Here is a 72,089-nt window from a genome sequence, read left to right as displayed (position 1 = left end):
GTAAATTTGTTCGGTACGGTTCAGTATTTTTTCATAAAATTAAAAACCTACTCTAATTATCAATAAGGTTATACATTTATAAAATACCCTACCGTTTTATTAAAAGAAACCTAACAAACGGCTCGGTACGGTACGATTCGGTCGATTTTTAAATATCCATGGACACCCCATTCCCCATTCCCCATCCCAAACGACCCCAACCCCAATTCCCCATGGTTGTTCTTTAGAACTTATGTTACTATGGTGGGTGGCTGTAACGACCCGGCCGGTCGTTTTGAGAGTAATAGCCCCGATCCCTTATTAACTGCTTCCCATGTATCTTTTCTGCTTATGTGACTTGCCGGGAGGTCTTGTTTTTGGTTTCGGAGTGATTTGGGACACTTAGTCCCTAAAACGGAAGCTTAAGTCTTAGGATTTTGACCGTAGTCGGAACTGTGTGAAGATGACTCTGGAATGAAGTTCCGTCGGTTCTGTTAGCTCCGTTGGGTGATTTTGGACTTAGGGGTGTGTCCGGATTGTGTTTTAGAGGTATGTAGCTGATTTAGGCTTCAAATGGTGAAAGTCCAATTTTTGGAGATTTTAACCGATAGTGGACTTTTTGATATCGTGGTCGGAATCCGATTCCGGAAGTTGGAGTAGGTTCGTAATATCGAAATTGACTTGTGTGCAAAATCACAGGAGCAGTTTGAAGTCGACATCGGTTGTAGAAGTTTGAAGTTTCAAAGTTATTAAGTTTGAATTGGAGGATGATTCATATTTTTAGTGTTGTTTGATGTGATTTGAGGGCTCGACTAAGTCCGTATAGTAATTTAGGACTAGTTGGTATGATTGGTTAAGGTCCCGGGGGGCCTCAAGTGTGTTTCGGATGCTTAACGGATTGAGTTTTGGACTTATGTAATTGCTGAAGCTATCTGAGTTATGGTGTTTTCGCACCTGCGGTGGGGAGACCGTAGATACGGGATCGCACGTGCAAAGTGAAGGGCGGAGGTACGCTTTTCGTCAAGAAGGTCTGTGAGCGTAGGGGCAAGAAGGGAGCCGCATTTGCGCATCCACAGATGCAGGATGATGGTCGCAGGAGCGGTATGGGCTAGAGTCGCAGATTCAGAAGTCAAACCGCAGGAGCAGGCTCGCAGGTGCGGCCCAAAGCTCGCAGTTATGGTCCCAGCCATTTAAGTCATTTTCGCACCTGTGATGGTATTTCCGCAGGTGCGGTTGAAGGCTCGCAGAAGCGAGTTTACTGGGCAGAAAATAGGATTTCGAGGGTTGATTTCCCATTTCGATTTTGAGAGTTTGATAGCTCGGTGTGAAGCGATTTTTCGAGATTTCTTAAAGGAGATTGTTGGGGTAAGTGGTTCTAACTCGGATTGGATTATATTTCGTGAATCTATTGCTATTTTCATCTTCTAATTAGGGATTTGAGTTGGAAATTTGGGGGATAATGGTAGAAACTTCAGAGGCTGTAATTTCAAGTTTTGGAAGGCGATCTGAGGTTGGATTCGAGTAATTCTTGTATGGTTAGACTCGTGAGTGAATGGGTGTTCGTATTTTATGACTTTTACCCGATTACGAGACTTGGGCCCGGGAAGACTTTTTAGGGCGATTTTCGAAATTCTTGCTTTAGCTTTGATTTCATTAATTAGATTAATTTCTTATAGTTGTATTTATGGTATGTAATTGATTTTGGCTAGATTTGGGCCATTCGAAGTCGGATATTCGTGGATAAGGCATTGTTACCGATTGATTGAGCTTCGTTCGAGGTAAGTGGATTGCATAACCTTGTGTGGGGGAAATCCTCTTAGGATTTGGTAGTATTGTGATATGTGAGCGTCGTGTACGTGAGGTGACGAGTACATACACGGGCTATTTATTGTAAAACCTAGTTTTTTTTTTTTTACTCAGTAGCAACCTGTTTTCTTTTAATTTGAGTTATATTCTTTAAATGAGTATTAGTCTGTTTTCATTATTAATTGAGCTATTCCAATATGTGTAGTTATCATGTTTAGTCTAATATCGCATGTCTACGTGATTTAACTGCTTATTTGAACTTTGTGAAGCATGCCTAGTTGATTTCCTGCTTTTTCTTGTTCCTTATCAGTATAACTGAAGAAATCTTGCTATTAACTGTTGTATTTGTCGGTTTGAGCTGTGTGTTTACTTTTGAGACTACGAGGCGGTACCTTGGGATTTCTCCCTATATATTTATTTTTAAGACTACGAGGCAGTTCCTCGGGAGTTTTCCCTACACATTTACTTTTGAGACTACGAGGCGGTTCCTCAGGAGTTCTCCCTACACATTTACTCTTCAGACTACGAGGCGGTTCCTCGGGAGTTGTCCCTGTACATTTACTTTTGAGACTACGAGGCGGTTCCTCGAGAGTTCTCCCTGCATATTTACTTTTGAGAATACGAACGGTACCTCGGGAGTTCTCCTGCCTTATTTATATCAGTGGGCCTGACCTGACCTCGTCACTGCTCGACCGAGGTTAGGCTTGGCACTTACGAGGTACCATTGTGGTGTACTCATGCTACTCTTCTGCACATGTTTTGTGTGCAGATCCAGGTACTTCTTATCAGTCCCGCTACTAGCTAAGATTGCTTGTTGTTGTACGGAGACTTCAAGGTACATATGCCGCATCCGCAGACCTCAGAGTCCCCCTCTATTATCTCATATGTCATTTACCTTCCGTACTTCTTTTGTTAGACTCTGGTGTATAGAGATACTTGTTTTCTTCTATAGCTTGTGACTTATGATGTTCCGGGTTTTGGGAAGACTGTGTATTTATAGAATATTGGTTATTGTACATGCCGAGCGACATTGTTACTAGTTATTTAGTTATCCACTACTGTTAGTTTCCAAGTTTTCCTTTTGTTTTGTTATTTTCCGTAATTTGTTAGGCTTACCTCATAGTAGAGACTAGGTGTCGTCACGACGTTATACGGAGGGAGTTTGGGTCGTGACAAGTTGGTATCAGAGCTCTAGGTTCATAGGTATCGTGAGTCACAAGCCGGTTTATTAGAGTCTCGCAGATCGGTAAGGAGACGCTGTACTTATCTTCGGAAGGCTATAGAACTGTTACGAAAAATTATACTTCTTTGATTCCTTGTCGTGCAAAATTTGTTGACATCAAAAACAATTCTAAACTTCTGTATTCTATTCTCTCACAGATGGTGAGTACACGTACATGCGGATCTGATGACCAGGAACCCGCGCCCCCTGCTAGAGCCGCGAGAGGCCGGGGCCAGGGAAAAGGCCGAGGACGACCACGGTGCAGCCAGAGCACCCGCACGAGCTGCTACAGAGGAGCCCCCTGTAGCTCCAGCTGGAAGGCAGGCACTTGAGGTACCTGTTGCTGCACCAGCCCTCCAGGAGACTCTAGGCCAGTTTCTGAGCAAGTTCGGCACCTTAGCTCAGGCTGGATTGATTCCACTTGATCTTTCCACATCTCAAGCCGGGGGAGGAGCACAGACTCCCGTCGCCGGTACTCCAGAGCAGCGGGTTCAGGTCGACCAGGTTCCAGAGATTTTACCGATGCAGCCGGTAGCTCTGGTTCAGCACGAGACTAGGACAGCCGCTTCTGAGGCGGAGCAGCTTAGACTTGAGAGGTACAAGAAGTACCATCCACCTACCTTCAGTGGATTGGCTACAGATGATGCTCAGGGTTTTCTGGAGGAGTGTCATCATATTCTCCGTACTATGGGCATAGCGGAGACGTGTGGGGTTTCTTTTACCACCTTCCAGCTTAGAGGAGCGGCCTATTAGTGGTGGCGTGCTTATGAGTTGAGTAGTCCAGATGAGGCAGCTTCACTTGCATGGACTCAGTTCTCGGACATGTTTTTGAGAGAGTATGTCCCTCAGAGCCTCAGGGACACATGGTGCGCGAAGTTTAAGTAGGTGCGCCAAGGTGCTATGACTGTATCAAAGTATGCAGTTTGCTTCAGTGATTTGGACCGACATGCACCAGCCTTGGTTGCCATAGTTTGAGAGAGGGTTCGTCAGTTTATTGAGAGACTCTACCCCAGTATCAGGATTAGTATGGTCAGGGAGCTGGAGATGGATATTTCTTACCAGCAAGTTGTGAGTATTGCCAGAAGATTGGATGGCATGCTTGCCCGGGATAGAGAGGAGAGGGAGGCCAAGAGGTCTCGAGAGTCTGGCACTTACAGCAGTACTCGTGCCCCAGCTGCAGTTCGACATGGTAAGGGTTATGGGAGTCGACCCGTTCATTCAGCTCTTCCAGCCGCCAGTGGTATTTCGGTCCCCGCTAGGCCCCATGAGCCTTATTATGCACCACCGGTATCTAGTGTGCCTCCTGCTCTGGGTGCTTTTAGCGGCCAGTCCAGCAGACCCAGCCCGAGCCAGTCATAACAGTCATGCCCTCCGAAAGCTTGTTTTGAGTGTGGCGACACCCTCCATATGGTAAGGGGTTGCCCCAGACTTAGGAGGGGTGCACCTCCACAGACTTCTCAGGCACATCGTGCTCCACCGGGTCATCAAGCTATGATTCCAGCAATAGCTACCGCCCCACCTACTCAGCCAGCTCGAGGTGGAGGTCGGGGAGGTCGAGGTCTCCCTAGAAGGGGAGGTCATGCCAGATATTATGCTCTTCCAGCTCATACAGAGGCAGTTGTTTCTCACTTTGTCTTTACAGGTATAGTTCTGGTCTGTCATAGAGATGCGTCAGTATTATTTGACCCAGGCTCTATATATTCCTATATGTCCTCTTATTTTGCCCCGTATTTGGGCGTATCTCGGGATTCTTTGAGTTCCCATGTTTATGTGTCTACTCATGTGGGAGATTCTCTTGTTGTGGACCGCGTGTATCGGTCGTGTTTGATTGTTCTTAGTGGTTTTGAGACCAGAGCTGATTTATTATTACTCAGCATGGTAGATTTTGATGTTATCTTGGGCATGGATTGGTTGTCGCCCCATTATGTTATTCTTTATTGTCACGCTAAAATCGTGACACTGTCTATGGCAGTATTACCGCGATTAGAGTGGAGAGATACCTTAGAGTATACTCCCAGTAGATTTATATCATTTCTTAAAGGTCAACGAATGGTTGAGAAGGGGTATGACGCGTATCTATCTTATTTGAGAGATGTCAGTATTGATACCCCTACAATTGAGTTAGTCCCAGTAGTGAGGGACTTTCCATATGTGTTTCCAGCTGATCTTCCGGGCATGCCGCCCGACAGAGATATTGATTTTGGCATTGATTTGTTGTCGGGCACTCAGTCCATCTCTATTCCTCCATATCGTATGGCTCCTCCTGAATTGAAGGAGTTGAAGAAGCAGTTACAGGAGTTGCTTGATAAGGGCTTCATTCGGCCCAGTATGTCAACTTGGGGGTGCTCATGTCTTGTTTGTGAAGAAAAAGGATGGTTCTATGCATATGTGCATTGATTATCGCCAGTTGAACAAAGTTACAGTGAAGAACAGGTAGCATTTGCCTCGTATTGATGACCTATTTGATCAGTTACAGGGTGCCCGAGTGTTTTCCAAGATTAACTTAAGTTCAGGATATCATCAGTTGAATATTCGGGAGCCAGATATCCCGAAGACTGCCTTCAGGATTCGGTATGGTCACTACAAGTTCCTTGTGATGTCTTTTGGGCTGACCAATGCCCTAGCAGCTTTTATGCACTTGATGCACAGTGTGTTCCAGCCTTATCTTGACTTATCCGTCATTGTGTTTATTGACGAAATTCTGGTGTACTCCCGGACTCGAGAGGATCACGAGTAGCACCTAATAACTGTGCTTCAGACCCTGAGAGAAAAGAAATTATATGCAAAATTTTCAAAGTGTGAGTTCTGGCTAGACACAGTGGCATTCTTGGGTCATGCAGTATCGAGTGATGGGATCCACGTAGATCCAAAGAAGGTTGAAGTAGCGTAGAGTTGGCCCAGACCGTCCTCAGCTACGGAGAACCGGAGTTTTCTTGGTTTGGCAGGGTATTACCGTCGATTTGTAGAGGGTTTCGCATCTATTGTAGCACCTATGACCAGGCTGACCCAGAAGGGTGCTCCGTTCAGGTGGACAGAGGAGTGTGAGGAGAGCTTTCAGAAGCTCAAGACAGCTTTGACTACAACCCCAGTATTGGTATTGCCTATAAGTTCGGGGTCTTATACTGTATATTGTGATGCGTCGAGGATTGGTCTCGGTGCGGTGTTGATGCAGGACGGAAGGGTGATTACCTACGCGTCCAAACAGCTGAAGGTGCATGAAAAGAACTATCTTGTCCATGACCTTGAGTTAGCATCTATTGTTCATGCCTTGAAGATTTGGCGGCACTATTTGCACGGTGTCCCTTGTGAGATTTACACCGATCACTGGAGTTTACAGCATCTGTTCAAACAGAAGGATCTTAACTTGCATCAGCGGAGGTGGTTGGAGTTGCTTAAGGATTATGATATCACCATTTTATACCATCCCGGGAAGGCAAATGTGGTGGCCGATGCTTTGAGTCGCCGGGCGGAGAGTTTGGGGACCTTAGCATATCTACTAGCAGCAGAGAGGCCATTGGCGTTGGATGTTCAGGCCTTAGCCAGCCAGTTTGTTAGATTGGATATTTCTGAGCCGAGTCAAGTATTGGCTTATGTGGTCTCTCGGTCTTCTCTTTATGATCGTATCAGGGAGCGTCAGTATGATGACCCTCATCTTCTTGTCCTTAAGGACACGGTCCAGCACGGTGATTCTAAGGAGGTCACTATTAGGGATGATAGTGCATTGAGGATGCAGGGCAGGTTATGTGTGCCCAATGTAGATGGTTTGGGAGAGTTGATTCTTCAGGAGGCTCACAGTTCGTGGTACTCCATTTATCCGGGTGCCGCGAAGATGTACCAAGACTTGAGGCAGCATTACTGGTGGAGGAGGATGAAGAAGGACATAGTGGAGTTTGTGGCTCAGTGTCTAAATTACCAGCAGGTTAAGTATGAGCATCAATGGCCAGGTGGATTGCTTCAGAAGATAGAGATTCAGGAGTGGAAATGGGAGCGGATCACTATGGATTTCGTTGTTGGACTCCTACGAACTCAGCGGATGTTTGATGTCGTTTGGGTGATTGTGGATAGGCTGACCAGGTCAGCTCATTTCCTTCCTGTGATGACTACCTATTCTTCCAAGCAGCTGGCTCAAATTTATATCTGCGAGATTGTCAGGCTTCATGGCGTACCGGTATCTATCATCTCTGATCGGGGTACGTAGTTTACATCACGGTTCTGGAGGGCTGTACAGCAGGAGTTGGGTACTCGGGTTGAGTTGAGCACATCATTTCACCCTCAGACGGACGGACAGTCCGAAAGCACTATTCAGATACTGTAGGATATACTCTGCACTTGTGTGATAGATTTTGGGGGTGCTTGGGATCAGTTCTTATCACTTGCGGAGTTTGCCTACAACAGTTATCAGTCGAGCATTCAGATGGCACCGTATGAGGCTCTGTATGGTAGTGGTGTCGGTCTCTAGTGGGTTGGTTCGAGCCGGGCGAGGCTAGATTATTGGGTACAGACTTAGTTCAGGATGCCCTGGATAAGGTGAAGGTGATTCAGGATCGACTTCGCACAGCCCAGTCCAGACAGAACAGTTATGCGGATCGAAAGGTTCGCGATGTTGCATTCATGATTGGAAAGCGGGTCTTGCTCCGGGTTTCACCTATGAAGGGTGTTATGAGGTTCGGGAAGAAGGGCAAGCTAAGCCCAAGGTTCATTGGTCTATTTGAGGTGTTGCGGGGAGTTGGAGAGGTTGCTTATGAGCTCGTCTTGCCTCCCAGACTAGCATGAGTTCATCTGGTATTCCATGTTTCTATACTCCGGAAGTATCACGGTGATCCGTCCCATGTGCTGGATTTCAGCTCCGTCCAGTTGGACAAGGATCTATCTTATGTTGAGGAGCCAAAGACTATTTTGGACAGGCAGGTTCGAAAGCTGAGGTCAAAGAACATTGCTTCCGTGAAGGTTCAGTGGAGGGGTCAGCCGGTCGAGGAGGCGACTTGGGAGACCGAGCAAGATATGTGCAGCCGTTATCTTCATCTTTTCACCACTTCAGGTATGTCTTTATGCTCGTTCGAGGATGAACGATTGTTTTAAGAGGGGGAGGATGTAACAACCCGGCCGGTCGTTTTGAGAGTAATATCCCTAATCCCCTATTAACTTCTTCCCCCATATCATTTCTGCTTATGTGACTTGCTGGGAGGTCTTGTTTTTGGTTTCGGAGTGATTTGGGACACTTAGTCCCTAAAACAGAAGCTTAAGTCTTAGGATTTTGACCGTAGTCGGAAGTGTATGAAGATGACTCCGGAATGGAGTTCTGTCGGTTCTGTTAGCTCCGTTGGGTGATTTTGGACTTAGGGGCGTGTCCGGATTGTATTTTGGAGGTATGCAGCTAATTTAGGCTTGAAATGGTGAAAGTCAAATTTTTGGAGATTTTGACCGGTAGTGGACTTTTTGATATCGGGGTCGGAATTCGATTTTGGAAGTTGGAGTAGGTCCGTAATGTCTAAATTGACTTGTGTGTAAAATATGAGGTCAATCGTGCGTGATTTGTTAGGTTTCGACATCGGTTGTAGAAGTTTAAAGTTTCAAAGTTCATTAAGTTTGAATTGGAGGGTGATTCGTGTTTTTAGCATTGTTTGATGTGATTTGAAGGCTCGACTAAGTCCGTATGGTGGTTTAGGACTAGTTGGTATGTTTGGTTGAGGTCCGGGGGTCTCGGGTGTGTTTCGCATGCTTAATGGATTGCGTTTTGGACTCATGCAATTGCTGAAGCCATTTGAGTTCTGATGTTTTTGCACATGCGGTGGGGAGACCACATGTGCGGGATCGCACATGCGGAGTGAAGGGCGCATGTGCGCTTTTGGTCAAGAAGGTCTGTGAGCGCAGGTGCGAGAAGGGAGTCGCATCTGCGCATCCGCAGATACGGAGTGATGGTCGCATGAACGGTATGGGCGGCCTGGGCAAGGGTCGCAGATGCGGAAGTCAAACCGCAGGAGCGGCCCACAGCTTGCAGATGCGGTCCCAGCCATTTAAGTCATTTTCGTACCTGCGATGGTTTTCCCGCAGGTGCGGTTGAAGGCTCGCAGAAGCGAGTTTACTGGGCAAAAAATAGGATTTCGAGGGTTGATTTCCCATTTCGTTTTTGGCAGTTTGAGAGCTCGGTGTGAAGAGATCTATCGATATTTCTTCAAGGAGATTATTAATGTAAGTGGTTCTAACTCGGATTGGATTTTATTTCGTGAATTTATTGCTATTTTCATCTTCTAATTAGGGATTTGAGTTGAAAATTTGGGGGATAATGGTAGAAACTTCATATGCTATAATTTCGAGTTTTGGAAGGCAATTTGAGGTCGGATTTGAGTAATTCTTGTATGGTTAGACTTGTGAGTGAATGGGTGTTCGTATTTTATGACTTTTACCCGATTCCGAGACGTGGGCGCGAGGAGACCTTTTAAGGCGATTTTCAAAATTCTTGTTTTAACTTTGATTTCATTAATTAGATTAATTTCTTATAGTTGTATTTATGGTATGTAATTAATTTTGGCTAGATTTGGGCCATTCGGAATCGGATATTCGTGGAAAAGGCATTGTTACCGATTGACTGAGCTTGGTTCGATTGACTGAGTACGTACACGGACTATTTGTTGTAAAACCCGATTTATTTTTTTTACTGAGTAGCAACCTGTTTTCCTTTAATTTGAGTTATACTGTTTAAATGACTATTAGTCTTTTTTCATTATTAATTGAGCTATTCTGATATGTGTAGTTATCATATTTAGTCTAATATCGCATGTCTACGTGATTTAACTGCTTATTTGAACTCTGTGAAGCATGCCTAGTTGATTTCCTGCTTTTCCTTATTCCTTATCAGTGTAACTGTAGAAATCTTGCTATTAACTATTGTATTTGTCGGTTTGAGTTGTGTTTACTTTTGAGATTATGAGGCGGTACCTCGGGAGTTCTCCCTGTATATTTACTTTTGAGACTACGAGGCGGTTCCTCGGGAGTTCTCCCTGCACATTTACTTTTGAGACTACGAGGCGGTTCCTCGGGAGTTCTCCCTACACATTTTCTTTTGAGACTACGAGCGGTTCCTCGGGAGTTGTCCCTGCACATTTACTTTTGAGACTACGAGGCGGTTCCTCGGGAATTCTCCCTGCATATTTACTTTTGAGACTACGAGGCGGTACCTCAGGAGTTCTCCCTGTATATTTATTTTGAGACTACAAGACGGTATCTCGGGAGATCCCCTGCTGTTTACCCCTGTGTGTTGCACTGTTGCCTTGTTGTGTTTCCTTTTGTTAAAATTCTAGTCTCTTATTATACTGTATATTTTCCTGCCTTATTTATATCAGTGGGCCTGACCTAACCTCGTCACTACTCGACCGAGGTTAGGCTTGGCACTTACTAGGTACCATTGTGGTGTACTCATGCTAATCTTCTGCACATATTTTGTATGAAGATCCAGGTGCTTCTTATCAGCCCCACTACTAGCTGAGAGTGTTTGTTGTTGTACGGAGACTTCAAGGTACATCTGCCGCGTCCGCAGACCTCGGAGTCCCCCTCTATTATCTCCTATGTCATTTACCTTTCGTACTACTTTTGTTAGACTCTGGCGTATAGAGATACTAGTTTCCTTCTGTAGCTTGTGACTTATGATGTTTCAAGTTTTGGGAAGACTGTGTATTTATAGAGTATTAGTTATTGTACATGACGAGCGACATTGTTACTAGTTATTTAGTTATCCACTGTTGTTAGTTGCCAAGTTTTACTTTCGTTTTGTTATTTTCCGCAATTTGTTATGCTTACCTAGTCTCTAACCGTCACGACGTTATACGGAGGGAGTTTGGGTCGTGACAGTGGCCTTTATGTGCAAAGAAATTAGTTGTTAAAATTGGTTGTGAAGTTGTCTACGGAGTAGTAAACTACAATTCCTCTTCTTCGTTTACAATTTGGGAGGGCAACTATGTTCCACCATTGTTGAATTGGGTTGCACATACCGGATGCCCGCCGCGTGTTTGATAAAATGCTTGCAAGAGTAAATTGTGCACTGGTGAAGTCTGAAGAGCCGAGTGTATTTGTATGTTATGTTGGGCTAACTATGGGGTGTTTGGGGGTGGTTTTACATAACCCGAAGCTTGTCTTTAATGTTCATCGTGCCATAACCACACTACCCACACCTTATATCATATATGTTGTATCCCTTTGTTAGAATTAGCTAGTGTAGTGTATTAGTTGAAGAAGATTGGGGACCATGTGTTACTTGTTTGCACTAATGCTAAGTCACTTTGCCGTGATCGCCTACTTGATTTTTGTGGAATAGTAATTGAATTATAATTGTGTGGCATGGGAAAGTTTGGAGTACCCATTGCCTTGTGGTGCAATATTTGTGCAGTTTTGAACCACTATTGTGAGTATATCACATAGAGCCTTTGGTTCTAAGTGTGGGGTCATCTTTAACTCTCACGATAACCTTAAGCGGTTTTCATGATTCATTTTCACATTCAAGTTTGTTGTGTTGTAGGTTGCAATATCCCATGACAGTGCTAACAAAGGAAAAGGAGTAGGTAAGTCCTCTACTAATGCTCCCCCTCCTAAAAAGCGCAAGCAAGGTGAAGGGTCATCTCGGCAAGCAAAAGGGAAGCAGGTTGCCTACGGGTCAAGGAGGGCACCATCGGGAGCACGACCCCAATTGGATCTGATTCGAGAGGCTGCTATACAGTGGTATCATAACTTTGAGCCATATGGGCGGAATGCTATGAAATCGAGATCAATGTGACCACCTTGGAGAAAACTTTCCCCGATGTGCTAGCCCGGTTGAGAGATATGAAGATGAAAAAGTTCCTTGAGTGCCCCGTGCATACATATTTGAGCATGGTAAGGGAGCTATATGCATATTGGAATGAGCATCGGTTCATGTCGTGGGTTAGAGGAAAAGAAGTGCCATTAGATAGGGCGTCGTTATGTAAATTCTTAGGAGTTGATTTCCCTAACCAGAGGAGACTGCAAAAGTTTGTCAATTGCCCAAGCTACAAGGCTATGTGTCACACTCTATTTGGCGTAGATTCTAATGCAAAATGGACGAGGACAAAGGATGATACGCATCTTGAGATGATCCAATTTGACTTTAACAAAACTGCCAAGGTGTGGCAGAATTTTGTGCAGGTCAGACTGATGTCGGTGGAGCACAACAATGAGGGCACTCGAGCCCGGGTGTGTTTGATCATTTTTCTGATGTTAACTGGGCAACCCGTCAATGTGAGTGAGATTATGTTGGGAGAGATGGCTCGCACACGGTTTGGGCAGAAAATAAAAAGGTTCTTCTTTAGTAACTTGTTGACGCGATACATGTTCTATCGTGAGGTGCCTGAGTACGCCGGTTATGATGAGGTGGTGGATGCTCCGAAGGACTGATGGACATTACTTCCTTATTGGAGTCTATGTCCAAGCTGAGCCAGGTTGCGCGGAATATAAATTTCAACAAATATCTATATGGCTCCCTGAATTTGATAATGAGCAAGTTCGGAGTGACGGATGAGGAGCGTATGCATCTACGCAATGATATGTCCAGTTCTTCGAAGGAAATGTTGGGGATTGCACTTGGCAGTCCCATTCACCCATCGGAGAATGATAACACCAACAAGGGCTTAGATGATGAGGATGATATTGGTGTTGATGTCACAGGGCCAATGGCTTTGGTGCCCCTGGGAGTAGATGATGATGAGCCCGGAGCTTTGGCTGGTGGACGCTCTGAGGATGAAGGATCTGAGTATGACCCCTATGGGTCCGACCAGCAAGGAGTTCTTCTTTCCACCTTACTTTGTTTTGAATTCTTATATGCATCGGAGACTATGCATAACTTACATGTGGAGTGGGGGAACTACTTTCTGAAGTGTAATTGTATACAACTATTTTTTTTATTAGCTTTTCTTTTAGAACTCGTAGTAGACATAGTCTAGTTTCTTAAGGGGAAAATTGATAAATAGAAGAAAACAAAATTAGAAAAATCTCGGATTTTTCCCGACGATCCACTACTTTTTGAAGTGTAATTATATACAACTATTTTTTTATTATTATTTCCTCTTTTAGAACTCGTAGTAGACATAGTCTAGTTTCTTAAAAAAAAATAGAAAAAGAAAATCAGAAAAAGCTCGGACTTTTCCCAACGATGGATCTTTTGGACAGTTTTCTTGAGGGATTAAAGTCCAATTAAAAATACTAGACTATGTCTACTACGAGTTCTAAAAGAAAAGCTAATAAAAAAATAGTTGTATACAATTACACTTCAAAAAGTAGTTCCCCCACCCCACACTTAAGTTATGCATAATCCCCGATACATGTAAGAATTCTAAACAAAGTAAGGTGGAAAGAAGAACTCCCTGCTAGTCGGACCCATGGGGGTCATACTTGGATCATTCACCTTCAGAATGCCCACCATCCAAAACTCCAGGCTCATCATCATCCGCTCCCAGGGGCACCAAAGCCATTGGTCCCGTGACATCAGCATCAATATCATCCTCATTAGAGCCCTTGTTGGTATTTTCATCCTCCGATGGGTGAATGGGATTGCCAGGCGCAATCCCCAACATTTTCTTTGAAGGACTAGACAGATCATTGCGTAGATGCATACGCTCCTCATCTGCCATGCCCAACTTACTCATTATCAAAGTCGGGAAGCCATATAGATATATGTTGAAGTTTTCATCCCGCTCATTCCGCGCAGCCTGACTCAACTTGGACGTAGACTCCAACAAGGAAGTAATGTCCATCAGCCCCTTTGGAGCGTCCACCACCTCATCATAACCGGGGTACTCAGGCACCACACGATAGAGCATGTACTGCATCAACAGGTTACCAAAGAATCTACGCCACATCGCGCAGTCATCAAAAAAAAGATCAAACATACCCGGGCTCGAGTGCACTCTCTGTTGTGCTCCACCGGCATCAGTCCGGCCTGCACACAGTTCTGCCACACCTTGGCAGTTTTGTTGAAGTCAAATTGGATCATCTCAAGATGTGTATCACCATTTGCCCTCATCCATTTTGCATTAGAATCTACGCCACATAGAGTGTGACAAATAGCCTTGTAGCTTGGGCACTTGACAAACCTTTGCAGCCTCCTCATCTTAGAGCCATCAACTCCTAAGAATTTGCATAAGGACACCTTATCCAATGGCACTTCTTTTCATCGGACCCACGACATGAACCAATGCTCATTCCAATTTACATATAGCTCTCGTACCATGCTGAAATGTGCATGTCCCGGGCACTCAAGGAACTTGTCCATCTTCATATCTCTCAACCAGGCTAGCACATCGGGGAAACGCTTCTCCAAAGTGGTCACATTGATCCACATTTCAGAGACATACCACCCATATGGCTCAAAGTTATGAAACCATTGGATAGTATCCTCCCGAACCAGATCCAATTGGGTCAGTGGTCCCGATGGTTCCTCCATTGACCTATCGGCAACCTGTTTCCCTTTTGCTTGCCGAGATGACCCTTCACCTTGCTTGTGCTTTTTAGGAGGGGGAGCAGTAGTAGAGGACTTCCTCACTCCTTTTCCTTTGTTAGCACCATCACAAGCCATTGCAACCTACAACACAATAAACTTGAATGTGAGAATGAATCATGAAAACCGCCTAAGATTATCATGAGTGTCAAAGATGACCCCACACTTAGAATCGAAGGCTCTATCTAATATACTCACAATAGTGGCTCAAAAGTGCACAAATATTACGCCACAAGACGATGGGTATTATAGTTCAATTACTATTCCACACAAATCAAGTAGTCGATCATGGCGAAGTGACTTAGCCTTAGTGCAAGCAAGAAACACAAGGTCCCCAATCTTTACAACTAATACACTAACTACCTAATTCTAAACAAGTGATACAACATACATAATACATGATACAAGGTGTGGGTGGTGTGGTTATGACATGTGTATATTAAAGACAAGCCTCAGGTTATGTAAAACTACCCCCAAACACCCCACACTTAGCCCAACATCACATACAAATACACTCGGCTACTCAAACTTCATCAGTGCACAATTTACTCTTTCAAGCATTTTATCAAACATGTGGTGGGCATCAAGTGTATGCAACTCCATTCAGCAATGGTGGAACATGGTGGCCCTCCCAAATTTTAAATGAAGTGGAGGGAATTGTAGTTTACTACTCCGTAGAACAACTTCACAATCAATTCTTACTTCTTTTCACATAAGGGCCACCCACCATCAGGGGCGTATGTAGTGTGTTACGAAGGCGTTCAACTGAACCTATAACTTTCGGCGTGGAGTAAAAATTTATATGTAAAAATTTATTAAAATTGCATAAACAGTAACCCATAACTTTAAAATTATAATGGGTTCAATGCAAAAAATCTTAAAAGTTGAACTCATGGGATTTAAATCCTGGATCCGCCTCTACCAACCATAGAAAACAAGTTCTAAAGAAAAACTATGAGGGAATTGGGGTAGGGGCCATTTTGGATGGGGGACGGGGATTATAACGTACAAAATAAAAGACAATGGAGAAGGGGAAACATACCTAGGGGATTAGAGATGAATGCAAGAGAGAAGACAAGAAAAATTGAGAGAGAGAGAGAGAGAGAGAGAGAGAGTAGCGGGGGAGAGACAGAGAGGCGCGGTTTGAGAGGGAGAAAGAGAGATACGGGTATGGGGGTTTAGTAGGTTTGAGTTATGTTAATTAGAGTGGGAATGGGTATGGGTAATGGGCATGGGTTATTAGTTGAGTTTAAATAGGTATCCAAGTCGGGGTAAGGGGAAATAATTTAATAAAAATATAAAACGAAAATAATAAATAAATAAAAACGTACCTGCCCCCCAGCCAAGCGCGTCGAGCTAGGACTGGCGCTGGGGGGGAGAAATTGGACTGTTTTGTGCCCCCCAGGTAGCACTAGGCGCTACTTTTCCAATTTTGTTTTGAATGAAATCCTCGGCCCCGAGCACGTAGTACATCCATTATACACATACCACACCATTCCTACCAGTGATTTCTACGACTACAAAGAAAACAAAAGTTGTAGTCTACTCTAACTATAAAAAAATGAAAAGCTAATCAACGAAAGCACTAAAAATTAGGTTGCCTCCTAACAAATGCTTGATTTAACATCGCGGCACGATGCAGCGCCTCGCTTACTCATCAGCTAGTATTACTTTGGACTTTTGACGGTCAATGAGATCTCCCCAATGGTGTTTGACTCTTTGCATGTACACCAAAAAATTTCTTTCACTGTTTATAGTGACTCTCACCACCTCAAATGGACCTGACCACCTCGATTTTAACTTTCCAGTATTAAGTCTGGAATTGAACAATAGTATATTTTGGCCCAATTCAATGTGACGTGGCTTGATACGCTTGTCATGTCATCTTTTTGTTTTCTCCTTATAAAGCTTAGCATTTTCATAGGAGTGCAGCATGAACTCATCTAACTCATTCAACTGCAATAGCCTCTTCTCGTCCGTGGCTCTAAAGTCCATATTTAACTTCTTAATCGCCCAATACGCCTTATGTTCAAGTTCAGCCAGCAAGTGACATGTCTTCCCATAAACAAGCTTATACAAGGACGCCCCAATTGGTGTTTCGTATGCAGTTCTATATTCCTGCAAAGCATCATCTAGCTTTGCAGCACAATCTTTCATGTCCACACTCACTGTCTTGTCTAATATCTGCTTTATTTCTCTGTTTGACACTTCACCTTGTCCACTTGTTTGTGGATGATATGCCGTGGCAACTGTGCGGCGGACCCCATATTTGTCTAGAAGTTTATTCAACAACTGATTGTAGAAATGTGTTCCTTCATCACTAATCAAGGCATGTGGAGTCTCAAAATCTCGAGAATCTATTTTTCTTCACAAAAGTGGCTACCACCTTGGCATCATTGGTTGGCAATGCGAACACCTCTACCCATTTTGATACGTAGTCCACCGCTAGCAAAATATATTTGTTTCCTCTAAACAATGGGAATGGTTCCATGAAGTCTATTCCCCACAAATTAAAAATCTCTAACTCCGGGATATTATTCAAAGGCATCCCATGCCTCCCCGTGATTGTTCCTGTTCTGTGACACTGGTCACATGTCTTAACAAATGCATGGTCTTCCTTGAACAATGTTGGCCAATAGAACCCCAACTACAACACCTTTGCAGCTGTCCTATCATCTCCATGATGGCCCCCAAAAGGCGAGGCATGACAGTCATACAAGAATAATTCCACCTCCTTTTCAAAAATGCATTTCCTCATCAACTGAGCAGCACACTGTCTGTAGAAGAATGGCTCATCCTAGTAGTACAAGTTCACATCATGCAAAAACCTCTTCCTAGCTTCAGATTAAATTTCAGGAGAAAATACCCCACTCACAATATAATTCACATAGTCTGCGTAGCATAGGGCAGGGTCATGGGTGATGGAGAAAAGTTACTCATCAGGAAATATCTCCTTAATTTTTCCACCTTCCTCCACGTGCTCATAATTTTTCAGCCTTGACAGGTGGTTAGCCACTTGGTTTTCTCTGCCCTTTCGATCTCGTACTTCTACATCAAATTCCTGCAACTATAAACTCCAGCGCATCAATCTAGCCTTGGATTCCTTTTTTTTTGTAAATAAATACTTGAGCGCATCAATCTAGCCTTGGATTCCTTTTTTGTAAATAGATACTTGATTGCTGCATAATCGGTATGGACTATAACTTTTGATCCCACCAAGTAAGCCCGAAATTTCTCAAAGGCTCACACAACTGCCAACAACTCATTTTCAATGGTGGTGTAATTCAGCTATGCATCATCAAGAGTCTTACTCGCATAGTATATGGAGTAAAACTTATTGTCCTTCCTATGGCCTAGCACCGCCCCAATAGCATGGTCACTTGCATCGCACATAAGTTCAAATGGTAAGGACCAATCCAGCGCCACAACAATGGGGGCAGCCATCAACTTCTCTTTGAGCTCCTCGAATGCCTTCAGGCAAGCTTCATCAAATTTGAAAGTCACATCCTTTTCAAGAAACTTGCATAATGGAATTTTAGAAAAATCTTTAATAAAGCGTCTATAGAAACCTATGTGTCCCAAGAAACTCTGGATACCCTTCACAGATATGGCTGGAGGTAACTTTGCAACCGCCTCCACCTTCACCTTATCAACTTCAATGCCACTCTTCGATACTCTATGACCCAACACAATGCCCTCTTGCACCATAAAATAGCACTTTTTCCAATTTAGCACCAAATTTATTTCTTCACAATGTGCCAATACCTTATCCAAATTCTTTAAACAATCACCATAAGAAGACCCAAAGACTGAAAAATTAACCATGAATACTTCTACAAATATTTCTACCATACCAGTGAAAATGGACATCATGCACCTCTGAAAAGTGGTTGGCGCATTACAAAGACCAAATAGCATTCGCTTGAAAGCAAAAGTACCATAAGGGCATGTGAAAGTTGTTTTCTCCTGATCCTATGGCATATGACAATCTAGTTGTACCCCGAATAACCATCAAGGAAGCAATAATACTCATGCCCAGTCAACCTGTCCAATATTTGGTCAATGAATGAAAGTGGTAAGTGGTCCTTACGGGTTGCTTTGTAGAGCCTTCTATAGTCAATGCAAACTCTCCACCCTATTCCCCCCCCCCCCTTTTTGGGCACACATTGCACTGAGCTTACCCAGTTGCTGTCAGAAATAGGGAAGATAATACCTGCATCAAGCCATTTAATTACCTCCTTCTTCACGACCTCCTTGATAATAGGATTTAACCTCCTTTCTTGCTCAATACTGGGGCGTTGTCCATCTTCCAGAAAAATTTTATGCATGTAGAATGGTGGAGTGATTCCCTTGATATCAACAATTGTCCACCCAATAGCTCTTTTGTGCTCACGAAATACTCTTAGCAGCTTTTCTTCTTGCACATCGGTCAATCTAGATGAAATAATCACTGGTAACGTTTCATAATTCCCCTAGTAGGCATAGCGCAGGTGCGCTGGGAGAGGCCTGAGATCTAGCTTTCGAGCTTCTTCAACAGTTTGTTTAGAAGGGGTCAGAGCAACAAGTCTGTCCAATTCCTCAAATCTCCCAAGTTCGTGGACATACTTGCAAGACATGTTAAGGACTTGCACAATTTCTTCCATCATCTCATCTTCACTTTATTCTCCATCCCCCATCATAACTCATTCAAGAGGATCTATGGGGCTCATATAAGGCACCAATGAAGTCACATCACTTTCCACCACAGAGATCATGGATAGCTTTTCATCATGGGCTGATAATTTGAGTGTTTTATAAACATTGAATACCTCCACTCGATCACCCACTCTCATTATCATCTTTCCTTCACATACATCAATAATAACTCTACTCGTGGCTAAGAATGGATGCCCCAAAATAAACTGGACTTCCTGATCAGGCTCATAGTCCAAGATAATAAAATCAGTAGGAAATATTAATGAACCTACTTGAACTAACACATCTTCAATCACCCTTTCTCGATGAGCAAGGGAGAGATCAGCCAACTGTAGAATCGTCGTAGTTGGGCGCGGCTCACCCAACCTCAACTGTCTGAAAACATATATAGGCATCAAATTGATGCTTGCCCCAAGATCACACAAATCTCGCCCAACTGCGTGCTTTCCAATCGAGAATTGGATAGTGAAACTACCTAGATCCTTTAATTTCGGAGATAGCTTGCTTTGAATTCTTGAGCTACATTCTTCGGTAAGTGCCACAGTCTCGAACTCGACCAACCTCCTCTTATTTGCCACTATGTCTTTGATGTATTTGCCATATTTGGGCACTTCTTGCAAGATGTCTACCAGCGGAATATTAATTTGCCCCTGCTTCAAAATATCAAGAAACTTCTTATAAGCAGCATTATCCTTCACTTTCTGCAATCTTTGAGGGAACAAAGGTGGTGACCTAGCAACTAGTGGTTGGGGTTAATTTGCCACCGCCTCTTCAACTAGCTTCTCTGGCTCCTTTGCTTTTTCTGATTCTGCCTCTATGGTGGCCTGTTTTTCATTAAAGGCTACTTGCTTTCTCTTTTTCGATGGGACTTCTTCTAACTGTCTCTCATTCCTCAATGACACAACATTAATAGATGCCTTAGGATTAGCCTTAGTGTCGCTTGGAAAGGCTATAACTAGTCGAGTATTTTTTGCACTGGCAAGTTGCCCCATTTGTCGCTCCAAATTTCGAATAGCTGCTGAGTGGGCCTACTTGTCACCCATTAATTTCATTAGCATCTCCTCAATGTGACTCGTTGGGTTTGTAGGTTGTTCAGCATGTAGTGGTCTATATTGTTGTTGAGTAGCTTGTGGTCTGTACTGATTCTGAGCACCTTGGTTTCTACCCCAAGAGAAGTTTGGGTGGTTCCTCCAGTTAGGATTGTAAGTGTTCCCATACTGATTTATATGGTCCCCTATTTGCATTACCCATAAAACATACAGACTCTTAATTAGCTGCGCATAAGTCGCTCGTGTGACCCTCTCCACATACTTCACCCATGTTGCTTGATACTCTCTAGCCAAAGATAGTATAGTAAAATTATCGTCTCCACAAGAATTGAATTTAAACAATGCTCTAGTAATTTCTGGTTTAACTGCTATTCAGGATGATGAAAACTTGAATTAGAATGATTTCAAAGTACGATAAACTACTAAAGTAAATCAATTGACAATTGACTGCAAGAGCTAGAGATTAGCAGAGTTGAGTTCTTATCAATGTGAGGAATAAGGTCATGACAGGATAGATGCAAGATAGCTATTTGGGATTTAACTCTAATTTAATTCACTCTAATGTTGTAATGATTCTCACGAATTCACTCGATGATTAGTTCAAACATGTAGTGAAGACTCCTCTCGCTTAAATCTGAACTATACGAGGTAAACTAATATAAGCACTGTAAAAATATACAAGCATGCGTTAATGGATTAATCTTCAGGAAAACCTCTCTCGAATATTCTCCTAACTTGATTTAATTAACAATTCAACAAGCTTTTTCGATTAATTAAGAGAATCACTGAATTAAACAAAATAAAATAATTCAAAGATAATCACCAAAATATTTCTCTTTCGATTAAATAAACCGGTGAATAAAGTTGCAACAATTCAAAGCTCCATAAACGAATTCAAGCAAAGAATTAGAGTTAAAATCTACAAATATTTATCAAAACACCATATCCGTCAAACCCTAAGGAAAACTACTCCATAATCATGGAGAAAGTCATCACAAATATAATTAAAGAGTAAGAAACCATCAATCTAACATTACAATTCAAACTCCCGTATTGAATTTATGGAAAGATGACGAAATTCTTTGTCATGTAGCCTATAATGTTCTCCCAAATCTTCCAAGGTCAAAAGTCCTCTAAAATTCATGTTTTTTTTATGTATTTATACCATGTAGGAACGGACCCTGACAAAACTATCCTTTCCAAGCCGAAGTGGGAAAAGTTGAGCGAGAAAATACACTATCGTGTTTTTTACTCTGCAAGAATTTTGCACTAGCACCCCACTACCCATGGCGCGACGCGGTAGTGTATTTTTCTCAGAGTAATTTTTGTTCTCACTTTTTGACATCCAGACTTGGTCCTCGATCCCCGAACGTGATCCCGGCTTAATTTCTTGGGCTTTTACTCAGACTTCAAAGCTACAACTTGTTTGAATTAGCTCCAAATTACCTTAATAGCTCGGAATCATTTCCTGCAAGATATAAAACACGTAATAAGCGCAAATAACCATTAATTAAGTTCAACCATAAGTAAAATGTACTTTGACTAAAACATGGGTTTCTAGCCTACCATCAGTTGGTCAATGTGGCAACCTGTGCTGATAATGCAGAAACAGCGTCTAACTCGAGGACCTCCGCAGATTTTTGAACGGTGTGTCTGCCCATCTCTCCTTACCAATCAGGATTACTCTTGGAGAATTTGTTCAATAATGCATATATTTCATCGAAGATTTTCTCCAACACTTGACCTGCACCGTCCACCACAATCATTGTCTCTGGATGTAGCCCTTCTATGAAGGTATGAGCTAACACTTCATTCATCTGATTGTGATGAGGACAATCTCTGAGCAGCCTTGAACCTCTCCCAAGATGAATATAAAGACTCTTCCGATTTTTGTTTAAAGGCCACTATCTCACTTCTGATCTTTGTAGTTTTGCCTGAAGGGAAGAACCGTGCCAAAGGTTTCCTAGCCAGATCATTCCATGATGTAATAGAATTAGCTGGTTCCGCCTTCAACCACCGCTTTGCTTAGCCCAATAAAGAAAACATGAATAGTGTGAGCCTCACATAATCTGGAGTGACTCCGTTAGTGATATAAGTATCACTAATCTCGAAGAAGTTCAGAATGTGTTGTTGTGGATCCTCGTGTGGAAGACCCACAAACTGCCCATTTGCATGTAGTAACTGGATCATGGTCTGTATTAGCTCAAAGTGCCCTGTGATCCAGGACTTCACAATGCTAGAGGCGGCATTAGCAATGCTGGGCATCGCCACCTCCTGAGCAGCCATATGTTGCTCATCTGCCATGTTCAGGTAATTGAACAAGTGCCTGAAGATTATTTGTAGATGTAGTGCTAGATGAATTTCTAGACAAGCTACATCCTCAGTGATATTTAACGTTGTCATTGACCTCACTCCTAGCTATCAACTACCAACTTACCATATTGTAGAATGAACTAAACGAGCTTCACTGAACATACAAGTTGAGCAGTAATTAGTTAAGGATTTTTCAAACATCACCTTACCTAGTGTTGCACTGTTGCTCAAGACTTTTTTATCCTAAGATGGTTTGTGGAGAAAGTGGACTTGTAGAATATCATCAACAGAATCACTATCAGCAGTAACCTTACCTCCTTTTGTAAGTAGTTGAGGAACTGTAACTCCAACCTGTAGTGTAGCTGGACAAGTTTAATCAACTCTGAAAGTCCATTAGCTATTTTTTTGATAATTGAAAAATCTCAGACGAGTTAGCTGCCCGAACCCCCCACAGGTTCAAAACTCGGAGGTGTATGGGTCCGCCTTCTACCCTGCTCCCAATTTAAAACAGTAGCTATTATTTTGTCATTTCATTCTAAACCAAGGATTCTCAAATGCCCCATGTCAAATGACAAACATCGACACCTCCATAGCCAGCGAATGATGTTTATTGAAATTGAGTGTCTAGAAGTTACATAGTGAGCTCTATATTTTTCATTAAAGAGCAATAATGTAGATACTCTTCATAACAGAACGCCATATTCAGAGCCAAAGAGTGGTTATTATTGAACTTGAGTGCCATAACACTTAGATTGCAAGCTCTCTATTTGTTGTTCATGACTAAAGAGGTAAAGCAAACTAGGAGACGTGTTCTCGTCAAAATAGAACTAAAATATCATTACGTCAATCGAACATCAAGAAAGTGTGTTAACCATAAAAACTTGCCTTTGAATTGAGAAGCACTTGGAAAACTTCAGTACTTTGGAATCAGAAACAATGAAATGAGCAAAATTACCAATTGATGGCGTTGAAACACTGCAAGTGCAACTGTATTATTGACCCAGCAAATTGCCACATGATCTTTAAATTTCTCCAACTATTTCTTTAGGTCATTTGTCTTGGTGCTTGGAAGAAGTTGGCCAAAGCAAGGATGTGACGTATCCCATATTTTACTGAAATTTATAAAAACCCAGTATGAGTCAGAAACTCAAAGACAGGAGGGAAATACCACAAATAATTTAAGAACAAAAGCTTGGTTTCTGAGTGAAAATATTTTGGATCATAAAAACACGAACAACAAGAACAATCGTCTTCAGAAGATCTAATATCATTTGCAACATATCTCAATCAACAACACAAGTAGATACCAGAGCCAACTGCTTTAGCTTCTCATATGAACCAAATTATTATTCCAGATACGTGCATGTTTCCTGACCCAAGTCAATCGTGTCAACAAGACAACATTGCTACAAATCACTCATTGTGAGAGCAACAAAAGGCTATAACATTAAAGGCATCGGAAGGATATGGCAAGACAAAGAAGTTCATAATTGTAAAATTTCTTAATAGCTTCCATTATGTGGTTAGAAGTTTGAACCATAGAGAATTAAGTTGCAAGCTCAGATTCCAGCTGATATTAGACTACAATATATCACTGTTTTAATAATAAAATGGTAATTAAGCACATATTGCTTCAGAAATTAATGCTTCCATTTCTGATTTTCTGAAAAAATAGATGCTTGCTTAATAATCAGTGATGTAGTCTAAGACACCATAGGGCACCGGAACTTATGGAGAAAAGTGATTAATGCTAAACAGGGAGGAAGAACCACAAGATAACAAAGGTCATATCTTCTGCTTTTCGTGGTGGGTCCTTTAAAACACATAAGAAAGTTATGGGTAAAAGTAAAACTCATTAAGGAGGTGAATTCGGCAGGAAAAGGTGAGTATAATCAAATCCTGGTACGAACTTTGTGTAAGCAAATTCACTCTAAAGGAGATTTCTAGAATTGTTTCAATTTGCGATCTATTCTGAGGCAACAATTATGCAGTGCAGAAGTGGAAATGCATGGAATGTTTGTTCTCCGATTGGGAAATAGAAAGTTTCTGGATCTAAGAGTGAGCTGGACCAAATTCATCAGTAAGAGGGAAGACGAACTGACAGAGGGAAGACACAGCATATGACTACAGATAGTCAAAACTCAGTACTACTACCAGCTGATTCAAAGCAGAGTGCTAGAGAATTCGCTATGAAGCTAGCTAATATAGAAGACCATAAAATGTCAGAAAGAGTTGACTGTTTCAGCTGGTTACTGCTAAATGGAGTCGTCTTGCGAGAAAATAATCTAGTGATATCTATTTAGACATCCAAAATTCACCAGTTCAATTGACGTCATAGTGATTGAAGGTATTAGAGGAGAACGAGATACATTTAAAATCACATGAAGGAAATTTTCACGAGAAGCCCTATAATCTCTTGAATTTATATAGACTTGGCAAAAAGCAAAAGAAGATGGATGCAAAGTATCCTATAGGCAAGACCAACTAGTTCGGAATAAGGTTTAGTAATTGTTTTATTTTCCCGCATTTATATCATGTTTGGTGTTTGAAAGTAGTCTTTTTAGTTTGGTTAGACCATAATTTAGAGAATCCTTGTTTAGGACAACTCCTAATTTGTCCTAACTACAATTTATTATGTACTAGTATGAAAACTTACCAAATAGAGTGGAATAAATATTAAGAATCCATGTATACCAGACCAACTAGTCTAGGATTGAGGTGTTTTACATTTAAGACATCTTTTACAGATCAAAATTTTCATCCCACAATAGTTCTTCAAGATAACGAGTGATTTATACATAAGGCTATATCATATATAAAATTCTCACCATCATGGCCTCATAATCATTGCATGTGCTAAGATAAGGGAAGGAGGGAGAGTATAAGCTGCGGGGTGTATTTATATTAGGAAATTCATTAAATATGTACAAATATTCAATTGTGAACTCAGTAAATACAAGCTATGGGTTCGAGGATTAATTCATAACCCATAAAACCAAGTATTTGGTCCACTAATACAAGTAAAAATTCAAGCTCAATGAAAACATGTAAGAGCCTCTAACAGGAACATGAGTATGTACCATGAGGAATACTCAACAGCGAGTCTGATCAGCTTTGAGTGGAGCAGAGTTGAACAAGTACAGTAGAGCCGGAGAAAATTGGTGAAGATTTCTGAAACCTGAAGAAGAAGAGAAAATTGGTGAAGATTTCTTCACCATCGTTGAGGTCCGCCAGTTTTTCCAGCCGGTTGGTACCGGTGCTTCCAGTGTCAATGCTGCCGCAGATTCCAAGGTAGATGAAATGGAGTGTCTCGGCAGAAGGCCTCCAACTTAAATTGATAATACATAATAGCCCTTAAGCTTAGACATTTTTCCGCAAAACATAGAGCTAAAGCAACAACTTTTGTTGCTTCGGTGCCGTGTTCCCTATCACTGCCTTTCTAATCTAGGTGAGACATTATAGGGCCTCAATGAACACTTTCAGAATTATTGAGATGTATTTTTATACTTTGCACAGCTGAATTAGTTTGTTAGCACTTACTTAGCTAGTATTGGTCAGTTAGATAGATATATTAATATATTAAAGACGTTCCTCACAAAATGACATCATTAGTAAGGGAATGTGAGTTCCCTTGAGTAGTAGCATTAACAAAAATGTATCAATATTACAACATTGGTTTTACTTTTGAATATAGTTCCTAGGATGTTTGCCCACCCTGCTTCGTTTGCGAACACCTGAGGAACTGCCAAAAACCGAGTTCTTTTAAAAAATTCCTTCTTAGCTCCCTCCTTTACAAGGATATCTGCTACTTGGTTTTGCTCTCTATAGTTATGTCCTATTGCTGGATTCCCCAGTTGCTCCATCATTGACCTGCATTCATAGATTATGGGGTTATGAGTCAAATTGCGATCTCTTATCATGTTTATTACCTCTGTGGAGTCTGTATCTATCACTAAAGGAGTGAGCATTTGATCAATTGTAATTTTTAGGCCCTGCCAAAGAGCTTGAAGCTCAGTTCTTATGCTAGTTGTGTGTGGCATCCCTTTCATGTACCCCATGACTCAGTCCCCCCTATTATTCCTAAAGACTACTCCAATTCCCCCTTTCCTAGTTGTTGCACAAGTAGCCCCATCAATGTTTAGTTTGAAAGACCATACATCGGGGGATGCCACTTAAGATGGGGTACTATTTTTTCAGTTGATAGGTTATGCCTGACGGCCACATGGCAGTATTCGACTGCCATGGCAATCGTTTGGTGAATAGGTGTGTGGGTCTTCCTCCTCTAAAAAACATTGGTGTTTTTAGTTTTCCAAATGCTCCAAAAGTAGAATGGAAGTAGAGACTTCCAATCAATACATGCATTGAAAGGCACTTTTTGCGGCCTATGCCAAGTATCCTCCTTGTTTTGCATAGCGAAGGCTGAAGGGGAGAAGGCTTGATTGTTTGTTCTAACCAGTACTAGTTTGAGCCAAAACTCTTTTGCATTAATGCACTCAAAGAATATGTGGTTGATGTCTTCCACCTGAGCTCCACAATATGAGCGGTTTGGGTTAATGTTTAGGCCAATGTGATGTAGGTAACTTCTAGTGAGAAGTCCATTTTGGTGCATTAGCCAGGTGAAGAAATTGATCTTATTTGGAACTTTCAATTTTTATATCTAGCCAAAACGGTCTTCCTGGACAGAATTGGTGGTCAAGTTGGAGGCAACGAAAGTATAGGCAGGCATGGAAAAAAATAACTCAGTGGGTGTGAGATTCCATATAAGCTGATAAGTGGACCTGGCATTGAGAGGAATAAAGGTGTTATGGATGATGGTTGTGATATCTTGGGGGATGGGATAGTTGATTGAGTTGATGTCCCAGGCTCCATTGTAGTGCAAAGTATTGACCTTCCTATTCAGATCAGCATGTTTCCAAGGCCCTCTGAGGATAGATTTGAGAGGTTGCATATTGGGTAACCAAATGTCCTCAAGAAAATTGACCTTGTCCCCTTTGTGGACTACCCACCTGGAGGCTTTAGAGCACACCTTCCAACCCTCTTGAACATATTGCCAGACCCTAGCCTTAGCCTTGCCCCTGGTACCAGTCCCATTACAGTGCTTCCTCATGAGCACACTAGCCCATAGAGTTAGTGTTGTTATACATTCTCTATGCTAGGCTAGTATGGCAAGTTTTATTCTTCATGTGGGCTTGTTGCAATCCCAAACTCCCCCCCCCCCCAATTCTTGGGTTTTGTGGTAGTGTCCCATTTCACCATGTATAGTTTCCTTTCTTCAGGTGTGGTGCCTAAGGCTGACAAGTGGGCCGGGCTAGGCAGCAAACGGGCCAAACGAGCCGGTCTCGCGGGCCGCAGTCCAAACGTGCTAAATGGGCCCAACGGATATAATTTTTTTTCGTTTTTTATTTTAATTAAATACAACTTAGAGACAAAAAGATGTTTAAAAAATATCTAAGGAAATACCTTGTAATTTTATTATAGAATTTGACTTGCAAATTGCATACAGGTTACATACTAATTTTTGAATTCAAATTTAAACTCCTAATTTGTAAGTTTTTGTGATGGAAAACAAACTTACAAGTATGATATTTAATTTTTGAATTGAAATTTAAACTTCTAATTTGAATTTAAAAAAAATTGAATTAAATACAACTTAGAGACAAAAATATTGTAAAAACATATTCAAAGCAATGCATTGTAATTTTATTATAGCAATAAAAAATATGACAACATATTTTTTTAGTCTTCTTCCCCCCTATAAAATGAGCACAACAAGGTGCTAATACCATCATTGAGAAGAAAAGGAAACTAATCAAGAAGTGCCAAAAATACAAGTTACATACTAATTTTTGAATTCAAATTTAAACTCCTAATTTCTAAGTTATTGTGATGGAAAATAAACTTGCAAATATAATATTTAATATATTTTAAAAACTTGAAATTAGTTTCCATAGCTATCTCTTACAAACTTCATAAATCCTTCAAGGTTCGAAGGAAGTTCCGTTGGTGGTGGCGGAAAAGTAGCTTGTTCATCGCCGCTTCCATTGTCGGACAAAGCAGCATCCTCAGCAAGTTCAGCTAGCATTTCTTCATAAGTTTTATCTATCTCTGGTTGTGATTCAGCAAGTCGAAAATTTCTTCTTTCTGAACGGATCAATCTCTTAAAAGTACTGATTTTTCCAAGATATCCCTCATAGACTGTCTATGATCACTAATTTGAAGTCTTGCTTGACTGAAAACACTTTCAGATGCCACTTTTGAAGCTTGAATAGTTAAAATATATCGGACCATCTTTGAAAGAACCGGAAAGTATTTTTCTTTGTCCTTCTACCATTGCAAAATATCAAAGGTGTCATCGGGATTCATTTCCTCGAGCCTCTGCGACAAATAAACTTCAAGCTCATTTAGTTGTGAAAAATCATTACTACTAGAACTTACAAAAAACTAAACCCCGCCCAAACACTAAGTCTTCTTACTCTCGCAGTTCTTTTAGAAGATTGAGAATCAGAAGAAGAAGAATAAGTTGGAACATTTGGTCTAGCCTGGTTTAATGCAACTTGATAAGCGTTATAAATAGTTTTAGCGTTTGTTCGAATCGAGGCTACTGCTTCCGAAAGTTTAAGCGCATCATCATCTTCAAGTGTTAAACCCTTATAAATAGTTTCATACCAAAATTGAGGACCTCTTAATTTTATACAAGGATTTAACATATTAGCAACACCACAATTAGCGGGAATAGGAAAAAAAATATTATTTAAACTTTCTTCTCACAGAATCAATAATAAGTTGATAAATTTTTCCACCCTGTGAAAAATTATCAAACAAATTTGCAAGTTCTGCAATATAAACTAATTAATTAGAAATAGTAGGATAATATTACCCCGAAAATTCTTTTGTAGCAATATGAAATTTTTTTTAAAAAGCAACAAGCATTTTAACATTAGCTCAATCCCCATTCGTAAGGTAATCGTCATCATCACTTACATATGCATTAAACATTGAACTTATGGGGTTTCTATAGTCATATGCAATAACCAAATTTTCATACATGCAATTCCATCTAGTTGGACAGGGTTTAGGAACCTTTCTTTCTCTTAGGCCACAATCATCGCACCTTCTAAAATATTCTCTAAGACTACTTTTACGGTCAGAATGAAAAAATCAGTTAATAGTCATATTAACCTTTTCAATATTTATATTTAAATTCTCATACCATCACCCACAATTAAATGATAAAATATGACAAATACATCTAACATAAAAAAATATTACTAAATGCAGAATTTAGCGTAGTGGTAAGCAAGTCACATTTGTGTTATTAGTAGCATTATCCATTAAAACCGATATTATTTTATCACTAATGCAAAAATATTTACAAATTTCCGTAATTGTGCTAGCAATAAACTGCCATGTATGTCGTGAAGCAATTATTCTATAAGCAATTATACGCTTTTGCATTATTCAATATTCATCAATCCAATGACACGTAACAGTAAGGTAATCACATTCGTTGTTACTTCTATCAATATCAGTTGTAATAGCAGCATCACAATTTATATGAGTAAATAAGTAGCACAAATATTGTTCATATTCATGCTTATATTTGTAAATATCGCTTTTTACGGTTGTGCGAGAAAAACCTTTATATAAGTAGGATTATAAATTTTTCTAATGTAATGCACAAATGCAGGGTCAGAAGAAAAACTATAGGGTAAGCACAAAACAGTTACCAATTTTGCCAATTCGTTCCGATCTTTTCTTGAATCATAATATAAAATATCACCGGTAACAGTGCTAATTCCCGATTGAAATTGATTTGAACCAGTAGTACTAGGGTCAGCCTGACTAGGACTAGGTGCACTTTTTCCCTCGGCCAGAGCTTTCATACGAAGATATTTGGCGTTATCATTAGGGTGGTTAGCTATGTGTCTAGCCAAAATTTTGTCCCCGACCGTGTTAGTGTATATTTAAAAGCTAACTCTTGACCACAAGTTTTACGCTTAGCCTTACTTTTTTCAACTAGTTGAGTAAAAAATGCCAAACAAGAGATGTTTCCGTCTGTTTGGTAGGTTCTCTAGAAAAAAGTATGGGCAGTAACGGGAGTATCAGTTGGGTCATCATTAGGATTAGCATTGTTATCATTAGTTAGGTCAACATCAGGAACATGACTAGTGGGTGTATCATCGTCCGGTTGAGTTTCATCAAAATCAATTTCCTCATCATAATCTTCATTAGTAGTGGTATAATCAGTAGTGTAGCGAGCATTCATTAATTCATGGTTTAAAAAATCATCGGGTGCAATATTATAGAAAAATTCAGTTTCGATAAATTATAATAAACTATTATCGGTATCAAGAATAGCAGGTGTAGGATGACTACGGGATTTGGATTGGGGAGTCGAGGAAGGGGAGCAGGAAGAGCAGTACCACTAGTTTCGCCAATCTTAGGTTTTGCCTTATCCTTACTTTTACCGTGCCCAAATATATTTATTAAGGAAGACATCTTAATTAATCAAGTAATAGAAACTAAATAAAATAAACAAAACTATAATATTAAAACTTAAAAGTTATAACGAGTTTACTGAATTGACGAACAACCAATATTTTAAAAGGCGTTTTCGGGGCGAGCCCTGGGGCGAGGCGCACCAAAAATGCTCCGAGGCGATGGCGTGGGGCGAAATTCTCAAGAGGCGTATGCCCAGCAATTCGGGGCGTACGCTCGGGCGTTCGGGGCGTACGCCCGGGCGTTTGAGGTACATTTTTGTAGTGAGGCTTAAGCCCCAGAGACTTTTTCAAATTAAAACAAAATGTATTGCATAAGTCCTTCATATAATACCCAAATTCTTAAAAGTAAGCTTGTAATTACTCAAAAAATTTAAAAAGAAATTGAATTGTACTAAATTTAAAAGTCAAGACCTTTTTAATTGATTGAATTCCTAATTTATTGTATTTCTCAATTCTTTATCTTGTCCGCTAGTCTGCTATTATCCCCCAAAAGCAACGAATATTTTAAAAAAAATACAAATACAAAGAGAACTCCATTCTCCTTCATAGCAGGTGGTTCAAAGTTCAAATTGCACGTTAATGATCTTTTTTGTTTCTCCATGTATAAAACGTTATTCTTTTAGATTCAAGTTGCTTGTGCTTGTAAGTAGCGCATAATAGATTGTTTTGACTAGTTTTTTGTAGGGATGGAGCACATCTATATATATTTTTCACATATTTATAGTTTTCTTTAATTTTTATGCAATTTTACATGTTTATAAATATTTATTGTAATTATATTATTTTTTAAAATATTAAAAATTAAATACCCATGGAACTTACACCCCATGCCTCGAGGCTTATGCCTTGCTGAGGGATATGTAAAACGTATCGCCTTATGCCCACATGCCTCTTAAAACACTGCGAACAACTTGTTGAAAATTGATTATCGTTGAAGACTTGAAGACTCCAATTCACCAACTTCACATTTATTTCACAAATTCTAACAACCTCAATATATTTTGACTATTTTATTTGAATAAAGTAAGCAGTAGTAGCAAACTCACAATTTTTTCACAATTTTTTCACTATGTTTTTATAAAGTAAGAAATTGTAGCAACCTCACAATTTTTTCACTATTGTTTTTATAAAGTAAATAATTTTAGCAAGTATTAAAGAAAATTAGAGAGAGATTTTGATAGATTGATATTGATTTTGTAAGAAAAATAAAAGAATAAGGGGGTATTTATAGTAGAAAATAGGGAAAAGTGTAATAATAAAAAGTTTGAGGTTAAAAATAAATTGGAGGAGGGGGTGGGGGGTTTAAATGGTTATTTTTTGAAGACTTTTTCATCATTTTGTCGTTGGGCCAACGACGCTTTTTAAAAAAAAACTATCGGGCCCGTTTGGCACGCCATGAGACCGGTCCAACCGGTCCCATGGTGAGCCAAACGGGCCCGATCCAAACGGACCTAAATGGCAAAATCGACCGACGAGACCGGCACGAGCTCACCAACCGCGGGACAAACGGTCCCGGCCCAGTTGCCAGCCTTATTGATGCCCCAGATAAAATCCCTCTAAACTTTATCAATTCGGTTGGTAATTTTAGAGAGCAGCTTAATGTAATGCATTACATGGCTGGGGATGCTACTCAGACTAGCTTTAGCTAGAGTAGAATGGCCATCCATGTTGAGAAACTTAGTTTTTCAGCCTTCGAGCTTAGTGTTAAGGTTGTCCATGATCGGGGTGGGTGTTCGGTACTTCGGTACAGTATTTATGAATTAAGGTTCGGCACTTCAGTGTTTGGTATATCAATTATGCATACCAAATACCGTACCAAAGTAGTTCGATACGGTTCGGTATTCTATTGTTTGGTTCGGTACGGTTTTGGTATTGCACCGTCCCTATATAACGTGACAAGCACTGGCTGTAATTACTAGTTACAATAATATTACTAGGTTTTCACATTTCTCTCTCATAATATTGTTGGTTGGGCAGATTTAAAGCTTGTATTAATGGTAATTTTACCATGAGCTTTTACCGAGTGCCAACTCTTGTGTCTGAACTGGTAATAAGCAGGTGAGGAAATACTCTACTTCTCTTTAAACCCTTTCTCTTCTACTTCCTACCCTCTTGTTTATTTTTCTGTTGAAACAAAATCTAGAACATATGATGTCTGATACCGAATAATGTTCATATACACATCATGGTAATGGAATTCAATTTGCGTCTTATTTTCTGCAACCTTTCTCTTTCTGGCATTTACCTTCTCATTGAATTTGATCTAAAGCTAACAAAATGAGCTCCTTAATTTCACCATTGTTCTCGTAGTGTAGGACTAAGAAGCACGATAATACTTAAATAATTTGGTATTTCGATATTTTGGTATACCGAAATATCGAAACCACAATACCGAAGACTGTACCGAAATACCCAATAATCGAAAAATTAATACTGAATTATACCGAAATATCGAATTAATTCGGTCCGGTTCAAAATTCGATTTTTCTGATTCTATGCCCACCCCTAGTCCAGGATGAATTGGCACCGTTAGTGGGCCTTTTGTAGAAAATGGGGAAGCCTAGGTACTTGCCAAAGGCTGAGCCAGTCTTGATCCCCAGGATGGAGCTGCACTGGCTAGCCCATTCCTCTTCACGGTTGGCAGAGAAAATGACCTTAGACTTTTCGAAATTGACTTTTTAACTAGAGGCATCATTGAAATCCCACAGTGCACTTAATATGGCATGGCAGTTTTTCTGTTACCCCTGGAAAAGAGAGTCACGTCATCAGCAAAAAACAAATGGGAGATCTTTGGGACTCCCCTGCTGATGCGGATGGGGAACCAAGAGTTGTTCATTACTGCCATCTCAATATTCCTAGAAAGCCTTTCCATACATATAATGAACAAAGGGGGTATATATGGTCACCATGCCTAATACCCCTAGTTGGGTTAAAAAACTAGTCTGGTCCACATTCACTAGGATAGAGATGAAGCTAGTAGTTATGCAAGACATAATCAGGGTGATCAGTCTAGTGGAAAAATTTAAGAAGAAGAGGGAATCTCTGATAAATGACCATTCTAGCCTATCAAAGGTTTTCTCTAGATCCACCTTTATGATCATGTTTGCATTCTTCCCTTTCATTTTTTAAAAGTAGTTTATATACTCCTGAACCACTATGGCATTGTATGCAGCTCTTCTGTTGGCCAGGAAGCTGGCTTGGGTTAGCCCAATGATTTTGTATAGGACATGCTTGATTCTATTGACAATGATCTTAGTAGCTAGCTTGCACATGGTGTTACACAATTCTATGGGTCTGAAGTTTTTTAACATAGTAGCATTAGGACATTTAGGGATTAGGCAGTTTTGTTGACTTCAGGAGGCAAGGTACCAGAGGAAAATACTGACAAGAAGTAGTTGAGGAGAAAGTGATTCTCTTCATTTTCTGTTAAAATTGGTTAACACACTGTACATTGATGTATATATATACTAAGTAAGCTATTAGTTAAGTGTCTACTTAGCTAACTAATACTCCACTAACTTAATACAACTGGCATCCAGCTGTACCTTCTAACACCCTAACTAACATTTCAACACCCTCCCTCAAGCTGATGGTTGAAACATATCCTTCAACCTCAGCTTGGATATTAGATAGTCGTGTTGTGCTTTCCCAAGACTCTTAGTAAGAAAATCAGCTTGTTGCTCTTTGGTAGGTACATGATGTGTCTTGATCAACCTTTGTGCAATCTTTTCTCTCACAAAGTGGCAATCAATGTCAATATGTTTGGTTCGTTCATAAAAATAGGATTAGCTGCAATCTGAATTGCAGCTTTGTTGTCACAATGTAGGTCTATAGGCAGAGTAACCTTCACACCCAACTCTGAGAATAATCCTGTAAGCCAAGTCAATTCTGCAACAGTCGAAGCCATGCTTCTAAACTCTGCTTCAGCTGAACATCTAGCAACTGTTTTCTGCTTCTTGGACTTCCAAGATATCAATGCATCACCAAACTTAACCACATATCTTGTTACTGATCTTCTTGTTTGTAAGCAACCACCCCAATCTGAGTCACAATAAGCTTTAAGTTTCCCAGATTATTCTAAGGGCATCAGCAGACCAAGTCCTGGAGCTGTCTTGATGTACCTGACAACTCTTAGAGCAACATCCATGTGAGACTGCTTAGGTATGTGCATAAACTGACTAAGTACCTGAACTACATATGAGATATCAATTCTAGTCATGGTAAGATACAGAAGTCTGCCTATCAACCTCTGATAAGGACCATTATTCTCCAGTTCTTTGTCTTCTGTATCAGCTTCATTAGAGGGGCTTTTGCTCATGAAACTATTAAACTCAACAGAGGTGAGCTTAGAGCAGGTCTCCAGCAGTGTACCAGCAGATTTGGCACCACCAAGTCCCAGTTCAGCAATTAACTCCAATGCATACTTTCTTTGGCTCATTACAATCCCTTGCTTTGGCCTGGAAAACTCTATCCCTAGAAAGAACTTAAGCTCACCCAGATCCTTTATCTTAAACTTGAGCTTTAAATTATTTCTAGTTTGTAAAATCAAACTTGGACTGCTTCCTGTCACTAGTAGATCATCAACATAGACTAGTACTAGTACCAGTTCTGTCTGCACCCTTTTTGTAAATAATGAATATTCAAAATGACTTTGAGTGAATCCAAGCTGAACTAATGCATCTGTGAGCTTCTTTTCCCACTGTCTAGGGGCATGTTTAAGTCCATACAAGGACTTATGAAGTTTGCAAGCCATCTGTTTCCTTCCCTGGTTTGCAAAACTAGGAGGAACTTCCATATAGACTTCTTCAAGTAACTCTCCATGCAAAAAAGTATTTTGGACATCCATCTGATAGATGAACCACTGCTTGGCAGTAGCCATGGCCAGAATAGACCTCACAATGATTATTTTAGCCACTGGAGAGAAGGTTTTAGTGTAATCTAGAACCTCATGTTGACTGTAACCTTTGGCTACAAACCGAGCCTTATATCTTTCTACCTCTTCTGAAAAAGTGTACTTAACTTTAAAAACCCATTTGCAGCCGATTGGCATCTTCCTTGGAGGCAAAGCAACTATACTCTAGGTGTTGTTATCCTCCAAAGCTGAAATTTCATCCTTCATTGCAACAACCTACTTAGGATCTTTGACAGCTTCAGCAAATGTCTTTGGTTCAATAATGGCATAATAAGTTGCCAAGGCACTGCCAAAGGATGAGGAGACATTATCATAGTTGACACAGGTAGAAATAGGATAGCAGCACTAAGCCTTTCCTCTGTTGTAAGTGATATAGTCCTTCATCCAAATAGGAGGTCTGTTATCTCTACTGGACCTTCTGGTAAGATGAGCCTCAGGAGAAGGCAATGGTGAAGATAAGGGCAATCTTGGCTCAGCTGGTAGAGACACTGAAATATCATGATCACTAGCAGATGAAGTTTTACCAGTACTTGTTGCAATTTCACCTGTTGTGGTGTGGAGAGAAAACTCACCACCAGGTGAAAAAGATGAAGGAGCAGAAGGTGTAGAAGGAGAAAGCTGAGAGTGCTGAGAGAATGACTTGTTTTCAGGAGAAGAGAGGAGAACAGAAGTAAGATCCAATACAGGGAATATAGAGGAGGTAGTATGAGCAAACTTGAAAGGAAACACATCTTCCTTGAACACTACATCTCGACTGATAGTGAAGGTCTTGGAATGAATACCATACATTTTGTAACCCTTTTGTGTCATAGAATAGCCCAGGAAGACAGCTGGGACTGCTTTGGGAGTAAATTTATCACACTTCCCCACCTATGTAACATAACCAAGATAGCCAAACACTCGCATATGTTCTAAGGAAGGAGCATGACCAAGTAGAACTTCAAAAGGAGATTTCCCTTGAATCACAGCTGAGGGTAGTCTATTGATGATGTACACGGCTATGGTAATACACTCTCCCCAAAATCAAAGAGGAACAGCTGTCTGAAACCTTAGAGACCTGGCAACATCTAAAATATATTTATGTCTCCTCTCTACAACTCCATTCTGATGTGGAGTATATATGCAAGAGATTTGATGAATAATTCTCTTAGATCTTAATAACTCAGCCACTTGAGAGTTAAGAAATTCACTCCCATTATCTGACCTAAAGATCTTCACAGAAGCTGAATAACACATTCTGAATCATTAGAAGAAAGGATCTAAGAGCAACAATCACCTCTGCCTTAGTAGGAAGTAAGAATATCCAACAGTATCTAGAGTAGTCATCTACAAGAGTAAGAAAATACTTCTTGCCATCATAGGTAGGGACTCTGTATGGTCGCCACATATCACCATGCAATGTATGAAAGCATACATTAGTGTTAGTAGTGCTCAAAGGAAAATGAAACCTGGTTTGTTTAGCTAAAGGACATACAGTACAGGACTTAGTAGTGTTTTTGCATGCACAATTCTGAAATACAGCAATGCTCCTCAAAGTCTTTTTAGGTGTATGCCCTAATCTCTTATGCCACAAGGCTACATCTATTATTCTGTGATTTGTGATCATATTTATAGTAGGTGGTGTTTTAGGAACTACAAATTTTGGAATTGTACTAGGAACTTGAAGTCCAGTTGTATTGACATCTCCGGAGTAGAACACATATAGCCCACCATCTTCTCTACCAATCCCCTTCACCAGTCCACTGAAGAGTTCCTGAAAAATACAAAAAATCAGGGAAGAACATCACTGCCCATCTCATCTCCTTAGTTAGCTTTGAGACGGAGAGTAAGTTATATTTGAAATCAGGTATGTGCAGGACATTACTAATCCTCTGACCCTGAACAATGTAGGAGGATCCTATATGGCTCATGTGAGCTATGTTTCCTGTAGGAAGTTGAACTGTACCACCCTTATTATTAGCAATCAACTTAGGATTAATCAATAGATTGAGGCTACGCACCATGTAACTCGAAGCACCTGAGTCTACTATCCACTTAGCCAACATTTTTGAGTTCATTACACAAGATGCCATACATGTTGATCCTGATGTACTTGTATTGTTGCCTTCACTTCCTTTACCCAATAGCTGAATTATCTGTTGATACTACTCTTGAGTGAATTGAGGAATGTTGAACATCACATTCTGAGTCCCCTGTCCAGTTGTAGTACTATGTTGTACCTGTGAAGAACCTACAAAATTAGCAGCAGTAGCAGCTTGGCTTTTTCCTGTATCATTTATGCATCCTTAACATGATGATGTACTGCATTCCCTGAGCCAAATTTTTTCTTAGTCTTGAAGTCAAAGGGATATTCATTTAGCTTGTAGCAGTTCTCCCTGGTGTGTCCCTTAAAATTGCAATAATCACAATATAGAGAGTTCCTTTTCTGTCTATAATTGTTTCCTCCAGCATAGACCTGTCCACCAGAGTAGTTATTTCCTCCTGTAGAGCTTCTTGAGTTATTATGACCTTTCCCACTGAATAGACATGTGTTGTTGTTTGGTATACCTATATTTTTTCTGCTGAACAAAGCAGTTCCCTCAGTTGCTTCAACTGACACATAGATCTTCTACTCTCTTCAAAAATAATCATGGAATAAGCTCTATTAATAGAAGGTATGGGTAGCATGTTCAATATTTGGTTACTAGACTGTGAATAGGACTCATTCAACCCCATCAAAAACTATAATAGCCTTTGGTATTGGAAATGCTCAACATACTTCTTTGACTCCTCATTGCCACACCCGGGGCAAGGAATAAGAGCATCAAACTCTGCCCAAAGTTCCTTCAACTTAGAAAAATAAGTTGACACAGAGGATATTCCTTGAGTCAAAGTGGCAATCTGTTTGTGGAGATACAGCACACGAGAGCCATTGACCTTATCAAACCTCTCTTTGAGATCCATCCACAAATTGTGAGCACTTGAGGCATACACCATGCCATTTAGCAATTCAGCACTTACTGAATTCATGATCCATGAGAGTACTATGGCATTACACTTTTCCCACAATTCATGAAGAGTTATATCAAACTTTTCCTTAAGGTATCTACCATCCACAAACCCTAGCTTACTTTTTCTTAGTAAACTCACACGCATTGTACTACTCCACAGTGTATAATTCTCAGGTTCAATTAAATTGACTGAAATTAGAGAACTACCTGGGGTATCGCATGGTTGAAGGAACAGTGGATGATGTTGATCAATTAAGATATGACCTCCTCCGACTGTTACTGCACTTGCATCAATTTCTTCATTATCGATCGCCATTGCTGAACAATAATCGAGCTTAGATGAAGAAGAACAGAGGAAATGCAATCGTTGATTGTCGATTAAGCCCTAGTTTTAAAGATATCGAAAAATTGCTTCAACTTGCTCCAACTCAATTACTGGATGCAGCTAAGACTTTAAGAATTTGATAACGATGTGTGGATCTTCAACGTGTGCTCTGATACCATGATGAAATCCTAGATCTAGAATGAGATGCTGAATTATGGAAATGAAGAAGCAGTTACGCAGATACAGAGGAGAAAGTGATTCTCTTCATTTTCTGTTAAAATTGGTTAACACACTGTACATTGATATATATATATATATATATATATATATATATATATATATATATATATATATATATATATATATATATATATATATATATATACTAAGTAAGCTATTAGTTAAGTATCTACTTAGCTAACTAATGCTCCACTAACTTAATACAGCTGACATTCAGCTGTACCCTCTAACACCCTAACTAACATTTCAACACAAAATGACAAAAATCTGATACAAATTAGAGTCTAAATTGACCATACATTATTTAAGAATGTACTGCGATAGAAAAAGAAAAGAAAGTAAAATAGAAGTAAGCACATTGTCATCAAACTAATGAAAGCACCCAGTAAATTCTCAAAATAGTTGTTCTTATCTTTTCCATTTTTAAGAGAAACATAAGAAAACATGACTTCTTGTATAACATCTTTCTTCAAAGCCTCTTAGTTTCCTCTACCAAAATCCATCAGAGTTTCACTCTCAATTCCAAAGAGAATTCTGTCAATTTTTCGACCATCTTTTATTTATTTACAATTAATAAACTTCCAAAAATGAAAATAAGTAAATGATAGCAAACGAAACAAAAAAGGGCAAACAAAATCACATACATGTAAGAGTACGGAATATTCTTGATCATGACAGTAGTAGTATTATATTGTGACCAAGTGAGAGGTATCACATTGTGTATCTGCAGCTTATTGTTATGTGGCCACTTTCCAAAATAAACACCTCGAGACCTTTCATTTTCCATTTTCCGTTACACAAAACCCACATTAGAACAACTTCCTCGGGAAAAAACTCGGCCTCTTTGTCTCGGGACATAACCACTTCTCATCTTAGGAGGCCGAGGTTGAGAATTTTCACGAGTCACCAACCTCAGAGGAATATTCCGAGGTGCATGTCTTACCAATGGCCACGATATCTTCTGCGGTGGTGGATCGACGGTAGGAGATGGAGGTGGAGAGGTGTAGAGCGAGTTTGGAAGATAATAAGTTGGGGGATCACTTGTTAATGATGATGGCGCAACCTCCTATAGTAGTTGTTTAATAATAGAATAGTGAAGAATTAAGAGAAAGAGAGATGAAGAAGATGACATGCAGAGATAGAATAAGAAGAGAAGAAGAACACTCTATTGTGGAACTGTTTCATTAAAGCTCAAAAAGAAAATGAAGTACACGTGACTAATATATACACCGTCTATGCTTAGCTGTCACCAACTAACTAACCTCTCCACTAACTACTTACTTAGCTGACTAACCAACTTATAAATAATATAAAGTACAGCTCTTGCTTTAAGTTTTGTTACTCTCAACATTCCCCCTCAAGCTAGGTGGTGCAAACACATTAAGCATCCCTAACTTGGAACAAAGATATTCATGTTGAACTCTACTTAGCCCTTTGGTTAGCAAATTTGCTGGTTGCTCTTTCGTGGGAATGTACTCAGTTCTTATCAGCCCCTTTTGTATTTGTTTCTCTTACCAAGTGGAAGTCAATCTCTATATGCTTGGTTATCTCATGGAACACTGGATTGGCTGCTATTTGCATTATTGCTTTGCTGTCAATGTGAACCTCAACTGGAAGTTCCACCTCTATTCCAACTTCTTTGAACAGCCCAAAAATCCATGTTAACTCTGCAGTTGTAGAGGCTAGGATCCTATATTCTGACTTAACTGCGCTTCTAGGTATGGTGCTTTATTTCTTGGACTTCCAAGATATTAGTGAATCACCAAACTTGACAAGAAAGCCTGTTACAGATTTGAATGTGGACAGGCTGCCCAATCAGCATCACAGTAGGCTGTGATCCTTTTATCTGCTTTACTTCATAGAAGTACTGCTTGTCCAGGATGGTTTTTACATACACGACCACTCTTAGGGCAACTTCAAGATGTAATTTCTTTGGTTGATGCAGAAATTGACTTAAGGTTTGCACACTGAATGCAATGTCTAGTCTTGTTATGGTTAAGTATAGTAGTTTGCCATAAGCCTCTGATAAGAGCTTGCATCAGATAGTAACTCATCCCCCATGGCTTGGACCAGTCAGGTGATTATCAAAATCTTTTGTAGTGAGCCTTGCATTTGTTTCAAGTGGTGTAGCTACTGGCTTTGCTGCTCCCAGTCCTAGCTCAGAGATAAGTTCTAGAGTGTATTTTCTCTGTTGCATTAAGATTCCCTACTTGGACATCGCAAATTTAATCCTTAAGAAGTATCTTAACTCTCCTAGGTCATTCATTTTGAAGGCCTGCTGCAAAGAAGATTTGTCTTCTCTAATCAATGCTAGATTGTTGCCAGTAATTAGCATATCATCAACATAGACTAGGATGAGTACAAGGTCAGCTACTGATCCTTTTATGAACAGAGAATGGCTATGTTGACTCTGAGTGAAACCAAACTGTAACACAGCCTCTGAAAGCTTTGCATTTCACTGTCTAGGGGCCTGCTTGAGACCATATAAGGATTTGACAAGTCTGTATATCTGCTGCTCCCCTTGACTCACAAAGCCCTGAGGCAAGTCCATGTAGATCTCATCATGAAGTTCACCTTGGAGAAAAGCATTTGACACATCCATTTGATGAATGTTCCAGTGTTGCACAACAGCAATGGAAAGAATTGTTCTGACTGTAACCATCTTGACAACAAGAGAGAAAGTCTCCTGATAGTCAATGCCTTCCCTCTGGTTATAACCTTTAGTAACTAGCCTGGCTTTGAACCTGTCAATTTCACCAGATGCTTTGTACTTTATCCTGTACATCCATTTGCATCCAATAGGTTTCTTGCCAGGAGGTAAGGTCACAACATCTCATGTATGATTATCCTCTAAAGCATCAATCTCAAACTTCATAGAAGCTACCCATCTGGGGTCCTTGATTGCTTCAGCATAAGAAACAAGCTCAACCTCAGAAGAGGAAGAGGCAATGAAAGCCTGATAATGAGGAGACAGGTGATCATAGGACATATAGATTGTTAGGCCATAAGGAGTGTATTGATTGGCATGAAGAGAAACAAAGTCCTTCGTCCATAATGGTGGATGCTTGTCTCTTGCTGATCTCCTAAGGGCAGGAGAACCAACTTGAGAGACATCAACACCTAGTGATGTAGCAGCTGGTAATGAGCTTGCACTTGAGTCAGTGCTGCTAGGAGAGGAAGAGGTTGCATGTGGTAAGACTGAAGAGTCATGTGCAGTAGAGTTCTGGTTGGATCCTACCGAAGTATCTTGAGCATACCATTTATCAGTAATATGTGGTAAGACAGAAGAAGATGTATCAGGGAACACAAACTGTTTGTGAGAGGAGAATTGTTGAAATGGAAAGATATCCTCCCTGAATGTTACATCTCTGTTAACAAAAAAGGAGTTAGTTGACAAGTTAAGAAAAATGTATCCCTTATGTGAAGAAGAGTAGCCCATGTGAACAACAATGATAGCTTTCGGTTGAAGCTTATCAGTCTCATTGAAATTCTTAGCATAGCACAGACAACCTAGGACCCTGAGGTGCCCAAGCAAAGGCTTCTTCCTGTATAATAACTCATAAGGAGACCTATGACCTAGCTTTGAGGATGATATCCTATTGATGAGATAAACAGTTGCCAACACACAGTGCCCCCAAAACTTTAAAGGAATGTAACCTTGAAACCTTAGAGCTCTGCACACTTCTAAAATATGCCTATGTTTTCTCTCAGCAACTCAATTTTGCTGAGGAGTATAAGCATAGATTCTTTGATGGATAATGCCAAGGTTTTTGAATAAAGTATGACAGACAGAATTAACAAATTCAGATCCATTATCAGTCCTAACATACTTAACCTGTTTGTCAAACTGAGTTTTCACATACATCAGGAAATCATGTAGGACAACACATACATCTGACTTGAGTTTTGAAAGAAAAATTCAAGTCATTCTAGAGTAATCATCCACTACAGTTAAGAAATATCTACTACCATTAATAGTTGCAGTGTTATAGGGTCCCCATACATCCAAATGTAGTAAGTCAAAGGAAGCTGCACTTTTATTTGTACTACTGGGAAAAGGTAGTCTAGTCAGCCGAGCACATGGACAAACAGAACAGTCTTTTACAACAGAAATACAGCTCTCCTGCTTTATTGAAAATAGTTTGTTTAGAACTGAGGAAGACACTTGACCGAGTCTGTTGTGCCATAGCTTGAGATCCACATTTGTAGGTGTTCTCTTAGTGAACATATCATTATTCTGTGTGGCTGCTGGTGATGTTTCTGCAGTATGCTTATTGTCAGTTAATGAGCTCCAAGAGGGTAATATGTAAAGACCTTTATCTTCTCTACCAATCGTCTTCACCCTCCCACTGAAGAGATACTGAATATGCAAAAATCAGGATAAAAGGCAACCAAACACTACAGCTCTTTGGTTACCTTTGATACAGACATCAAGTTAAATTTGAATTGTGGTATATGAAGCATATTTTTGATAACACTCTTGTTTGAGATAGCACTAGTACCAACATGCTTAACATATGAAACATCACCATTAGGTAAGAATACCTTCTTAGAGTAAGGAGGATCAACTGTATTAAATGAGGTTACCTTCTTAGAGTAAGGAGGATCAACTGTATTAAATGAGGTTAACAAGCTAAGATCAGAGACCATATGATCAGTTGCACCTGTGTCAATAATCCACTCTTGAATATTATCAGTAGCTAAGAATGCAGTACTTATACCTGCAGCATTGGCAGTAGATGAAGAGTTGGATGCCTTGTTGAGAAACTGAAGTATTTGATCATATTGGTTCCTAGTAAGAGTTAATGGAGCCTGTGGAAGTTCCTGATTCATTGATGCAGATGAAGTTGCAGCATTACCTGCAGTATTGCCCTCTGTAGTGTGCATGTGTGATGCTTCTGGAATGCAGCCTGTAGTCACACACATTTGAGGTGTGGAATTCTTTATAACATTGTTAGTCTCAGAAAACACATTGTAAGTATTTCTGGCAGTGGTAGGTGCTCCCCCTTTCATTTTGTATTTGAAGTCAGGTGGATAGCTAATGATCTTATAGCAATTCTCTTTGTTATGTCCCTTAAGCTTGCAAAACTCACACTGTATGTTATAATATTTTCTGAATTTCTGACCTCCAGTTGGTTTAGAACCATAAAATGTTGTAGATTCATAGTGACCAGCATGTACATTAGGTAGAGGACCTAGAATGCCAGATGTGGCTGCTACATTTTTTTGACTTTCATCACTAACTAGCATAGCATAAGCTTGATTTACAGAGGGTACTGGCTTCATCATAAGTATTTGGTTGCGTGCGTGTGAATAGGAATCATTCAAGCCCATAATAAATTGATAAAGTTTTTGTTTGTGCAAATACACAATGAAATCCCTAGACTTAACACAATCACAACCAGGACTAGGCACTAGTGCCTCAGCTTCATCCCAAAGATCTTTAAGCTTGGAATAGTAAACAGAAACAGAGGAAGTACCTTAACTGAGAGTAGCAATTTCTCTGTGCAAATATTAATATCGAGTATCATTTACCTTATCAAATCGCTCTTATAGATCCATCCATACTGCATGTGCATTGGTGACATAGGCAATTCCACTGATTAGGTTTGGAGCAACTGCATTCATTAACCATGAAAGCACAATTGCATTGCACCTTTCCCACGGGTACCAATACTTTTCACGAAATCATTCCTTTTTCCATTTGCCATCCATAATTCTGAGCTTGTTCTGACCGAGCAAAGCAATTCTCATAGATCGATACCACAGCGAAAAGTTGTCCATACCGGTGAGTTGAAAAGAGATGAGAGAAATCCCACTGGTATCTGCAGGAGCGAGATACAGAGGATGAGTAGCATCGACTGTAACTCCTTCTTCAAATTCATCATCAGATGAGATATGAGAATTATCAGTTATAGTAGTTGGATTTTCTAACTCTAAATCATCTACCACCATTGTTGAGTAGATTAGGGTTTCGATGAAGAAATTGAACTGGAAAAAACGAATTTGAGAAGAAAATTCAGAGAATGCAAAGCAGATGTTAGATCGAATCGATTATGAGCTACAATCCATAGCTCTTTGCTCTGTTACCATGAAGAATTAAGAGAAAGAGAGATGAAGAAGATGACATGCAGAGATAGAAAAAGAAGAGAAGAAGAAGAAGAAGAAGAAGAAGACTCTGTTGTGGAACTGTTTCATTGAAGCTCAAAAAGAAAATGAAGTACACGTGACTAATATATACATCATCTATGCTTAGCTGTCACCAACTAACTAACCTCTCTACTAACTACTTACTTAACTGACTAACCAATTTATAAATAATACAAAGTACAGCTCTTGCTTTAAGTTTTGTTACTCTCAACAGAAAGGTCGGCGACTGCGGAAGAGGAGACAGTGGTGTATAAAGTGAGGTTGCCGGCTAATGAAAGAAAGGAACATTTTTTTTTCCAGGTCTTCTCTAGGTTGACTAAAGGGAAAAGACGATGTATTTTTCTAGGTTGACTAAAGGCAAAAATGGAGAAGCAATAAGAAAGAACGAACCTCCGCAGGAAAATTGCTCTTTTCTCCCATCGTCTCTGGAGCATTCCTCTCACTGGACAAAGAAGAGCAAGGTGGAGAAGGGGAAAAGTTGGAATAAGAGGAAGATGGAGAAGGGTTGGAAATGTGTGAGAAATAGACTTACAAGATCCCTTATCTTTGGGCATGAGTTTATTTTTGTCCTTTAAATATAACAGTGAACAAAAATAATCCTTTATCTTTGCAAAAAGTACACTTTTGGTATTGGGCCAACGTTCAACGTTAATTTTAATAGCTATTCTGCACATGATTTGCACGTGAGCGTGCTCCTTCCAGATAGTAATACGATAGCTGACCTTTATGTTTTAAAAAATGGTAAAGGGCCAAATATACCCCTCTACTTTCGAAAATGGTCGAAGAATACCTCTCGTTATACTATTGGGTTATTTATACCCCTATAGTCATACTTTGGTTCAAATATGCCCCTCATTTAAACGGAGGAACAAGTGTCATCATCATGTTGGTCAATTCTAAATATCTCCTAATTAATTAAAAAGACCCATTACCCATACCCGATTTTTTTTTTTTTTTTTGTAAAAACTTAAAAAAACTAAAAAAATTTTTTACTAAAAACTGAAAAAATAAAAATATTTTTTTTCCAGTTTTTACAAAAAAAACTGCTTTAAAAAGACTGAAAAATATTTTCTAAAATAATATTTTTGTAAAAACTGAAACAAAAAAAAGCTGAAAATCATTTTTTTTAAAGAAATTCTTTTTTGTAAAAACTGAAAAAAGCTGTTTTTTTTTTACTAAAAACTGAAAAAAACAAAAATATTTTGTTTTTCCAGTTTTTACAAAAACACTGGTTTAAAAAAAGCTGAAAAATATTTTCTAAAACAATATTTTTGTAAAAATTAAAAAAAAACTAAAAAGTAATTTTCTAAAGCAATATTTTTGTAAAAACTGGAAAAAAAAATATTTTTTTCTTCAGTTTTTAGTTAAAAATATTTTAGTTTTTTCCAGTTTTTAATTGATTTAAAAAATTATTTTTCAGTTTTTACAAAAATATTATTTTAGAAAATATTTTTCAGTTTTTTTAAAGCAGTATTTTTGTTAAAACTGGAAAAATAAATATTTTCGTTTTTTTCAGTTGTTAATAAAAAAATATTTTTAGTTTTTTTAAGTGTTTACAAAAAAAAAATATTTTTTGGATATGGGTAATGAGTCTCTTTAATTAATTAGGAGATATTTAGAATTGACCAACATGACGATGACACGTGTCCCTCCATTTAAATGAGGGATATATTTGAACCCAAAGTATAACTGGAGGGGTATGGATAACTCAATAGTATAATGAGGGATATTCTTAGACCATTTTCGAAAGTAGAGGAGTATATTTGGCCCTTTGCAAAAGACTTTTATGTTTCACCGACTCGGCAATTCCCAACCTTTTCCATCGCCAATATTTGTCAACTTCGGCAAGCCTGTGTAACTCATATGCGAAGTTCAATGTCCAGTCCTTTCCACATGGAGCTACCTCGAAATCTAGTCTCTCAGATATGTTAAGGTCTATTCGTACCTGACTCAGGCAGAATTAATAGGAGGTGGTGGCGCGTCGACGCCGGATCCCGAAAAGTTTCTTGTTAAGAGGAGCTCATCTGCCGGTAATCTTGCTACCGGATCTTCGTTAGATTATTACACCAAACTATCAAAGTAATGTCGATTTATTCATTTCAGAGCAACTAAATAAGCTTATGAATTCTAGCTACTAGAATTCCTATTAATATAGTAATAACATTGGAAATAACTTTCTTCAAAGTTGACATAATTATTTTTTTAGTGTTATCATTTGTCAATAAATTTCACATGGAACTTTGATTGCGGTTCCCTGCTTCTCTAGTCCCACGGTATTTTTTATGGATAATGCATATTATCTTCATATCTTGGCATTGAAAGATAAAGACTAAAATGAAAGTAGAGGTTTATGAAAGGTGCAAACGCACGTTAGAACCAACCGTTAGTGTTTAATGATGAAAGTTGATCAAGACCAAAAGTGTCCACATTTTGCAAAAATAAAGGATTATCTTTGTTAAGTGTTATATTTAACGGACAATAATAAACCCACCACCGAAGATAAGGGATCTTTTGAGTCTTTTCCTCGAAATGTGTCATTAATCTGTAACTAGAGAAACACGTGTTTCTCTTTCACGGTTAAAAGATAGTTTTCAATTTAGCCATAAAGAACTTGATATCTACGGAAATGCCCTTCCCGTCCTTCAAAGCTTCACTTATTATATTGTTGATGAAAAATCATCATAATAAGAGCACAAAGAAGAAAAAAAGGAATAGGATAGCCATCCAAATGGCAACCATAACCACACACATTACAAAAAGATTGAAATTCACAAGTGCGGTCCTCCAAAATATGGACAAGGATCACCAAAATAAAAATAAGAAACATTCAACAAATTCTCATTCTAAGATGTCATGTCTACAAAGATAATGAAATATTAAACTAAACTAAAATTTAAAAACTTGAATAGACAAAAAGTAAAAGTCTAATCTAGAAAAATAACTAATTTCTAAGTCCCGACAACGGCGCCAAAAATATTTTGCTCCCAAATTCACACACAAGTACACGTGGTCGTACAAGTAATAAAATGATAAGTCGAGTGTCGAACCCACAGAGACTTGTATTAACTACCTACTAATTTTATCAAGATTGTTATTCAGTCGAGTCAATAGAGTTTCAAAGTGTGATTATACTAAGCAATGGATGTAACAAGTAACTAATTAATCAAGCAGAAAATAATTGTTGTGTATTCAGTAGAGATGAATATTCCAGTGTTGTGATCAATTCTACTGCGTTCTAATTAACTTTTCCTTTCATACAATGCGCTCGTGGTTGCTAATTAATCGAATAATTGCTCTCGTAGTATTCTTCCGAATTACTACTCGCCCATTCAAAATAGATTAACGCTTATATTCCTATGGAATCAATCTATTAAGAACGCATTAAGATTACGATATTCAAATTGAGCATGGTGACTAGGTATATTCCTATCCTAACCACAAATCCGCTCCCCCTCAGAGTTAAGATCATGCCCTCCCCCCTCCCTCAAAGTTAAGATCATGCCCTCTTCAATTTTCCTCTAATATAGATGTAGCTTTCCCAAGCATAGCATAGATGGTAAAGAGAACCTAACCGTTGGCCAGACAATTAAACAGTTAATCACAGAATTAAAAAAATAATCATATATTAGCAAATTATCATCAAGGTTTAGTCAAATTCAAACAATAATATTCATGGCTAAATTCACAACCCCAGAACTTATGGGTTTTAGCCAATCATGATAAAATCTAAACAATTTTACAAGGGTTGAATAGTTGAAAATGCTAAGAAAGATGAAGAAAAACTGAGAATCCTTGCTCCTGAGTATTCTCTGTGTGTATTTTCCTCTCAAAGTGGCGTCTCTCCCTCCAAAATAGGTTTAGACTTGCTTTTATACGAGTTGGGGTGTCTTGGGTCGAAATAACCTTGTCCCGGTCGAGATAGAAAACTTTTCCGTCACCCAGCGTCCAGGGTAGCGTGGGACGCTCGCCCTGGCACTGGGGATTTTGATGCCTCTGATTTCTGCGCCACAGGTTGCGCCCTATGCTAGCTTGGGCGCTACACTGTGGCATTTTTCCATTTCGTTCCCTTTTTTCTTCAAATCGCCCACATTCGTCTCGCATTGCCTCCGGATGATTGCTAAACATAAAAATACCACGAATTAACACAAATTATTGCATTACACATCCGAAATATACGAAACATGAGTAAAATGTGAAGCAATATGCATACAAATATACATAGTTTAAGCTGAATATCATAGCTCATCTAGAAATTCCTCTGGCACTACATCTGCAAATCGAGAGTAAAGTGGATTCACCTCTTGTAAGAAGAACGAAGTAGATGCTTGAGATTTTAGACAAGGCCTTTTGTAACAAGAATAGGCAACATCTACTTTATATGTTTTCTTTAATTTGTTAAAGTTTATTTTTTATCGTTGTGCTATTCCAGTCTATCCAATTATCATAGATGAAATTATTTGAAAGGTGCTTGCTGATTTGCTTATGCTACTTCAATGTCGTAATTCATTTCTAGATCCGGAGCCTCCTCGTAGAGAACCTCAGACATCATCAAGAACTGCTCCAATTGTCAAAGTATAGGTGTATACGAGTAGAACTGGTCTCATAGTACATCCCGATCTCCGACATGATAAGCCAAGCTTTAGATATGGTAATAGGGGAGCTTAGATCGAGGTACAAATCTCATCAATTTGGAGTCCGTACCATAACACCCGCCCTCGATGATGTCGAGGCCGTGATTCGGGATCGGTCCCTAGCCTCGATTAACTTCGAAGAAGGTTATCGGGTAGTCAAGCTCGGCCAACAGAAGGCCGTGATATCCATGACCGACCGAATATCATGGCGGAGATATCGGCATGTATCGATAAGAGATCGGCAATCAGTTAATTAGAGGATTGTTTTACTTTTTAAAAAGTTGTACCTAATGTAGGACACCCCTACTATATAAAGGGGGTCTGATTACTTATAAAACATATTGTGACATGCATTCCAAAGAAATACATTATTATTATTCTCTTTATGATCTTATTCTTCTGTCTCTTGATACCATTCGAAGTGCACTCGGCTCGAGAGTGGTCAACCTTCCAAGGCAGAAATTATCCAATTTGTGTGATTTGCATTTACTTTATCGTTATTTATTTCAATTGCAATCCAATTTATTATTTTGTGTCAGGTTAATCCGTGTATCTTTAAAATCACTTACAAATTTAATTGTTATCCGATTTTGAGGGTAAACAATTTGGCGCCCACCGTGGGGCTAAGGATAATAGTGATTATTTGATACAAATCTCCATAACATACACTGCTTTATACTTGTTCTTTGCAGTGTCTCTAATTTCAGGTTAAAACTCAAAATGTCGAACTCTCAATCAGCACCCCTACATGTTGACAACGAGTCCGGCCATCACGGTGAAAATAACAACATAGCGCCCGGTGACGAAGTACCGCCCGTCGATCCCATCGGAATTCCGGTCGCAGACCCAATTGACGCTAATTCACATGTGGCTATCGACACAAACCTGCCTACCGACCCCGAGAATAGCATCCGTGGTGGAGCCCGATCGGCGGCTCAAAATACACAAAACGTTGGAAGAGACGGGATCAATCTATGGGTGATCTTTAAAATGTTGCAGGCTCAACAAGCGGTGATATCTCAGTTACAGACCAAAGCCGCACACCGAGTAGAATTGAACCCAATCCGTTCCAGGAAGTCACCCGCAGGGATGTACCGGTCGCAAAGAGGTCGAATGAAAATGAATCAGGGACTAACCCCGAGATCATAAAGATGCTTGAAGAACTGATCAAACTGGTAGAATCAGGGAAGAAGAAAATTGAAGCTAATGAAAAAAAGGTAGAAACCTACAATTTCAGGGTCGACCAAATTCCAGGAGCACCGCGGATATTGAAAGGCCTGGATTCCAAGAAGTTCGTGCAAAAGCCTTTTCCTCCGAGCGCGACTCCAAAGCCAATCCCTAAGAAATTCCGCATGCCCGAGATTTCTAAGTACAACGGAATAACTGATCCAAACGAGCATGTAACCTCCTACACATGTGCCATCAAAGGGAACGACTTGGAGGATGATGAGATCGAGTCTGTCTTTTTGAAAAAGTTCGGGGAGACCCTATCAGAATAAGCTATGATATGGTACCACAACTTACCTCCTAATTCTATTGATTCATTTGCTATGCTTGTAGATTCTTTTGTGAAAGCACACGTCGGGGCTATCATGGTCGAGACCAGGAAGTCGGAACTTTTCAAAGTAAAGCAGAGGTATAATGAGATGCTCACAGAGTTCGTGTCCCGATTTCAAATGGAACGAATGGACCTACCACCTCTCGCTGATGATTGGTCCATTCAGGCTTTCACCCAAGAACTCAACGTTCGGAGCTCGTTAGCTTCACAGCAGTTGAAACATAACTTGGTAGAATATCCGGCTGTCACTTGGGCCGACGTCCATAACCAATATCAATCGAAAATCAGGGTTGAAGATGATTAACTTGGGTCCCCTTCCGGGTCCGTGTATCCCGTCAGAACCATCGATAGATTCAAGAGAGACATCGATCGTGAACCGAGATCAAACAGGGATCGGTATCATCTGTACAATAAAGACCGAAGAAGCAGTGGGTCTGGGCGTAGCTCTATGAGAAATGAAAGGAGAAGTGATCGAGGTCAGAGAAACCGGGTACTCATGAGAAAAAACAACTTCGACAGGCCTGTCGGGCCTAAAGAAGCACCGAGATTATCGTAGTACAACTTCAATGTCGATGCCGCCACTATTGTATCTGCCATCGGATGCATCAAAGACACCAAATGGCCTCGACATCTACAATCTGATCCAACCCAAAGGGATCCTAACTAGATGTGTAAATATCATGACACTTATGGCCACAGAATGGAGGATTGCCGACAGTTGAGAAAGGAAGTAGCCCGACTATTCAAACAACAGGCATCTTCGAGAATTCCTTAGCGACCGAGCCAAGAATCATTTCAGGAATAGGGATTCTAACAAACAGACTGAACAAAAAGAACCTCAACACGTCATTAACATGATCATCGGTGGGGTCGATGTCCCTCATGGGACGATGTTGAAGCGCACCAAAGTATCCCACACGAGGGAAAAATGGACTCGAGATTACATACAGAAAGGAACCTTGTCTTTCAACGACGAGGACGCGGAAGGGATCGTGCATCCCCATAATGATGCACTGGTAATATCTGTACTCATAAATAAATCTCGAGTTAAGCGTGTGTTAATTAATCCAGGTACCTCGTCCAACATCATCCGATCGAAGGTCGTAGAGCAGCTCGGTCTACAAGATCAAATTGTGCGTGCAGTCCGGGTCCTTAACGGATTCAACATGGCATATAAAAGCACTAAGGGGAAATAACATTGCCGGTGAATACCGCCGGGACTATCCAGAAAGCTAAGTTTTATGTGATCGAAGGAAACATGAGGTACAACACTTTGTTCGGGAGGCCATGGATCCACAACATAAGGGCAGTGCCCTCGACTCTGCACCAAGTGTTAAAATTCCCAACAACACGTGGGATTAAAACAATCTACAGAGAATAGCCAGCTGCAAAGGAGATGTTTGCGGTCGAAAAGGCGATTTCGATATCTGCACTTGCAATGACAAAGGGGCCGAGTTCGGTCACAAAGCAAGAAGCTAAATAGGAATTACTGACACCAGCCCCGACCCAACCGAAAAAACAAAGGATTGATGAAGACGATGATTAAGGGGTTCCCAAGTCTTTTATAGTCCCCGATGATTCTGACGTCACTAAATCGACGATAGAGGAGCTGGAACAGGTCATATTTATCGAGAATCTATCTAAGGTATACCTGGGCATGGGGTTAAGTCCCTATCACGCCCCGACCTCGGGAAGCACGACCGACACTCAACCGAGATAACCCGGCCGAGAAAGCCTATTGGATTTCCTTCTACCTCACTCACCCATAAATAAAAAGAAGATAAACTTCATTAATTAACACCAAGAGGTTTCATGAACAATACTAAATCCATCGCCATTAGTTACTTCATTTATATAGTTTCAAAATATGTACACTTTCGTAGTTTGAAGTGGAACATGTAATACACATACGACGTTAGTCTCTTGACTTTCCCAATAATAATACACAAGCCACACCATGTCTACAGAGCCTCTAATAGATATAAAAGAGTACAATGATAGTGCCGACAATAAGGCTTCGGCTATAACTCAAAACATACTACACACGGAACAAAAGGTGCACAACCCCAGAATGAAGTGGGGCTCACCAAGTCAGCTGGGAAAAGAGTGTACCGCTATCACTAGTCGATGCCTCCCGCTGTGGAACCACCTGCATTCATTAAAGATGCAGTACCCATGGCAAAAGGGACGTTAGTACATGTCGAATAGTACTAGTATGAAAACCAAAATATCTATTCAAGGACATGGAAATACAACATGAATATGACGAATCATGGTAACAATAATAGGGCTTAGATAGCCATACAAGTCAAAACAGATTTATTAAGAACTTCCAATAACATTATAAATTTCAAGTCGGGGATCCTCTACAACTATCTTTACAAAGAACGGCCTTGCCACCTCACCCCAATTATACGGGTGGAGGTACAATCACAATACCAGAAACTCTACACAAAGTGGCCTCGCCGCCTCACCCCAATGTATACGGGTGGAGGTGTATTCATAATACCATAACTCTACACAAAGAGGGCCCGCCACCTCACCCCAATGTATGCGGGTGGAGGTGTACTCACAATACCACAACACTACACAAAGCGGCCCCGCCGCCTCACTCCAATATATGCGGGTGGAGGTGTACTCATAATATCACAACACTACACAAAGCGGCCCCGCCGCCTCACCCCAATATATGCGGGTGGAGGTATTTTCACAATTCCACAACTCTACAAAAAGCGGCTCCGCCGCCTCACCCCAATGTATGCGGGTGGAGGTATACCACAATACTACACAAAGCGGCCCCGCCGCCTCACCCCAATATATGCGGGTGGAGGTGTACTCACAATACCACAATACTACACAAAGCGGCCTCGCCGCCTCACCGCCTCACCCCAATATATGCAGGCGGAGGTGTACTCACAATACCACAACATAACCACAACACAATGATGTAAAACAATAGGGAAACAACACCAACCACATTGCCATTAAACATTACATTATCAAAGAGGAGCAACCTCAACATAAGCCGTACAGGGGAAACATAATTTATGGAAAGATTGCTTTCAACATCTTGGACACAATTACATAGCTATTCAAATAAATTAGGATACTTCTTCTTCATCTCTTCTTCGGCCTCCCAGGTGGCCTTTTCGACTTGTTGGTTTCGTCATAATACTTTCACGGAGGCAATCTCTTTATTCCTCAACTATCGAACTTGCCTATCAAGAATTTCAACTGGAATTTCTTCATAAGTCAATTCTTCATTAACTTCAATTGTATCAACCGGAACAATGAGCAACTGGTCTCCAACTACCTTCTTCAACATGGACACGTGGAACACCGGGTGCACTAAAGACATCTCTAGAGGTAGTTCAAGCCTGTACGCCACTTGGCCAATCCTCTGAATGATCCTGTATAGTATGACATACCTCAGACTCAACTTTTCTTTCTTACCAAACCGTATTACGCCCTTCATGGGAGAAAACTTCAAGAATACCCAGTCATCCTCTTTAAACTCCAAGTCCATGCGACGCACATCCGAATAGGACTTTTGATGATTCTGAGTAGTTTTCAACCGTTCTGTAATGATCTTAACCTTCTTCGTAGCCTGACACATGAGGTCCGACCCTATCTATTCTGCTTCCCTTATCTCGAACCACCCAATGGGAGATCTACATCTCTTACCATATAAAGCCTCGAACGGTGCCATCTGGATACTAGCATGATAACTGTTGTTGTAGGCAAATTCTATGAGCGGAAAATAATCATCCTAGCTACCCTTAAAGTCAAGAATATAAGCGCGCAACATATCTTCATGCGTCTCAATAATCCGCTTTGCATGCCTGTCAGTCTACGGGTGAAAGGTTGTACTAAGATTCACATGAGTACCTAAACCTTGGTGAAACTTCTTCCAAAAATTATCCGTGAACTGTGCCCCCCGATCTGAGATAATAGAAACTGGAGTGCCATGCAACCTAATTATTTCCTTGATATACAACTAAGCATATTATTCTGTTGTGTCGGTAGCCATAACAGGTAAGAAGTGTGCTAATTTCGTGAGTCGGTCCACAACTACCCAAATTGAGTCGAACTTGCGAGGCGTGCGATGTAGTCCTATCACAAAGTCCATAAATCATCTCCTACTTCCACATTAGAATTTCCATGTTCTGTGCCAACCCACCGGGCCTTTGGTGTTTGGCCTTTACTTACTAACAATATTTGGACATCTCGCCATAAAGTCCGCTACATTCCTCTTCATATCATTCCACCAGTAGACTTCCTTAAGATCATGATATATCTTTGTGGAGCCCGGGTGTACGAAATACCTAGAAGTGTGAGCCTCGGTTATGATTCTTTCCCGGAGACCATCCACATTTGGAACACATAGTCATCCTTGGTACCTTAGTATACCATCATCCATGCCAAAAGAAAAGTCCATGGTCTTATGTTTATGAATCCCCTCCTTCAATTGTACCAACTACAGATTGTTGTATTTTTATTCCTTGACTTTCACAATAAGCGATGATTCAGCCCTATTTTGCACAATCACTCCTCCTTCACTGGAATCCGCAAGGCGGACTCCCAGACTATCTAACCGATGAACCTCCTTGGCCAACAGCCTTTGATATGCCTCCAAGTGAACCAAACTGCCCATAGATTTCAGCCTAAGAGCATCCGCTACAACATTAGCCTTCCCTGGATGATTTAGAATATCAATGTCGTAGTCCTTGAGTAACTCAAGCCATCTTCTCTGCCTCAGATTCAATTCCTTCTGCTTAAATATATATTGAAGGCTCTTATGGTCCGTGAATATATCCATATAGACCCCATATATAATGACGCCAAATCTTCAATGCAAATACCACTACCGCAAGCTCTAAGTCGTGTGTTGGATAATTCTTATCATGATTCTTGAGTTGCCTTGAAGCATAAGCTATAACCTTGCCATGTTGCATTACTACGCACCCAAGTCCGATTCTCGAAGTATTACAATATACCACAAACTCATCTGTACCCTCTGGTAGGGTCAACACCAGTGTCGTAGTCAATCTTGATTTCAACTCCTGGAAGCTTCTTTCACAAGCATCTGACCATTGGAACTTAACTGCCTTCTGCGTCAATTTAGTCAATGGAGAGGCAAGAGTAAAGAACCCCTCCACAAACTTTCTGTAATATCCAGCTAAGCCCAAGAAACTGCGAATATCTATCGGAGTTGTAGGTCTAGGCCAATTCTTCACAGCTGCAATCTTCTGAGGATCAACCTTAGTTCCTTCTCTGGAGACGACATGTCCCAAGAATGTACTAGATTCAAGCCAAAATTCACATTTCGAAAACTTTGCATACAACTTGTGTTGATATAGAGTCTATAGAACTGCCTTGAGATGATCGGCATGGTCCACTTGACCTCGTGAATATAACAGAATATCGTCAATGAACACTATCACAAAAAAGTCAAGAAAAGGCTTTAAGACGTGATTCATAAGGTCCATGAAAGTTGTTGGGGCATTTGTTAGCCCAAAAGACATTACCAGAAATTCAAAGTGCCCGTACCGGGTCCTGAAAGATGTTTTCGGAATATCCTACTCACTGATCTTCAATTGGTGATACCCAGATCTTAAATCAATCTTGGAGAAGTACTTAGCACCCTACAATTGATCAAACAAGTCATCTATCCTTGGCAGAGGGTACTTATTTTTTATTGTAACCTTGTTGAGCTGCCGATAGGCAATACATATTCTTAGCGACCCATCCTTCTTTCTTACAAATAGAACCGGTGCGCCCCAAGGTGACACACTCGGCCAGATGAAACCCTTCTCTAATAAATCTTTCAATTGTTCCTTCAGCTCTTTCAATTCTGCTGGTGCCATTCTGTAGGGTGGAATAGATAAAGGTTGCGTGCCTGGCATCACATCAATCCCAAAATCAATATCCCTATCTAGCGGGATCCCAGAGAGCTTATCCGGAAAGACCTCCAAAAATTCATTCACCACCGTTATAGACTCAAGTGTAGGTGCCTCAGCATCGATGTCCATAACCCGGACCAAATGGTAGATACATCATTTGTTAATCATCTTCGTGGCCTTAAGGTAAGAAATAAACCTACCCTTTGGCATCACATCATCCCCCTTCCATTCAATCACTGACTCATTTGGAAATTCAAACCTAATGGTTCTAGTTCTACAATCAAGCTTAGCAAAACATGAATAAAGCCAATCCATTCCTATCATTACATCAAAATCAACCATCCCCAATTCAAAGAGATTGGCCATGGTGTCGCCAACTGGAGTAGATATAGAGAATGACTCATGGAGCTATTCCGGTTCTATCCCAAATTCCATAGCAACATAGGGAGTGACATATGACAAAGTGGAACCTGGATCAATAAGAGCATACGAATCATGAGATTGGACAGTCAATATATCTGTGACAACATCTGGAGAAGCCTCTGAATCCCGAAGCCTCCGCATAGCATAAAATCTGTTGGGTCCTCCCGAACTCTGTGCACCACCCCTAGCTGCACCACGCCCTGCGGGTGCTGGGGTGCCTCGAGCTGGAGAAGGTTCTGTGGATGTAGTAGTTGCAGAACTAGTTGGCTGCACCGCACCTCTGCGCATGATCCGGCAGGACGAGCGGCAATCTCTCTATATGTGACCCCTCACACCACACCTGTAGCATATAGGTAGGTCCATGAAGCAGACCCCAAAGTGCATCCTCCCACACTTAGGGCATGGGGGCCTCCGCTGTTGCTGGAATCTCCCTCTACGGCGACCCTGCTGGTGGGGTCCCTTGTTGCCCTGACTAAGCCCGAATGGCTGTGCTCTCATTGAATACTAAGAGAATGACTGAGATGGCCCTAATGACCCTCCCCTAAATTCCGACCTACCACTACCACCACCGGAAGAACCACCAAAATTTCCCGTGGACCGGGCCTTGCTGCTACCCTCTCGCTCCCTTCCATTTTTCAGTTTGCGGTCCTCTGTAGCTTGAGCAAATGCCACCATTTTCCCGTAGGTCATATCACAATTCAAGGCAGTCGTAGCGGCCTCATTAATAACCAAAGGGTTAAAGCCTTGCACAAACCGGCGCACTCTAGCCTCCATAGTGGGCAACATGTGAATAGAATACTTGGGCAGGTGCACGAACTCCATATGGTACTCCCACACATTCATGCTACCCTGTTTTAGGCTCTCAAACTCAGCGGCATGGGCCGCCTTAGTCTCGGCAGGCAAGAAATGATCCATAAAGGCATCAGTGAACTCACTCTACCTCGCCGGAGGGCTCCCCTCCTCACGGGACTCCTCCCATATCTCAAACCAAGAATAGGACACCCCTTACAGGCAGTAAGAGGCCAACTCCACTCCCTCCGTCTCAGTAGCACGCATAACTTGGAGAGCCTTGTGCATCTCATCAATGAAGTCATGGGGGTCCTCCTCAAGATTAGTACCTGTGAACACTGGAGGATCCAACTGGAGAAACCTGTTCACCCTGGAACTAGCGGAATCCCCTGGTTGACTAGAAGAAGTTGGTGCAACATTTGATCATTGGGCTTGGGAGGCCACTATCTGAGCCAACATCTGTATGGCTCCCCTAAGATCCCCATCAGAAATAGCGGGACCAGAAGCTGGAGATGGAGGTGGAACAGGAATATCAGTTGGAGGGGCTGTTGCACCCTCAATAGGTGTAAGAACTGGTGCAGTCTGAGCAGGAATAGTAGATTCAGGCGATGTAGTAATTGGGGGAATATCCTCACCCCTCGGGTACTCACCCGCATCATCAAATATCGAATCAACTGCCACTCCTAGGGTAATAATGGCTCTTGGCCAGTTCGTGCCTTCTTCCTAGGCGCCATGTACTGAAAGTTAGAGTAAAGCACGAGTTAAAGGAGGAACAATCTTACAATCAGCTTTATCGCATGATGGAGAACATCAAAGAAGGGTATTATTCCTAATTATAGATGTGGTCGACAACACATCGATAAGAAGAACTCTACTAGACACAGCTCCGAGACATCCTGGGACACTTTAAAACCTTAAGCTCTGATACCAAGTTTGTCATGCCACGACCTCGGGAAGCACGACCGGCGCTCAACCGAGATAACCCGACCGAGCAAGCCTGATGTATTTCCTTCTATCTCACTCACCCATAAATAAAGAGAAGATAAACTTCATTAATTAACACCAAGAGGGTTCATGAACAACACTAAATCAATCGCCATTAGTTACTTCATTTATATAGTTTCAAAATACATACACTTTCATAGTTTGAAGTGGAACATGTAATACACATACAACGTTACTCCCTTGACTTTTCGAATACCAATACACAACCCACACCATGTCTACGGAACCTCCAATAGATATAAAAGAGTACAATGATAGTGCCTGCAACAAGGCTCCGGCTATAACTCAAAACATACTACACACGGAACAAAAGGTGCATAACCCCGGAATGAAGTGGGGCTCACCAAGTCAGCTGGGAAAAGAGTGTACCGCTATCACTAGTCGATGCCTCCCGCTGTGGAACCACCTACATCCATTAAAGATGCAGTGCCCCCGGCAAAAGGGACGTTAGTACATGTCGAATAGTACTAGTATGAAAACCAAAACATCTATTCAAGAACTTGGAAATACAACATGAATATGATGAATCATGGTAACAATAATAGGGCTTAGATAGCCATACAAGTCAAAACATATTTATTAAGAACTTCCAATAACATTATAAATTTCAAGTCGGGGATCCTCTACAACTATCTTTACAAAGAGCGCCCTTGCCGCCTCACCCCAGAAACTCTGCACAAAGCGGCCCCACCACCTCACCCTAATGTATATGGGTGGAGGTGTATTCAGAATACCACAACTCTACACAAAGAGGCCCCGCCGCCTCACCCCAATGTATGCTGGTGGAGGTGTACTCACAATACCACAATACTACACATAGCAGCCCCGCCGCCTTACCCCAATATATGCGGGTGGAGGTGTACTCACAATACCACAACACTACACAAAGCGGCCCCGCCGCCTCACCCCAATATATGTGGATGGAGGTGTATTCACAATACCACAACTCTACACAAAGCGGCCCTGCCGCCTTACCCAATATATGTGAGTGGAGATGTACTCACAATACCACAACACTAGACAAAGCGGCCTCAAAGCCTCACCCCAATATATGCGGGTGGAGGTATATTCACAATACCACAATTTAGATTCCCAAACTATAATAGTTTGAACAAAAGAGTTCCCTTTCAATTCAACCATTTGGCACCTTTGGCCTTAGCTAGTTTATGTTCGTAAGGTTTCATCATATGAGAAATAAGTGCTTAACCACATTGATTTTATACAATATCTTCCCCCCCCCCAAAAAAAAAGGTATAACATAATTAAGTCATGATAGACAATCTTTAACACATGAGGGTTCGGACACGTTATGCAATTTGAGAATCAATTTACTAGCTTGAACATCCCACATCAACAGTGTTTCAAGTTTGACTACATGATAAGTAGGGATTTTGACCGCTTATTTGCTCTCTTTTACTTATGTTTTAGCTCAGAAATGCTTAAATGTATTCCCGAGAACTAATAAAATATGCTTTCTTGCAGGAATATTGGAAAACGAGCCAAAGAAGTGAAAATCAACTCAAAAAGGAGTAAAATTAGACAAGAACCAAAACAAGGCAAAAAGGCTATAGTGCGGACTGCACAATACTGTGTGCAGTCGCAAAATCTGAAGATGCACTGATAGAATTTCTTCACAGAGTGCTGACCGCATAATTATTGTGCGGCCGCAGAAGACTAGATTCAGAGACTTGTAGTTTGGGAGCTTAAAGATGTGCAGACCGCACTATTATTGTGCGGCCGCAGGATGCCAAAATACGGTCGCACTCATAAATGTGCGGTCCGCATGATGAAGCCCAGATCCAGTCCAAGAGCAAGAGTGCGGCCGCACTCAGAAATGTACGGTACGCACAATTAGAGGACGTGCGGCCGCATCTCACTTTTATGCGACCGCAGAAAGCCAACCTGACCAGTCAATCTCAAAGTGCGGACCGCACATTTTTGAGTGCGGCCGCACAACCTTCGCAGGGTAAATTTTGTCAGATATTTTCAACTGGTATAAATATATCTTTTTATCATTTTAGGTTAAGTTTTGTGCACCTGAACACTTAAAGCCCTTTTTATTTACTGTATTGGGTAACTTTGTGTTAGTTTAGCATTTAAACATTAGATTTTCTTTTCTTAATCAATTATTATGCATTTTATCTTAGTTTCTTCTTTAATTTCTTCATTTTTCATGAGTAGCTAAACTCTTAGCTAGGGTTGTGACCCAATCCTAGTATGTGTACTTAATGTATGATTGATTTAGCGCTTATTTATGATTGGATATATGATATTTAAACTAGTTCTTGCTTGAAATTGAGAATTGATGGTTGCAGACGTTGATTCATGCCTACTTGACTTAGTTTTTACTTGAGAAAGTGAGACTAAGTCTAGGAAAACTTGGTTAACAAGAATTTGGGGTGAACTCAAAAAATTGATATCCCTAATTAAAGGTTCGAATCTAGAGATAGTAAGACCCGACTTGAGCTTTTATCACTTATTTCGTGAGATGCCCATTTGGACTTGAGAAAGCCAAATTCGAAAAAATCACTTAAACTACTAAGAGGTATAGAGTGAGTAACTGAGTGTGATTGTTATATTGTAGCCCAATCAATCAAACATGCCCTACAACTCTAAATCTGTTAGGTAACCAACTAGGCGGAAGTCGCAGCCCTAGATCTTTTATAACTTGACAAACAACCAAAACTAAAAACATTGTCTCTTAGCTTTACCATTACAAGCATTAGCGTAAAAGTAGAAGTAGAAACAACAATTGAAAATGTGGTAGTATAATCTGAGGCACGTCATACATTCACACTAGGTATATACCTAATACCACATCAAGTTCCCTGTGGAATCGACCCCGACTCGTATTGGGTTTTTATTATTGCATCGACCGCCTCGCAACCTAAATTAGTGGTGTGAGTTTGGGCGACATCAATTTTTGGCACCGTTGCCGGGGAGAAAAATGGATTTAGCTATATATTTAGTTTTATGTGTGACTTGTTTTCTTTTCCTTCCGGGTTACTAACCTTTTTGTGAATCGATTGTAGGAACAAAAATGGCTCTCAACAATGATACTCTCGAAAACATGTCGTTGGGGGATGTGGACGTGGAAGATGACCTACTTGAAGAGGTTCCTCTTGAACCTCATGCAAATAGATGAGGCCTACCGCCTCAAGACAACATTCCCATTCCTCCCCCAAATCCACCAAGAGAGACTCCACACCGGGTGTTGCCGAATGAAGGGTAAGCAAGTGCCATAGTCCTGCCCCGCATTAGGGCGGAAAACTTTCAAATCACAAATATTATGCTTACATTGCCTGAGTAACGAGGATTCTTCACCGGAGCTCTGAATCAAAATGCGTACAAGCATTTGAAAAGATTTGTGGACACCTGATGGGGGAGTAAACAGACCAACGTTTTCGAAGATGCTTTAAGGTTGAGACTATTTCCCTTTTCTCTACGGGGAAAGGCATTGGACTGGTTTGAGAGATGGCCCAATCATTCCATCCATACATGGGATGAGTTGGCGGAAAAATTCATTGCCAAATTCTTCTCTCCGGGGCATATGGCTACACTTCTGGATGAGATTCTAGCGTTCAAGAAAGAACCTAATGAGCCATTGCACGAGATTTGGGAAAGATACAGCACTATGGTGAAAGAGTGCCCGAATAATGACATGGCTGAGGCTATGACTCAACAAACCTTCTATAGGGGGATTAATACTACCAATCAATGTGTGGTCAACCAACTTGCCGGTGGAAATTTCATGACAACACCATATGCCGAAGCTTGTGAAATCTTAGATGAAATGGTAGATACTTCATCGGCATGGCAAAGTAGAGCAAATGTTCGTCAAGGCGATCCAAATGTGATTCACCTACACAAAGAATTGCATGATCATGGGCAAGCAATTGCCGAGTTGACCACTACAATGAATCAATTGGACAAAGCTCAACTTCAACATGTTCAAGGTCCTAAGCAAGTAAATGCAATGGAAGGTGTCAATATGATGGTGAACAAGCGAAGGCAAAAGGGTCAACAAGTGCAAAACTGTGTGGAACGATTTATGCAAGATGATAGTGGGTTCGACCAAGACGAATCATACAATGAGCAAGAGGAAGAAGTGAAATATGTGAATGACTACCAAGGGCAAAGGAACAACTCTCAAGGCCCGAATCACCAACAATGGCGGTCTCAAGGAAATCAAGAAAATTAGAACAATCAAAACTACCAAGGAAATTGGAGTGGTGGTACAATCAATCAAAGTAATTGGAACAATAACAATAATCAAGGCAACCAAGTCAATTGGGGTGGCAACAATCAAGGATATTGGGGAGGCAACAACCAAGGGGGTTGGAACGGTAACTAAGGGAATCGGGGGCCGGGCTCTCAAAGACCCCCGGTGTATCAACAACCAAACAAACCGCCTCCTTATCCGTCTCAAGGTTCTAGTTCTTCCAACAATGATATGGGAAGGATCGAAAATATGTTCAAACAAATAATGGAGAAAACTGCCGACTCCGATGCTCAATTAGCCTCTCACAACACTTCAATCCGCAATTTGGAAGCAATTGGGACAAATCTCGCAAGCCTTAAACACTCGTCCTAAGGGAGCACTACCTAGTGATACAGTGGTGAACCCGAAGGGTGGGAACAACACGGGACATGCCATGGCCGTAACGACAAGGATTGGAAGAGGTGGAGACGCAACCACCTTAAATCAAAGAAGAATTGTGGATGATGATGTGGTTCAAGCTAATAAAGAAGTGAGAATTGATATTGATGAGAATGTAGAGGAGACCCAAGAAGAAGTGAAACCGTCTAGGGAATACGTGATTGACATACCAGAACCGGTAGTGCAAAAGGCCAAGGCACCAATGCCAAGGCCTCCTCCTCCATACCCTCAAAGGTTCACCAAGCAAAATAGTGAGAACCAATTCAAGAAGTTTATTGACATGATGAAGAGCTTATCTATTAATGTACCATTGGTTGAGGCGTTGGAACAAATGCCCGGTTATACAAAGTTCATGAAAGATTTGGTGACAAAGAAAAGATCAAGGAATTGTGAGACAATCAAGATGACACATCAAGTTAGTGCTATTGTGCACTCAATGGCTCCGAAATTGGAAGATCCCATTGCTTTCACAATCCCTTGCACTATTGGAAGCGCCAACTTTGCCAAAGCTCTATGTGATCTAGGGGCGAGTATCAATGTGATGACCTACTCGGTGTTCAAAACTTTGGGAATTGGGCAACCAAGACCCATATCTATGAGGTTACAAATGGCGGATCGTACTATGAACAGACCATTGGGTATTATTGATGATGTGTTGGTTCGTGTTGATAAGTTCATCCTTCCGGCGGACTTTGTGATTCTTGATTGCGAAGTGGACTATGAGGTGACTATTATCTTGGGTAGACCTTTCCTTGCTACGGGGAAGGATCTTGTTGATATGGAAGCCGGTGAGCTCACCTTTTGGGTGGGCGGATAAAAAGTGGTTTTCCATGTGTGCAAATCTATGAAGCAACCGAATAGAAACAAAGTTTGTTCGTTTGTGGACTTAGTGACCTAGGTAATTGTTGATGATGCTAGTGCAATGATGAATGTTGATGATACTTTGGAAGCCGTATTGCTTAATCATGATGATGATGAGAAGGATGGCTATGTGAAATGTGTAAATGCATTACAAGGAATGGGGTCGTATACTTATGAACCCCGAAAATTGTCCATAGATATTGAGAACCAGAAGACTCCTCCAACAAAGCCCTCAATTGAGGAGCCTCCCACTTTGGAGTTAAAGCCATTGCCTTCACATCTCAGGTATGAGTTTCTTGGCCCATGTTCTACTTTACCTGTTATTCTTTCCTCTTGCTTAACTAATGTACATGTAGATTCTACTTTGGCGGTGCTCCAAAAGAGTAATAAAGCTATAGGATGTACATTGGCGAATATTGGGGGTATAAGCCCCACCTTTTGCATGCACAAGATTATTTTGGAGGAGGACGCAAAACCCCTCGTTGAACATCAAAGAAGATTAAATGAAGTAATGCAAGATGTGGTGAAGAAGGAGATCATTAAATGGTTGGATGTCGGGGTTGTCTACCCAATTTCCGATAGCTCGTAAACCTCTCCGATGCAATGTGTCCCAAAGAAAGGGGAATGACTGTGGTAACAAATGACAAGAACGAGTTGATCCCCGCAAGTATGGTCACCGGGTGAAGAGTTGCATGGACTATAGGAAGCTCAACAAAGTCATCTTGAAAAGATCATTTTCCACCTCCATTTCTTGATCAAATGCTTGATCGGTTGGCCGGACGTGCTTTTTATTGTTTCCTTGATGGATACTCCGGCTACAATCAAATTATTATTGTTTTAGATGACCAAGAGAAGACTACTTTCACTTGTACCTATGGTACTTTTTCATTCTCGCGGATGCCATTTGGGTTATGCAATGCACCGAAAACTTTTCAACGATGTATGATGGACATCTTCACCGATATGGTGGAGGATTTTCTTGAGGTCTTCATGGATGACTTTTTCGTGGTGGAGAATTCTTTTGATGAGTGCTTGGACAACTTGGACAAGGTATTGGTTAGATGTGAGGAAACAAACTTGATTTTGAATTGGGAGAAATGTCACTTCATGGTCGAGGAAGGCATAGTCCTCGGCCACAAAATTTCAAAGTATGGTATTGAGGTCGATAAGGCAAAACTTGAGGTGATATCTAAACTCCGTGAAGGGAGTGAGGAGCTTTTTGGGTCATGCAGGGTTTTATTGCCGATTCATCAAGGACTTTTCTAAGGTGGTAAACCCCGTGTGCAAACTTTTGGAGAAGGATGCCAAGTTCTATTTCAAGAAAGATTGTATGAAGGCATTCAAATTGCTCAAGTTTAAGTTAACTACTACTCCTATTATCACCGCACCGGATTGGAGCTTACCTTTTGAGCTCATGTGTGATGTAAGTGATGTGGCGGTTGGAGCGGTGTTAGGGCAAAGTATCAACAAAATCTTTCATCTGGTCTACTATGTTAGTAAGACCATGAATGATGCCCAAGTCAACTACACAGTGACCGAAAAAGAGCTCCTTGCTATTGTTTTTTCTATGGAGAAGTTTTGCCCGTACTTGATGGGTACAAAGGTGATTTTTCACACCGACCATGTGGCACTTCGATATTTGATGAGCAAGAAAGATTCAAAAGCAAGACTAATGCAGTGGGTGCTTGTTTTGCAAGAGTTTGATCTAGAGATTCATGACCGCAAAGGTAGTGAAAACCAAGCGGCGGACCACTTGTCTCGCTTGGAGGAGGAGGGGAGGCCACATGATGGCCTTGAGATAAATGATTCATTTACCGACGAGCAACTCCATGCCATCTCTATGACCGGGATGCCATGGTTCGCTGACTTAGGCAATTATCTTATGGGTGACATTGTACCGAATGAGTTCTCTTCAAACCAAAGGAAGAAGCGCAAACGGGATTGCCTTAACTATTATTGGGATGAGCCTTATCTCTTTCGGATTTGTACCGATGGTGTGATTCGACGATGTGTACCGTAGGAGGAACAAATGGAAATTCTTGAGGCTTGCCACTCTTCACCATATAGTGGTCACCATGGTGGAGCTAGAACGGCAACAAAAGTATTGAGTTGTGGATTCTATTGGCCTACTCTTTACAAGGACGCTAGCGATCTCGTCAAGCGTTGTGACGAATGTCAAAGGGCCGGTGGGATTTCTAAGAAGAATGAGATTCCCCTCACCACCATCTTGGAGAATGACATTTTTGATGTGTGGTGCATTGATTTCATGGGCCCGTTCATGAGCTCTTGTGGGAAGACTTATATATTGGTAGTTGTGGATTATGTGTCAAAGTGGGTTGAAGCCGTGGATTTGCCCAACAATAAAGCTCAGAGTGTAGTGGCAGTTTTGAAAAAGAACATTTTCACAATGTTTGGTACTCCAAGGGCCATTATTTGTGATGGGGATCAAATTTTTGTAACAATGCTTTTGATACCTTACTCACAAAGTATGGTGTCACTCACAAAGTTTCGACTCCCTATCATTCTCAAGAAAGTGGGCAAGTTGAAGTTTCCAACTGAGAGATCAAGAGTATTTTGTTAAAGACCGTGAATGCCAACCGGACGGATTGGTCAAAGAAACTTGATGATGCCCTTTGGGCTTATAGGACAGCTTACAAAATACCGATTGGTATGTCTCCGTATCGGTTAGTGTTCGGAATAGCTTGTCACCTACCGGTGGAACTTGAGCACAAGGCTATGTGGGCATTGAAGAAGCTTAATCTTGAATGGGATGTCGCCGCCAACTTAAGGGTGGCACAATTAAATTAGCTTAATGAATTCTGGTTCCATGCATATTCAAGTTTGTCCTTGTACAAGGAAAAGATGAAGTACCTCCATGACAAGTACATCCGGAGTAAAGAGTTCAAAGAAGGCGATCTTGTGCTATAAGATCAATCTTGAAAAATCACAACTTTGATGATTTTTGTGTTCTTGAGGATTTGATGAAAAAATCTAGTATTTGGATGTAAGAATGATGTTAGAACTCATGTATATTGAGTAATAATCAACCCAAAATATCATTAACAACTTACCTTGGTTGATTGGACTTGATTTGAGCTCAAAATCGCCTTTTCACCTCAAGAACCCTAACCCCCAAATACTCAAAATACTCCCCTCCCCCGACCTTGTATTTATAGGCCAAGATTTCTGGGTTTTGGATGTGGACCTGGATGCTTCGCATCCTCACTTCACTCCTATTTGAAGCTCGGATGCGGACCTGGACGCTATGGCAGCACTTCACTGCCAGCCTCTCTTTCAGACGCGGCCTCGGATGCTTTGCATCCGCAGGCTCCTCCGCCAGCTTTTGGTAATTTGGTCATAACTTCTTGTAAAAATGTCCAAATGACAAACGGATTGAAGAGTTGGAAACTAGACTCGATGATATTTCATTTGATAGGTTTTACATCAAAGATTTTTCATCTGATAAGTTATCTGTCACATAACGCCTTATATATATGTAGATTTGCGCGTCCAATTTGGATCTTATGCGTACTCATTTGGAACTTTAGTCCATCATGTAATTTCCAACTTGACTTAGACTTAGGGCTCTCCTTAGACCAAACATCACTTATAATATACCTCGTACACTTATTATCATATTCAATTGATATCCATCATATTAATAGTCCTCGACTGCACACAAAATAGTATAATTAGCACACATCAACTTTCTTAATAGTGCTTAAGTACTTCAAAATTTTTCGGGGTGCTACATTCTCCCCCACTTAAGGATATTCCTCCTCGAATATTTTACAAGTAACTTCTAAGAATAGAGTTACCATCCTTTTACCTTTAACCATTATGCATAGGCACTTATGACTACATGGGTCTTATATTTCCTTTCCAAAATCTCAACTTACTTATGGCCCTCAAAATTTGGCTATCTTTACAAATTCTTAAAAATTTCGGCAGAACTTCCCCTATAACTAGGACTATCCAAAAACTTTAACCTGTCAATAACAAGCCCCTACACGGCCACCAATAACAATATCGCTCAACAACCAACAATAGACAATATAATGTACCATCTTGACCTCACTCGGTCGTACATATACCATAAGTGCATCAAATGTATATCTTTAAAACTTTTAACTTGTAATATATATGAATACCATTCAATATCAATAATTGCTACTATACATAGCTCCCATATCACTATTATGCATGCCTGCATTTTCTTTTGTCATGTGTACGTCAAGTTGTACCTGAAAAGTATCTTCAAGTAAACTAAAATTTCTCTATGATTGGAACTTTTACAATTTTCATAATGTAGAATGGCACATATCCATGTTGCCTAAATTCTCAGCTTCCTCGAATCTATGGCTCATGCTTGGTGAGAGCAAAATTACATTGCCCACTTGGTACCTGTAAACTTATCCATTCCTACTTATAGTCTCGAAAGTTTCTTATAACCAATACTTTCAGATTAGTCTGTTGCCTTTTTTGAGTCTTGTTTCCAGGAAAAGTTTTCCCACTTGATACTTTTAATATTCACTAATCATCAAAACTATTTTATAATGTTCTTTTATTCCTTCTAAAGATTAATAAGATATTTGTCTCAGATTTATCCATCATATGATAATTTCATACCCCCACTTTTGCTCATACCTTTAGAGCTCATGTTATATCCATAACTTGATAACTATTGTTACCAACAAGTTTGCTCAAAAAATAATTCAACTCACTTCGTTTGAGTTCATGACACTAGTTTGCCACCTACTAGCGGATATCCGTGTTCTAGTTTTTATTTCTTAACTTTTACCAATTCCTTGACATCATTGAGTATCTTGTGATATTTTTCTACCAAAAACTTGGGATTGCATTTATTTCCATGCACACCATAGACATGCTACCGTAGCTCGTAAGCCTTCAACAATCGAGAGTCATCGTTATCATGATGGTACTTGCACCCTTTTAATATTAGTGCTCTTTTTTGAACTCATGCCCTTTACTGGCACATTTTATTTTTGTATAGAAGAGTCTCTTCTCATTCAAGCATGCGCATTACATTACCCTTTTCTATTTCATCTCGTGCTAAGTGTGCACATATTAAAATACCCTCTTATTCCACTTAATCCCACGTATAATTCAAAGTACTTCCTTGTTCTCCGCCAACACTTGAATTTAATTCAAATCGCACATGTCCCCAAGTTGTAGGAATACATTCAAGTTGCCTATTAAATCCTTGACTATTAGACATAACTTTCAACATCCCTGATGTAGAACATCGTAACTACTGCTCGTAATGAGTTTTAATTATCATACAAGCACTTCATGAAAATTGTACCCTTCTGATCATAAAGGTTACTGATAATACCTCATTCATCTTATTTTTAGTAACTATAACCTCTCTTTTTTTAAACCATCACTTTAAAGGTGACATATGCTTACTCAGACGCTCCTCCACTTAGGAGCAAATAAAATTTGAAACTCTTACCTACCACTCAAAGAGTTAACTAAAATTTCAGATAAATTTTCTCAGACCATTTACATGCTTACCTGCTTTTACATCCTTTATTTTGTCATAAGCTTTCTGGTGGGCTCCCCCAATTATAAATCTCTATTTTACCGCTTCAATCTTTCATTGTACATTATATTTTATTTCATTATTATACTGATATGCTCATTATTCTGATAATATGATATATTGGTTATACTCGTAGAAACTTTATTTGATCATTTTCGTATCCAAGTATCACGTCGCTACTAGCTGTAACATATATTGCTAAGGGCCATTATTTTCCTCCCTTGCGATATCTTAATAGCTAGCACTTCACTCTTTCATGTTCACTCTACCGTTGAAATCTCTTCTAATATTTCACCCTTCAATCCATGCTCTAATACAATTCTAGAAAGTACGACTACCTTGCGCCTCTCATCTCATGCTTAAATATGCTGAACAAGTGTGACTCCCTTAGGCTAAATCCATATATCATTATATAACTTTTCACAACATATACCATCTTCACAATGCTACATATTAGAATTACACATCCTATCTTTATGCCACCATCATGTTCTCAAGCCGCATATATATATATATATGAGATTCCGTAGTATATATCTCTGAAATTATATTTCTTGCTCTTAAGTCCTTTCATGAAACTTTATTTTGATGGTATCCCACCGAGTAGGCTAATACTTATGATAAAGATGGCATGCATGTAGGGTCTTATTACCTCATGTCTTCATCACAATATGAACTCTTTTGGTCGTAGCTAATACCATGTATTTATATCAACATGTTTCATACGATAAATATATACTTGCATATTTTCCCATTATTCATGGTATTGTTGACCTCGTCCACACATATTCATGTAGGGATTTATGACACATTATTATGTAGTCTTAGAATTCTTGTAACTTCTCAATATCCAAATCCATACCATAACCATTTTCAATCATTATTTTGAGGCGTACGTCGTACACCTTATATGTATATCTTTCCAACAACTTTAACTTAGCCCATGAGCCATTTCTATATTTATTCTTCTTGAATCATAAGGATCCGTTCACTCACAAGTTAACTGCTCTTTCA

The 72,089-nt window shown here is 40.4% G+C and overlaps 2 protein-coding genes and 1 long non-coding RNA gene across 4 annotated transcripts; all 3 read right to left on the bottom strand.

Annotated features, from left to right (window-relative positions):
- Nucleotides 1–21,112: 21,112 nt before the first annotated feature.
- On the bottom strand, nt 21,113–25,924 carry LOC107762550 (uncharacterized). 2 transcript variants are annotated; one of them, XR_001642829.2, is made up of 4 exons: nt 25,642–25,924; nt 23,517–23,673; nt 21,815–23,052; nt 21,113–21,716 (listed from the first exon to the last, which is right to left on the bottom strand). It is a non-coding gene; the product is annotated as an uncharacterized LOC107762550 (long non-coding RNA). The 2 variants fall into 2 exon arrangements; XR_001642828.2 differs by having other exon boundaries at nt 21,815–23,673; nt 25,642–25,917.
- Nucleotides 25,925–37,178: 11,254 nt separating this feature from the next.
- On the bottom strand, nt 37,179–39,280 carry LOC107762547 (uncharacterized). The gene is made up of 3 exons (XM_016580915.2): nt 38,733–39,280; nt 38,277–38,532; nt 37,179–37,727 (listed from the first exon to the last, which is right to left on the bottom strand). The coding sequence occupies exons 1-3, from the start codon at nt 39,278–39,280 to the stop codon at nt 37,179–37,181; spliced, it is 1,353 nt and encodes a 450-aa protein (XP_016436401.2).
- Nucleotides 39,281–42,362: 3,082 nt separating this feature from the next.
- Nucleotides 42,363–45,484, bottom strand: LOC107762549 (uncharacterized). Its single transcript, XM_075221219.1, has 6 exons — nt 45,238–45,484; nt 45,098–45,147; nt 43,946–44,977; nt 43,620–43,889; nt 43,320–43,376; nt 42,363–43,169 (listed from the first exon to the last, which is right to left on the bottom strand). Exons 1-6 carry the CDS (start codon nt 45,482–45,484, stop codon nt 42,363–42,365), a joined length of 2,463 nt encoding a protein of 820 aa, XP_075077320.1.
- Nucleotides 45,485–72,089: the final 26,605 nt, after the last annotated feature.

This window comes from Nicotiana tabacum, chromosome 9, assembly GCF_000715075.1.
Source record: "Nicotiana tabacum cultivar K326 chromosome 9, ASM71507v2, whole genome shotgun sequence".
Taxonomy (NCBI): domain Eukaryota; kingdom Viridiplantae; phylum Streptophyta; class Magnoliopsida; order Solanales; family Solanaceae; genus Nicotiana; species Nicotiana tabacum.
This window is presented reverse-complemented; position numbering and strand designations above follow the sequence as displayed.

Excerpts from the sequence above, each read along its gene's own strand:
- LOC107762549 (XM_075221219.1), bottom strand. The coding sequence starts at position 45,484 with ATGGTGGTAGATGATTTAGAGTTAGAAAATCCAACTACTATAACTGAT. Across the intron at positions 44,978-45,097 it reads ATGTCACCAATGCACATGCA|CTTAAAGATCTTTGGGATGA; the intron begins GTATGGATGGAT and ends TACTATTCCAAG. Across the intron at positions 43,170-43,319 it reads GATCTGAATTTGTTAATTCT|TTTTGGGGGCACTGTGTGTT; the intron begins GTCTGTCATACT and ends ATTCCTTTAAAG.
- LOC107762547 (XM_016580915.2), bottom strand. The coding sequence starts at position 39,280 with ATGGCGATCGATAATGAAGAAATTGATGCAAGTGCAGTAACAGTCGGA. Across the intron at positions 38,533-38,732 it reads GGCAATGAGGAGTCAAAGAA|AAAAAATATAGGTATACCAA; the intron begins GTATGTTGAGCA and ends TTTGTTCAGCAG. Across the intron at positions 37,728-38,276 it reads AATTTGGCTCAGGGAATGCA|GAACTCTTCAGTGGACTGGT; the intron begins GTACATCATCAT and ends TGTATTTTTCAG.